Source organism: Clarias gariepinus, chromosome 26 (genome assembly GCF_024256425.1).
Source record: "Clarias gariepinus isolate MV-2021 ecotype Netherlands chromosome 26, CGAR_prim_01v2, whole genome shotgun sequence".
Classification (NCBI taxonomy): Eukaryota; Metazoa; Chordata; class Actinopteri; order Siluriformes; family Clariidae; genus Clarias; species Clarias gariepinus.
In genome coordinates this window covers 14001002-14073090 of record NC_071125.1, presented here as the reverse complement: position 1 = coordinate 14073090, position 72089 = coordinate 14001002, and the positions used below count along the sequence as shown (strand labels likewise).

Below are 72089 nucleotides of genomic sequence, written 5' to 3'. Positions count from 1 at the left end.
GTAATGACCTCTTCTCTGTACCTTGCGTCTTGATATTCTGTCTGTCCTGATTGAACATGAAATCTCACAAAAGCCTTTTCACACACACAAACCAGATTTCATTACGAAGTTCACACCTAAAAGCAAACTGACAGTACGTGGTAGCTGCAGCAATTTATTACACACTCCCTTAGGGTCCGCTGAAAGTTATCTTGCGCCCTGGTTGATCTGCATCAATATTTCAGCGTTTTCGTCATAGCAGCTAACAATAATGAGACAAGCCTGAGATAAAGAGGGGAAGCTCATTTTCGGCTGAAGATCCCAACAAACTCGACTCCAAAGTTTCTCGTCCACAAAGCCTTTCAAAGCTGACTAGCTGCCAAGTGGAAGAGCAGTAAATAAATAAATAATCATCATAAAAATAAAAAAAAGCACACACAACATAAATTATTAACATTAGGCTGAGAAGCGATGTCGAAGATGTTCGCATCATCCTTTTTCTCCGTTCCCCCTAGAGTTCTTTTTAAGTGTGGCGGTAGAAGTTGTTTCACATCCACTTTTCTTTTAAAACACACATTTTTCTTTTAGGGCTGTAATTGTGTTATTTCTTCTGCTATTGTTTATTATCTGTCAATCAGCTTTGACCTAGAAGCAAAGATGGAAGGCAAATGAAACTTCTTCCATCTCTGTTTCAATGTTACTGTGAATGCAATGCCAAACAGCCTGTATTAGTTTGATTGCATCTGTTCAAGGTAATAAAGTAATTCACTGCTGCATTGTGCATGTGTGCACACGTGCGTGTGCGTGAGTGACATGACCTGTACTGTATCACGTCCATGGCCGAGCTTATTCAAAGCTGTGATAGAAGCACATGGTTAGACATTGATCTGCTTCAGTATAGATTGTGTTGTATTTTCCCTTCGGTATGTGATCAAGAGTGTCGTGTCCTTTTTCTGCTCAGGGAACAAACACACATGCAACATTCTGCTTGTGGGTTTTTTTTAAATGTCTGAAATGACCAAATTGCCCATAAACCTGATGACTTTTACATACGTGAGAAGCTTTTTTTAACATAGTTAAATAAGTGCAAGAATATTTAAGTTTGAATGAAGTCAGAAAACACAACACGTCACATTTAAGGTTACACAAATTAATTATCAGTTATACTAAGCAAATTAATCAGTAATTGACAAATTGTTTGTCAATTTAATATAGATTGTTATATTTCGACTAAATACGGCGACATACACTAAACCTGGGGCTTTTTATCTGTCTTGGGTCTTGCAAAAGAACATAAAGCTGAAAGAGCGATTGATAATTGGACATAAAGTGAAATGATTGTGACTATCACAGACAATTTGTCAAGATTTACTCACCTACTGTGATAAACAGGACTTACAGTGTACTCTATACTGTACTTACACAGTGAGCTGTATTATAAGGCTTAAGAGCATATTTACCTTAGTACCGAGCTGTAAAAGCAATAATAATAATAATAATAATAATAATAATATAATAATAATAATAATAATAATAATTATTATTATTATTATTATTATAACACCACATTCTGCACAAAAATCCTCCCCTTTTCCTTCTTTCTTTCTTTCTTTCTTCCTTTCTTTCGTTCAGGTTCATCATAATAAAAACGCAACTTTCAAATCCAAAAGTAAGAGGAAAAAAAAGACTCTAGGAGAAACATCAGGACATGTCAGCAGCTCAAATGGATTATGTTTCAATATAAATATGTGTGTGTATATGTGTGTCTGTGTGTGTGTGTGTGTGTGTGCACGCAGAAAGCCGATGGTTTTAAATTGCTCTCTTTGTTTTTCCATCTGAACAGAGCTGCTCTCATGCCTTATCTCTGTGACGTTGGACGTGCAACGGGGCCGATGTTCTCGGAAAATGAACTGTCGCGGCATCGCTTGAACGTGCGCCCTCAAATACACACCTTCACATAAACACTCTAATTTCACACTTGCAACTCTGCCTTTCTCTTTCTCTCTCTCTCTCTCTCTCTCTCTCTCTCGCCATCAAATTCAAACACATTCCCATTCTGTCACAGACACAGACACAAATATATAGCGTTATATTTGGTGTTTGCACACACCTTGTTGCCTCCGGAGGGGCAATTATCGATGCTCATAGGCTGTCCAAGGTGTCTGCATACACTCGCGTCTCTGGCCCTGTCCATCTCCCGTCCCCATCATTAGAGGAGAAAATGTCTGACGTTGATGACTGAGACAAGAGAGGCCATCGTTCTTCGCTCCATTTAGCTTTTCGTGGTTAGCGAAGGGGCAGGACGTCAAGAGGAGCTGAACAAATCTTAAAAGGTGCCGAAGCGGGTCACAACTTAAAGCAGTCTGGAGATTAATTCTTTAATGGCTTTTAAACATTTAATGCATTCACATTAATAATTTGACTTCCATGTGAAACAAGCATTTATCTGAGTTTGAGTCCAGCTTAGCTCCTCTCATTCTCTAGCTTAGCATGCTAACATTTTCCTAACAACATAACTCAGTTTCATTAGCAAATTGTATGTCAGTATTTTAATGGTAGAAATAATCATCAGGCTATAACTATATGCCTAAGTGTGTACTTTTGTGCATCAATCACTATTTTTATTTTCCTACCGAGGGTTAAATCTGCTGATTCATTCCTTTTTTATTTGATTTTAAAATCCGGTTAAAGGTTTCATGACCGAAACCAAGCAATAAGATCTTAGGTCATAGACCTGATCCGAAACTTTTCAATAGAGTTACAGGATACACAAGTAAAGGCTTAGACTAAGAATTATATAACTAAATACATCGCAAAGGTTCATTGTGAGACAACATGCATTCAGGCAACAGCACTGGGTAACTGCAGGGTAACGGGTAGGAAGTTCCCCCACTTCCACTCTATAACAGGAGGAAATGAGACAAAAACACTTACAGATTTATTTCAAATCAGAAACACATTTTGGCCTTGAAGAAGATGTCGAAATAAGGAATAGTGCAATACATTTTAGGACCAAAATCTCAAAGCCCATGAAGTTTAAACAAACTTATCACAAAATCTATTTTCATAGATAGGTAGAGTTAATGTATGACTGAGATCTTGCTGATGGCAAAGTCAAATCACTCCATAAAGTCTTTTCCAGCACAAGACAGTCACTTGGGTTAAGGTCGGTCTTATTATGCCATGTTGTGGTCATGAGATTGTCTGTTAGAATGATTCCTCATGCTCTCAGAACTGATTTTACAGAATTTGAAAATGCTCGTACTATCAGCGTAGTAGCAGTAATAATAATAATAATAATAATAATAATAATAATAATTTCTGCATTCTCTTAGTTGTTAAGAAGCTACACACTGCATCATTTCGGGTGAAAAGAGTTGCCAGCTGAAACGTATTAGTGAACAATTAATAAACAAAAGAACTCTCTGAGCTAATAAATATTTGTTTATTTAAATATTTGGCAATTATTTAAACTGTCACTTTTAGACTGTGTTGTATTTTCTCTTCGGTGTGTGATCAAGAGTGTCGTGTCCTTTTTCTGCTCAGGGAACAAACACACATGCAAGATTCTGAATTGATTTTTATTAAATTGTCTGAAATTACCAAATTTCCCATAAACCTAATGAGTTTTACATACATGAAAAGCTTTTTTTTTTTTTTAAATAAGTGCAAGAATATTTAAGTTTGAATTAAGTCAGAAGACACAACATGTCTCATCAGAAAGTTACCCAAATTAATTCAGCACAAACTGGGCTACAGTAATCTTGTTTTCACAGAGAACAATACATTTATTTACATTTTCTAAGAGACTTTTTGTTTAGAAAAGCCATATGCCAGGAGGCGTGAATGATCATGAGTAATGCTGTAATTCACACCAGAGAAGACAAAGACCTTTTAGTCAGGGATGTGACTTAGAAAAGTGCTACAATAAAATAATTTCAGGACAAAAACATATTTCTTTGTTTGTAGTTTATTTAGAATAACTCAAGATTCACTTGCAAAAATTCCAGGAACAGTTCAAGATAAATAAAAAGTGTAAAAACAGACATTCAGGGTAAAATGGTACACTAATTTATGGATATTATCAGTGTACATAAATAAAAGGAGACCCATTACACATATAAATGATGTACTACACTTATGTGTATGATCAAACATGATGGAGCATTTTAAGTTCTTTTCACTGTTACCAGAAAAAATGCCGACTCCTTGGATCAATAATTGATAAATCGTTTGTCAAATTAATATAGATTGTTATGTTACAATTAAAGAAGGAGACAACAAAGCAGTTTGTGTCTTGAGTCTTGCAAAAGAACATAAAGATGCATTTCAGGTTAAATGAATTGCCAGCTGAAACGTATTAATAAACATTTTTTTAGAAAAAAAAAAGAACTTTCTGGGATAATAAGTATTTGTTTATTTAAATATTTGGCAATTATTAAACTGTGTCATTTTTTAGCATGCAAGGTTTACATGCCAAATTCCTCTTATGCATGAATGCATGAATGCATCATGCATCAGGCTAAATTTGCCTGATGCATGGTGCATTTTAAAATAGCTTGAATGGAGATGCTTATACAAAATGCTAAGTAGCTTAATACACTTTAAATGACTTTAATTAAAAGGACATAAATAAATAATAACTAAATCCTAAATTGTACATCAAACACCCTGCAGGCTGTAAAGACATGGAGGTCTGGCGTTTTTGAGACCCCCTGCAGGCCAGGCAGAAACACTCAGCCACTCAGAGAAGCGAAAGAAAATGGCTGCCAAGAAGGGGGTGCAACTAAAGAGAGGAATCACAAGGAGAGGTGTCAACAGGCCCATAATGATAGCTGATGTGCCCTGAAAGACATTCTTCTCTTTCGTGTTGTCTCCCTCTGTTTTTCATACTCTCTATCTCTTCTTTCTGATTCCTCTCAGTCTAACCTGCCTGAGTTGCACTTGAAAAGTTAATAAGGGGTAAGATAAAACAGAGGACAAGGTGCGTCATCTGTAAACACACACAGACATGCACACACACACACACACACACAGACATGCACACATATACTTCAACCTCTATTTCAGTGGCCAAGCCCCTCTTCTCTCCAAACTTTCTCTTTACCCTTACATTTTTTAAAAGGCAGATAGCAAAAGGAGAAGGAGAGAGAGGGAGGGAGTTCCTTCTGCTAGTCGCCAAGGTGCTCTCTAGTCCATTGTGTGGTGCGCTGTCAGGTTAAATTAGGGAGTACAGGCTCCGTGAGTGTAAAAAAATCAATACTTGATGGAAGATTGCTCCCCCGGAAAATCTGTTTTGATTCCAGGTTTAATTCTTGACCAAAGGCTCTGGCGAAATGACATGCCATTAGAACCGAAAATGAACACATTCGGCAGTGGAAATTGGATGGAAATGTGTCAGGTGATTGGCCCTGGCTCCTTGTTTTTTTTTGCTCTTCCCACTGAGAGGCAGCGTGTGATGGGGGGAAGAGTGCACCACTGGAGTGAAGCAAAAGCCTCAGAGCCTCTAGAATCTCCACCACAGCCCTCCTGAGTACTCCCCGTGCTATTGTTGTCCGGCTTGTGCAAATGCACCGCGGCTCGGCCGAAATGCATTTGTCCGAAATGTCTCCTGTGTGCTTTCTTGAAGTGTGCGATGAAGAATAGTCTATCCTGAAACAAAGCAGCGACCTCTTTTGTTTGTCTCTGAGGTGCGGAGGAAAGACAGGGGACATGCAATATTGATAAGAGGAATAATGTGTTTTTTTTTCATCAGAAATCCCTGAGAAAGTTCCATCAACTAAAAAGCAAGTCTGACTCTTAGACCTATTCTTAAACAACACAACTGAGTAAGATCAGTGTACCTAGCCTGTGAATGGTAACGTTGTGCATTAAGGATTTTATTAGCAATTTACTAAATTCACTGACTCTTCATTATTGTCATCTCATCTACGCACAACATTAGCAGTTTTGTTCAGTCTTGCTCATTACACAGTATGTTCTGATCCACTCTGATTGAACGACGTTTTAAGATCACTGATGTTTATTTCTGGACTGTTTGTATTGCCTGTGCACACTACATACAATTCAAATTCCAGCAATAGTTCATTACCCTGAAACTACACTCACTGCCAGTCATGTTGCAGTAATGGCAGCATGCAACACTCCAGCTCTGGCTTCCTCGAGAACTATTTGCACTGATACTGTGTCTGAAATGTCAGCTTCTTCATATTCATTTTCTTGTTTCATAGGACTGATAAAGCAGTATGACGCTTAGGACTGCTGTGTTGTTGTAATTACTCGTGGCCTCGTGACTTTTACCCTAGGCCGACTCTTGCTTAATGTTCCTAAACCAAATGCAGGTTAATAGCTATCGATGAACTAGTTAACAGATTTGATTGTATACAAATATATTAAAACTTTTATTTTTTATGTATTATTATAATATTATATAATTAGCAAGGCTTCAGAATTATCTACTGTAAGAGTCTTTACTTCTCAGTTTCCCTCTTCATCCACCACAATAACACATGCTGACCCATAATTGTCATTTGATCACCACATTTACAAAAACAGAAAATACTCTTATAGTAACATTCGTTTCTCTAGGAGGATTATTTTTTTATATTTCCATGTCTGACTGGTTAGCACAGTATACATGCTGGGTTTTGCAAGAAAGCATGTTAAAAGGAAACAAAAATGACAAAATATCATAATGGACATAGCACAGACTTGTTTGAGCACATTGAGCAGCCCTGCATGCTGCTTTTATGTCCTATTTAGGTTAGATTTTTCAGTAGCAAACTCTTGTGAATCTCAATAAATGATGGTTTGGCCAAAAATATAAAAAGAATGTTTTGGAAATTACTTATCTCAGTACTAATGTTTGGGACTACAGTACATATTACCATGAGTCACTCAAATCTTAATTAGGAGATTTATTATTATTATTATTATTATTATTATTATTATTATTATTATTGTTGTTGTTGTTGTTATTGAATAAAGCTGCTGCTGCATTTTCTGCAACACCTCCTAAGTAGGCTTTTATTTATCCAGTTAGAGCCAACCCGTTTACACCTGGATGAAAAATGCAGGATGAAAAAGAGTCAGATGGCTTGTTCAGAAAATGCATACCTGCAAAATATTTGTCCCATCAGGACATTGTAGATTAATGAGGTGCATTCATTAATTTCATTACAAAGGTCACAGATCTGTTTGAGTTTGCTTTTATCTACAGCACAGTGCTCTACAGGCTGAAAGACAGTGTGACATATTAGATGAGCTTGTAAATTAAATGAGCTAAATTAATCATCTTACTGACTGCATTATAGCCCTTTTATAGGATCAAGCTGGAGACTTTAACAAATTGTTTAATTCAATGAAATTCTAATTCTAATTCTAATTATATATATATATATATATATATATATATATATATATATATATATATATATATATATATATATCCTTTGGGTGATGTGGGCTGTGGGGTGGGGCCTCCTTGAGGACTGGTTGATCCAGCGCATTCCATGGATGCTGGGTCGGATTGAGATTTTGGGAATTTGGTCAGATCAGAAATCTTGGGAATTTGGTCAGATCAGAAACCTTGATCGCTTTCCCTGATAAAGCCGATACATGGCAGGTTGTTGTGCACTGAGTGTTCTGATTCTTTCTATCAGGGCCAGCATTGACATTTTTTTTTAGCAATTTGTGTTACATTGTTTTTTTTTTTTTGTGTGGGATCTGACCAGATGAGCTAACCTTCGCACCCCACAGGCATGAGCCTTGGGTGACCATGATCCTGTCACCAGGTTACTGGTCTATAATTAATAATCAATGTTATTTAATTCATCTGGTGCTGCCGTTAGGCTTCCTAGATGTGACGGCTGGATGTGGGCCACTTCTGGTTCACACTTGCAGAATTGGTAAATAACAACAACAACAACAACAACAATAATAATAATAATAATAATAATATGTAACATTTTAAATTACTATTAATGAAATTTAATTAAAATACCATTTCATAATAATAATTTTAACAAAAACTATTCATAATTAAAAAAAAAAACATTTTAAAGAGCGTAAATTCTAAAAAGTTTAAAGACATATTTGCTTTGAGTTGTTTTAAGACTTTTTCCCCACACAATTCCAGATGTCAAGGTCATAATGTTTCTATAGTAGATTATATAAATATGCAATAATTCTTCAGGTATGCCTTTGGCACTTGGCAGCCGGGAGTGGACCGGTCCTGACCCATCATTCCCTGCAGTGTGTGGGTCAGATAAACATGGTACTGTAAACATGGGACAGAACTGGCCAATAATAATTTAATAATCTGGTTGATCAGTGTACATAAACAACACAATGAATGATTTTATTTAGCGTTAATTTAGCTTTGCATTTAGGTTTTTAATGTAAACCTATTTTGTCTTTAATCCTTAAAGCTCGGCGTGTTTGAGAGTACAGTAGACCTAGGATGCCGTTAATAATTGTTCACGTTGTGATGATTTATGTTAGACGGCAAAGTTGCTGAAAATCAACAGCAGTGGCCTACTACATGCGTTCGATGAGAATTTAGCGCCATCTAGTGGGCAAAGTCTTACAGCACCCTTTCTGCTAGAAATGGGTATTACAATGCCCTTAAATAAATCAACCCTGCAAGTTATTCCCTCATGATTTTCCTCATAATTCTCATGTTAAACACATTCTGAGTTTTATAGTACTTTCATATTATTGACCTTAACACTTTAAGCTTTATCATTAAAGATAAAACAAATAATGATATAGAGGTATATCAGACAAAGCAATCATATTATTGCTAAAATAATAAGTCATATGCTTCTAGAAGTTATTATTGTGTAGTGACACAGTATAACACTGAAAATGGCCAAAACTTCAGAAGTAGCTTCTTTGGCACACACATGTTCTGTATTGCATGCATAGCATTAAAATAATAATAATAATAATAATAATAATAATAATAATAATAATATATAATTATATGTCAGAACAATAATTTATGTATATATTTCCTCCATTTTTTTTACTAAGATACATCAATTACCAAGGCAGCATGACGTCATCTGGTGCTGTCTCCTTCGCACAAAAGCATCTCAGGTAAAATCACACAGGGTTGGTTTTAGTGATGAAAATTCTGCAAGCAGACAAATTGTTGAGGTAGCATTTATAGCCAGGATAAAAGTGTCTGGACCCAGAAGTGATGTGTTTGACCAGACACTATTGGACCTGATGCCAAATGAAATCACTGAACCTGATTTATTAATCACTAATTAAAATGGTCTGCAAATATTTGTTTAATAAACAACAAATAATCCACAGCATTTAGGTTCAACTATGCTCATCGTCTTTGTATTCTTTTGTGTACCTTGTTGATGCATTACATACCAAGCACATTCCCAACACATGTTATTTGCACTTACGCTGTCTCAAAGGACAGGAGCTTGAAATGCCTGCAATATGGTGAAAGGAAGAATGGCACTAGAGGATTTGATTCCTATTTGAATAAAAATACTAAGCAGTATAAAATGTTAACATCTGGAAACAAATGAAAGAAAATGTAACTTAGGTTTGACTAAAGATAAATGGTGCCTGTGCGCCTGGTACTCAGGTGATCATGGACACCAAGAACATCATACAGGCAAACTGCTATAGGGGTCTTGGTCAGAGTACTTGATCAAGAGTGTTTCAGAGCATTAAATGAAGATGATATGACAAATGGATTCAATTCATCAGCTTTCATCTTCACATAAAATCATCCCAGCGTTTAAACATCCTCAGTCATGCTGTGGCATGCACTAAACCTTTCTATAGAATTTGTTTATGGCTTATGGCTTATGTGCACAGTGGTTTCTGAACCTAAAGTATTTCCATGAATACTAAATAACTTGTGTAAATGATCCTACAAATGATTTACACATAAATCTTTTCACATCCTGGTTGATAAATGAGACCAATTGATGCGAGTGGTTCCTCCTAATGGAGCAGGACACTATGCTGAGACATAATGCACTGGCCCATGACTGGCCTCATTATCTACTACATATATTTCTGCATTCTGGCTACACTGTAAAATAATCAGCATTCAGACCACAGGATTCTGCTAGTAGCTCAAAAATGAGTTTTTCACTGTTTCTATCAACTTTAATATGTTTTTCCATAAGCAGAAGCACCTGTACTGTATGTTGTATGTTTGGCACCTTACAGTGAAGTGACACTTACTGTAAGTCTAGTTTGAGCTACTGTACTCTATATCCATTCATCCTCAATACTGCTTATCTTGTTACTGATTCTGGAGACTTAGGTCATAAGGTGGGGGTACACCCTGGACAGGGTGCCAATCCACACACACCTGTAAACACTGGGCAATTTGGAATGCCAGTTATACTAAATTGCATGTAACCATCCTGAGCTACTGTATAACCCAAGACAATTTTTGTGTTTCAAGCATACTGGCCCATAAAAGCCTGATTCTGATTCTTAGAGATATTTGTGACACTGTCGCCTGGTCTAATTTGGTAGGTGGGCAAATCAAACTGGATTTTTCAATATGGTATGATGTTTAGTTATTAATGCTAGTTTGGGAAGTGGTACTGTAGGTGATTTATTTTATGACAACATTTACCAGCTGCCAGAGATGATCTGGGGTGTTAAACTGGATCCAGAAAGGGCTGTGGGTGTTGGGTGTGTGTCCAGTTTTTTATTTCAACCAAGCAGAAGCCACACATCATAGTCAAGCTAAGAACAACTAATTAATCAGGTGGAATCAGGTATAGCTTCTGCTTGGTTGGAATGAAACCTGAACACACATACACCAGCTATTTCTGGATGCAGTTTGACACTCCTAGTCTACCAGTTTAAGATCCCAGTATATTATTTTTAAACTAGTCGCCTAGTCAGACAAAGTTTTTTTTTTAACAGGAAATATATCCTAGCCAGTGACACTGATAAAAAAAAGCAAGTTCTTGCGTTCTGCACTAAATATACATTCACCTTATACATTGTATGACTGTGACCATACCTAACTTTTATCTCTTCTTCACTTCTGCTCTCTCATCTTCTCTCTCTCTCTCTTCCTCTCTCTCTTTAACTCCCTGTCTCTCTGTCGAGCTATACTGTACATGTCGCTCCTAAGCTGCCAGTGATCCAGACAAAGTTATTTTACCTAAGAGGATCCCACACACTTAGACACACTTATTAACAGTATACCCCTTTTTTAAACCTCAAATTGGATTATGTGTAATGTGTAGTATTGTGTTTTCTTAAAAGATCTCAGTATGATCAGCCATAACATTATGACTACCCACCTAATATTGAGTAGGTCACCCCCTTTACCACCAAAACAATAATGACCTGTGTTCAGACAACTTTCTATCACAACCAGCACTATCCTTCTCATTAATTTGATCTACCCTAGCACTTCTATTGGATCTGACTACATGGCTGGCCTTCCATCCCTATGTGCATCAGTGACCCTTGGCCACCCATGATCTTGTTGCCAGTTCACTGGTTTCATTTCACATGGTTCACTTCCTTGTTTATTAGTGCCTGTTTTTTTTTAATAGTGCCTGTTCACTGCAGTCTGTGAACATATCACAAGAGCTGCAGGTTTGGAGTGGCTCTGACCTGGTCTTCTAGCCATTACAATCTGGCCCTTCTTACAGTAGCTACATTTTAAATATCTCGTTACAATGGCGGCTAGAAGTGGGTGGGATATATAGGCAGCAAGTGAACCTTTTTTTTTTCAAGCATAAGGATTTGAGTGACTTTGACCAGGGCCAAATTGTGATGTCTACACAAACCTCTGTAGTCCAACTAGGGACTGTGGAGGCCAGTGGAGACCACTGTATTTATTACTATTGTTACGCTAGTAATAGTATGTCCAGTCAATAGAAGCGCTAGCGTAAATCAAATCGATAAAAAAAGGTAAATGCTGGTTGTGATACAAAGGTGTCAGAACACATAGTAAATCACTTTTATGGTGGCAAAAGCAGCTGGTCATAATGTTATGTCTAATCGGTGTATATTGTTCATGTTGAAGTGTGTGTACAATTTTTTGGGGCCCGCTGTATAAACATGCCAGACGGTAGGTGGCGCTGTGGGTGAGTGTCGGTTCCAAAGCATGTGGAAAGGAAGAAGCGCGCTACGCGTGGTCACGTGGTCAGAGACATGGCGAGCTCCTCCACAGGCGTGTTTCTATGGAGAAGCGCTGATAGAGGCGGGTGTAGAAGGCCGTAGTGGATGGTCGGAATGAGCAGCTTTGATGTCGGTGAGCTGAGAGAGCTGTAGTGTCAGTCAGCATGTCCTGGGTAACAGCACTGCCGCGAAACGACGATGTTTTTGATGATGACGTTGATGAACTCAGCCTTCAAAACAAAGAATGGAGATACAATATGGAAAAGCGAGCTAAGGTGAGGCGGCTTTCTGCTTTCTCCGGGTTTATTTGGCGGTGACACAGGTTACCTTTATGGATTTTTACCTTCTAACCTGTCCCTACATACTTAATGTTTTATCATAGTTAGATTTAAAATCTCCTAAAGGTGCATTCACGATAAAAAAAAAAAAACATACAATAAACATTTTAATAAATAGTAACGTTACACGGTCTGATTATGGCGAGCTGCAATTTCCAAAAAATCTGAGTCATGCTGTTTGTTTTCCGGAAGTATGCGTAAAAGCACGTTCACCTGGAGGTATTTGGGGTTAATATTGGAACTAGGAGGCATGTTTGTGTAAAAAGAATTTAATATTCAATATTACCTCTCATCTACAATAATTACATATTCCTGTTAAGAGTTTGAATTGGATAAGGAACCTGTCCTGGAGACGCTGAGCGTGAGGCAGGAATGCACACTGGATGGGATGACGGTCCCTAAACTCCATTCACACACACACAGAAATATAAGACAGCATCGCTGTCCTCTGCACCATCAATCAGTGTTGCCCATTTTGAAATAATGTTTTAATTAATTGCATTCCACACACTTTATGGCATCACAGTGACTGAGTGTTAACCCCTGTCCCCTTGCACCTCCAGGGTCCGGGTTCGATTCCCACCTCAGATCTCTCTGTGTGTGTGTGGACTTAGCTTGTTCTCCCAGTGCTTGGTGGGTTTTCTCCTACAGTCATGCAGATTAGGCTTATTGGTGTTCCCAAATGAGTGTGTGTGTGTGCGCGCCCTGTGATAGATTGGCATCCTATCCAGGGTGTACCCCACTGTGTGCCCCAAGTCTCTTTGGTGTTAGACTTCATGCCATTGCAACCCAATGCTCAGGATAAAGCATTATAGACAGTAAATGAATGGATAAGTGAGTGTGTGAAACACACTTTCTGTACTAACAGCATAAAGAATTTAAACACATTTATTGATATAATAACACTGGGGATGGGACTGGAATGGACAATGTGGTTTTCTATCAGGACGGTTTCAGAGATGGAATTGACGCTGGCAAGGAGGCTTCCCTTCAGCAGGGTTTCAACTTGGGCTACAGAGAAGGAGCTGGTAAAATGAAGGCTATTGGTCAATGCAAAGGAATCCTTAGGTAAGTATTTACTTTTAATCACTTTTTTATTTTCAAGTGCCCAAAACAACCGTGTGTGTCCATACTGCATATGCCAAAATTAAAGTTATCTCCCTTTAAACGTATGCTGCAGGTGAAATTCAATATTTTAATGATGTTATGTTCATAACAATGATAGTCAAGATAATAAATTAATTTATGCAATTAGATTACTATGCAACAATCCATATTTAGTATGATTTAGTAAGTCAGTCCTTTTTTTTTTTTTTCAAAACGTTTTTGCTGTCCAGGATCAGGTAATCCAACTTAATTTTTTGCTGGTTGTTCAATGCAAAATTAAATAGGATCACTCTGATCCAGATACAAACAGGTTAGGATCACCATTCAGGTGCTTTAAATGGCACTGGATATTACAAAGCAGACTAGACAAGAGCAACAGATAGAATGACAGGTCAGTATGTCTTTTATTTTGGGAAAAAACAGGCACTATTTCTTTTCTGACTAACAACAGCCAAAAATAAAAAAAGATAAAAAAGTTAACAGAATTCAGCAGTAATAACAAAATAATAATAATAATAATAAAAAACGTGCTATAGGTAAGAGGGTCTGACTGTCAGTTTGGACGAATTGCCCGGCCCTAGTAAGAGAAATTTGTTCCTGTGCCACATAAATCTTTACTGCTGCACTTTCAGTTTCTCGATTTAGGAGAGACTTAGGCATCATCAGCTTTTTGGCAAAGAACACTTCTGGCCTTTTTTTCTTTTTTCTGAATTCCTGTGTCAGACACTACTGCTCCAAAATAAACATTTCCTCTGAACTGGGGGGAACTGGCTCACTTTTAAAGTGCTTTATTGTTTTGCTTTTGTGTTTGCGATCACTGTCCTGCTATAAGCTTAAGTTTCTCTAAGACTAGAGCCAATTCTATTGGATAATCTACCTGTTTTGTCCCATCTATTCTTTCTTAAATTTTTACAAAAATTGCCCAATTTCTGAGGATGAAAAGTGTATTATAATAGGGTGTTGGGGGTAATTTGGGTTTGCATCACACAGAGGGATTTGGGAAAATATATATATATATTTCTTCAGTGTTGTTCAGTTATGCCAAAACACTTCACTCTAACCTCAATTCAATTCAATTTTATTTGTATAGCGCTTTTAACGATTTACATCATCACAAAGCAGCTTTACACAATCAAAAGAATTAAGTTTGTATGAAATGTGAATGTGTATGAATTAGTGCTGCACGATTAATGATATCGCAATCGCGATGTCAGCCTATGCGATTACATTACAGCAAATGTTGCGATTATATTAAATAAACAAATGCGTTTGCGGACGTAACAGGACATTCATTCTAAGAGCTGCATGGCCATTTCTTATGTTAAAAATAAAAAATAACCAGTCAGACTCGTGTAGCGCGCGTGCTGGTGGTCACGTGACTTTCCGCAGCGCATTGTGGAGACGAAAGAAAATTGATACAGAAGAGACCGACGCTGAACCTGTGCATAGAAAAAATGCAAGCTCTGTTATTTGGCGATATTTTGGTTTCAGGATATCGGACACTAAGCAGAAAGAGGTACTGCGCAAAATTGGCAAAACTAAAGTCGCTACATCAGAAGGCAACACGACAAATTTATATCAGCACCTGAAGCAACACAGAAAAGTATGATAAATGCATGGCGGTAAAAGCCAAGAGTAGTATAAAGACCAAACAAAGGGGGTTAATCACTGGACTAGGTTCCACTGCTTCGGGCATAGACTTTATTTGGCCATCGGTAAGTTAAATTAATTTAATCTTTTCATATTTAAAGCTAATTAACTGTATGTTAGAGAGAACAGCTATTAACAGATTTATTTAAGAATAAATGGAAATACAGTGTATGAGAGTGTATGACTCTAAAATTAATATGTTTAAAGGACACTTTTCTTTCCTTTAATCTCTTCTTCATCATTAGATTAAAAATGGTGAGTGATTTAATAAGAATACCAATAAAGTATATGTTACATCCTCCTTAAATGTCCCTGTTTTGGGACAAAATGTAAAAAAAAAAAAAAGAAACTTTTTAATTTTATTATTAAAAGTTAATTTAATGTAATTTAATTCAATAATGTAAAGATGTTACTGTTATTTAAATTTGTACAATTTTGTTTTAATTAGAAAACATTGTTCATTTGTTCACAGTTGCTAGATTGCACTGTACACTATATCTCAGTTGAGAAATTTAAATTTCTGCATTATTAGTAATGTGGGGGGATTTTCCTTGATAACAAGCAAGTTGAGTCATACCACTTGTTTATCGTATCGCAATCGTAAATCGCAATTTTGACCTTAATAATCGCAATATGACATTTTTCCCAAATCGTGCAGCCCTAGTATGAATCAAAATTATATGATTGTCCCTGCCAACCTGTACTATTGTTTTTAACTCCTTCAGAGAGAGTGACTGTTGGCCTGATTGTGGCTTCCACACAAGTCTCTTTCTTCATTTTATTTTAATGGCTTTTGCTTTCTCACTATTGATCAAACAGTGGAATTAGATATAATGTTAAAATTTCACCCTTGTTTACCAATTACCCTTTGTTTACCTTCCAGAGAACAGTCCCTGCTCTTTTTTTATTTCTTTCATTTAGTCTAAATGTCTACATTTCTAGACTGCTGACCAGTATTTCATTTTGGCTTTGAAAGAAAACGAGTATGTAGTAAAGTACTTACAGGAAGAATGTATGTTTTTTATTGTTTGTTATACAGATACATCAAAGTGTTTTTTGCAGACAACTGCATTTCCAAAAGCTTCTAAAAGCATTGATATACAGTACATAAGGGGCATCCGTTCAGATCATTAAGTGGTGCTTTGTGTGCTGCTCAACCCCCCGTCCCCCCCACCGTGGAGTCACATCACCATTGTGGTCGTTCATGCGAATTGTCTGCTCTGCCTGACTTCAGTGTGACCTCTGTACACATCCTGCACATACCAGAAATAGCCCATTGTCAATATGTTGCTTTTGCAGTATTTCTCTGTACTCTCCATTTTCTAGTCAGTGCCTTTCCAAGAGGTTTTGTAAAGTTTGCATTTTGTTGAGCAAAGGTTTAGCTCTGAGCTAGGATGTTCTTACATCACAAAAAATATATTATTCGTTTCTAGTTGGTGTGTTTTTCTGAGATAGTTTTGTGTAGTATGCAGGAGCGTTTCCAGGTCAAGCCCAATTATTTAAATCAGTATGTTATTATATTAGAATTATTATATAATTACCAATTAACTCATTTATGTAAAAGTATGATGGAAATAAAATTGACCCGCTGTCCTTACCTTACACAGTGCCCTGCGGTGTTGGAGTCAGTCCCAGCCCTCAGTGAGCTCAGAGTCCATCACACAGCTTCTTCAGAGAGTAGAGAAATATGAAGAAGGCCTATTTGAGGCCATGCGCAAATCCCAAGAGCAGCCTCCTCCCAGCGTATCAGAGCTTGTTGGAGATATGGATGACCTGGGTATGGATCAGAGTGATCATGGACTCTGCAGAAACGATAAAGACGATGAATGTTGCCGGAAAGGACAGAGCGACTGCTGTGGACTTGTCAAGGACATTAATGAAAGTTCAGCTAGGATTCATACTGAGACTTTGTTTTTGAATAGGGAGAGCCTGGGGCAGTTACTTCACAGGTGTGTGGAGCTTGTGACTGAAATGGGACTGCCTGAAGAGCTGAGGCTCCATATTCAACAGCTCAGACACGCATCTGTTTAAATTTATTACAAGAAGAGTGAGCTTCAGTTTCAATACTTGGTGTCTCTGTGGTAATTTTTTATCTCAATAAATAAAATTTAAGAAAAACATTTTGTTCTGTTTTTTTTTTTTGTTTTAAAAGAAGGAGAGTCCAAAAAAATCACTTATTGAGTTGTGGGCTGAGGCAAAACATGTTTAATTCATATCATAGTGTTTTACCAATGATAATAATTATAATTATCTGTAAGTTTTACATTACTTTCTGTTGTGAAACTACAAAATAAACATTGGTTCCTGTTATGTTGTACAACTCATAGCCATCCTGTCACCACCTTCCCCCGTTTTTTTCTTGTTTAAAGTTAAAGAGAAAAAAAAATATGCATGTTTAGACCTAGGAAAATGCAATGGCCTTGGTCCTTTAAAGTTTAACTGTCAGAAATTTTTAAGCTCCAGTTTAACCTTTTACACATCATTGATGCTGGCAACTTTTTTGGACGTGTCCTAGCAGAAATAAATGTACATCATGATTACACACATTTTCAAATGAGTTTATGTTCTTTGTGTGAATTATTACTGAGTTTTTGAGTTCCACAAGCTCTTTAAATGTGTGCTGTGGTATAGCGTACATTCCCTTTGCACTTCTTTGAGCCATGGGCACCTTTGACAGTCACTATTTTACCTTGAGGTGTGCCATTGTAACAAGATAATGTTATGCACTTCATCTCACAGTGGTTTCAGTGGTATGGCTGAACAGTGTAGGTTATTTTTAAGACTTCATCATGCACAGATAGAGTGGCTTAGATAAAATTCTGTGCTCTATCAGAAAATCCTGAAGGAAATTGCATGTGTATCAGTTTGTGACCTCGAGCTTAAGCGCAGTTGAGTTACGCAGCAGGACAATGTTCTGAATCACACCAGATAGTCCACCTCTGAATGGCTCAAAACCACAAAAATAAGGTTTTAGTGTGCCCTAGTCAAAGTCCGAACTTGCATTCTGAAATTCTCAAAGGCTGTGGCGTGACCTTTAACAGACCGTTCATATGGGCCAAAATTTCTCCTCAGTAACGTGAAGGACTTATTTAGATCTCGAAAACGCTCAATTGCAATTGTTTGCTGCCAAGAGTGGCACAGCCAGTTATTAGGTTTAGGGGGCAATTACTTTTTCATATAGGGCCAGGTAGGTTAAGACTTACAAAATTATCATTTAAAGACTGCTTTTTTTAATCGGATTATCTTTGTGTGTAATATTAAAACTAGCTTGAGGATCTAAATCATTTAATTGTGACAAATATTTAAAAGAATAAAAAACAGAAAAGAAACTAATACTCTTACACGGCGGTGTGACTACAAAAAAAATCATATCATGCTTTTGGCCAGTTAGAACTGAGCATTTCAGCACTGCTGTAGTGTACAACATCTACACACCTCGCTATATGCTATATACTACACATCACATTATCTGTACGAGTTTTTAAGAGTATATGAGTCATTCTACAGAAAAAGTGTAATTTGTTATAAGGATCTCCTGAAATGTATTTCTTCTGTCACACCTAGAATTTCTTTAACAGCAATAACTTGCCTCTCTAAAAAACATTTAACATCGGCTACAAAATATAGAACTGCATTTAATTTTTTTTTATACATCTAATAACTGGTGTTACTTCTTTTCCTGGTACAAAAAAGTGGGCGTGGTAATGGTAACACCGATGTCAATTTAGAGAAAAATATTAACTAATAACTCAATTCTAAAAAGAAAAGTGGGCCAAAATTCCTCCACAGTGACATGAAAGACTCATTACCAGATTTCGAAAAATGCTCGATTGCAATCGTTTGCTAGGTTTAGGGGTAATTACTTTTTCATATGCTTCCATCTATAAAAATCAATTCATTATTAGATGTGCAATCAGTTATGTCCTATTCTTGACAGTTATAATAAAATAATTAGTAATACTAATGACGGACGTAAAAGCTTCACATAAAATTGCCAGATAAATGATGACATTTCTAATTAGATGAAGAGAGAGATTTTGAATTTGCCCAGTGCCCTTCCTCGAGTGACCTTTAGCTCCAAAACAATTTTAAATTGTCAAGTGTATTTCTAAATAAAACTGTTTTTGTGTAAACATTAACACAAATTACACAGTTGTGGGTGACTATTTATTTCATGTTATTAATTATAATTAATTGTTATGAATTGTTTCATAATTTTAGTGTTCCATTTATTTTTATAAGATGTTGATGTTATTGTGAATTATTTATTTCATGAAAAATATCTTCAATCATTAATCATTTTTATTTGCATGTATGATTAAAGTGACAAGACATTTCCTTGAACTTGGCCTTTAAAACAATTATAAATAAACTCTACAATTAAATGTTGAGCATTAAAGTAAAAAAAAGTTTTTTTTTAATAATTAAAAGTAGATACTATATTTATTAGACATATACATGTAACGTGGCATCAGCAAAACTACAGTATGTGACGGCACTTTTCACCATTTTTGTGGAATGTCTACTTATTGGAGCTCACAATCAGTCAGATCGTTATAGATGTTTATTATTTCCTCTTTATATTGTTTTTTCCTTCCTATTAGTCATTGATTTTGCTTCTTTGTAAAGCTGCCGTAAGATTATTTTAGTTGGGAAAAGCGCCGCACAAATAAACAAGTGTCACTAGTATGTGGATTGGGACGCGGCCGAAGACTCGAGTCTCTTCTTACAACTGCGCAAGAACTTGATTAAACCCCTTACTCTGTTTAAACCTTGTCCAGCTCTTACTCCGTTTATAAACTGGCCTAAGACATTATTGTGGACGTTTTTTATTTATTTGTTTATTTAAATGTGTGTAAAAAAATCACGAATGGGCGTGGTCCAGGAGGAAAAGCGAAACTAACGTTTTAGTAAAAGCTCAAACTTCCTGTTTGGCGAAAATGGTGGTGTTTCAGCAAATGTCAAGCGAAGGCTGCATCAGTTAGGTAAGTGTACGAGAAGTGCGGATTTAATACAATACGCGCTTTATAATTATTGTATACACGCTTTTTAAATACGTTAAGAGTAAAAAGTAAAATCAATCTTTGTTGGTCGTTTGGTGCGCGTGAGCGTGTCGCGAGTTTATCGCACGCGCTGTCGTACACTAGGAGCACCTGTCGCGCTTGTAGGAAACAACTTTGGTTTAATTTAAAGAAGTGAGAGTAGTAAAGTGTGTGTGTGTGTGTGTGTGTGTGCGCGCGCACGTTGCAAACAGTTGTTTCATTGTTCAGTAAGTCAGATGTCCGAGTTTGGCACTGAGTGGTACAATTATATGTATATATAAGACTTATTGAATCATAAAAGATTTATTGAATCATAAAGGGAAGTTGAATAATAAAGCAATGATTGTCAAACTCCTACTACTCTGTTTTTTAAAGCAGAAACAGAAAGGCAAAGCAGTGATCTCCAGAGGATACGTATTAGCTTACATAGTGTGCATAGTGCGAATGCCGCAGTTGAAAGGATAAACCCAATTCTGGATTTGCAACTCCAGTTACTTGCTGCTACCATCTGTATATGCACTGTGTTGTGATTTATCTGATCAGATTGTCATGCACTGACTGCATGCTTGACTTTTGACTTGTGAATATTTGATGAACTTTCCCTTCGCTCTTGAACAGGTCTAAACCAGTACAGCAACATGCACAAGTTTTCGTTCTCATCCTACTTTCATTGGCATTCCTGTCATCGTCTTTAATTAGCATTTTGTCTTGCTTGAACTCACAGCAGATCTAGAACCTGTACCCTGAGCGCTGCATGCTGCAGGAATAAACCGCGGACTGGATCTGGCAGTCCATGACATACTGTAGCAACAGCCATATACACTGTCACACATTCATTCACACCTTAGGGCAATTTATTACAGCCAGTCAACCCACTCGCATGTTTCTGTAGGTGGATGGAAACCATAGAACTGGAGGGAAACCCATGTGCATGTACAGAAACACTGCATAGACAGTAACACAAGCTCAAAACCCTGGACTCAGGTGGCGATGCTCTCTGAGCTGCCCTGCTACCCATAACTCCAACTCAATTTCTAATTATATATATATATTTTTGCTGTTAACAGGTTTGAATGTAGGACCTGTCTGGACCACTTCAGGTTCTGCTGATAATCAATCATCACCAGATTGGAATATCACAGGTACTGTATGTGTTCTTATTCACTGGTAGTGGGGGACCAAGGGTAACTTGGCATCCAACTGTCCTAATTTATTTGGATATTCTTCAGTCTGGTGTTTACATGAGAAAAAGTGGATGTTTGCAACCCATTTCAGATGATTGGCTGAAAGCGCTTGCAAACTGTTAACATGGGAAACAGCTTGTGCTGCCCAACAACAAACCCGTGTGATCACACAGTGGATGAAACGCAGGGGCTGCTAAACTCACCAGATTCTAAGGTTTCAGCAAGGCCGCTAACAACTGATGGAATTAGCCAGGCACTGGCGGTCAAAGAGGGGTAAGGTGTTCAGTAAAACCTTTTTAACAACTGTGATGTAATAAGTACTAATATAAGATTGAGTGATGATTTATTATTTTTCCAACAGCAAAAATGAAGACAGGCAAGAAAAAGCTGTAATCAGCACACAACCTGTAGCAGCTTCCAAGTTAGCTGAGGGGTCTGCACAGAGTTCTTATGGTTCTGTAATTCAGATGCTCCACACTGATGTCTCTTTAGCTGCACAAACTAGCCAAAGTGCCTCACCTATCTCAAAAGCGTCTCATGAACCAGAAGATGCCACTACTACAGCCACTGAAACAAAAGAGAATGATGAGACTACAAAAGAGATTCAGACTTCTGCCACTAAAGACACAGATACACTGCCAGGTAGCACACCAACAGAGTTGGCTGCAGCTATAGTGAAAGAGGAAAAACAAGTTGAGTTATCTGATGCACTGGAACAAGAGGATGAATCTGGTGTGCACGAGTTGATGGTACCGGATACACTGGCAAAAACTGCTGATGAACTACATGTTGTGCAGGTGGATGCACAGAAGGAGGTTCCAGAGGACACAGAGATGCTGTCAGCTGAAGTGGATAAAAATTTTGCTGAAGTTTCTGGCGAGATGAATAATAAAAGAGAAGCTGGTGAGGTAGAAACAGAGGAGGATGAGCACAAAGCACCCGTAGGAGTTTTACCTACAATTGACATCCCTCAAACCGAGGAACCAGTTCTGAGTGACTTGCCAGTGGATGGACTTGAATCGAAAAGTCTCCTTACTTCTGTGGACGTTGCAGATAACTGTGCACACTTACTACCTGACAATTCCAATTCAGAACATTTTGCATCTTTATCACAACCCTCAAGTGATGTAGAAAAAACAGCCCTAGCTATTGAAAAAATTGTTGCTGGTAATGGGCTGGACATCCACGAAGAGAATGTTGGTGTAAAGGAAGACTTCTTACCTTCTAAAACTCAGGAAACCCCAGAGACTGTAAACATTATTGAGGAATCTACTGTAAACTATGTAGAAAAAGGCATAGTGAATGACTTGACGGATGGGGATTTGAAAGATGAGAAGCCAGCTGAGGTGAATGTAGAAGAACCTCTATTGACTGAGGTAGTGCAGAAACCATGTGAGGAACCTTCACATACTGAGAACCAAGAGTTATTGCATGAACCCCCTACAAACAGTAAGAGGTGAACATATATTGCTTGTTTTATATTGTTTTTACTAGTGTATTACTCTCTGCCCTTTATCTTATGTCAATATCAGTCAAATGTAGGTCCACTCACTCTCACTCACTCATCTTCTATACCGCTTTATCCTGTCTTCAGGGTCACAGGGACCTGGAGCCTATCCTAGGAGACTGGGTGCCACTCACACACACTCACACACTATGGTCAATTTGGGAGCGCCAATTAGCCTAACCTGCATATCTTGGACTGTGGGGCGAAACCGGAGTACCCGGAGGAAACCCACCAAGCACGGGGAAAACATGCAAACATTCACACAGAGACGGGAATCGAGCCTGGCCGGGAATCGAGCCTGGCCGGGAATCGAACCCGGACCCTGGAGGTGTAAGGCGACAATGTTAACCACTACACCACCGTGCCACCCAAATGTAGGCCACTAGACACCATTGACCGGCAGTAGCTGTGTCACTTAGTTTTTGGTCTAGCATTAATCTTCTTGCACTACACCTTACCTTGCATCACTGGCACTAGTCAGCCCTCATTAGCTTATGAATTGATATTGGAGCGGGAAGCTGTTCTCTGTCTGTTTAAATATCTAGTCAGTACATTGGACGGGAATCAAAGTAGACAAAGCAAACAAATGAGAGCGCATGTGTGGTTTTATTTTTAGCTTCTGTCCAGTATTTCTCAATTTCGGCTCATGTGACCTAGCAAGCATTAATTTACTCCCAAATCACTGAGCAGATGATATAACTAGACCCCAATTCACTACAGACTCAGAGTGTGCTATAGATACTGGACTGAACCTGCAGATCAATTTCGAATCGACTTTTATATTTTTCTCGATTTGATTTACACTCAGACTTTTTTAAACCTTGATGGCACCCGATTATTGACACGGCAAAGGAAAAGGTCAGTCTAACACATGCTTCCTGTGAACGTGGGTTGTGCATGGAAACATTTAGTTTAGAAAAGTACCAGACTCTACAACTGTAACACTCTACTATAAGTCTGCTACATCTATAAACTGCACAGTAGTACAGAGTGGAGCAACAGAAAAGCATTCTTCTTTTGTTAACTGACAATCACAAATATAAATCCTAATGGTGCCAGAGTCACCCATGGCTGGGAGTCCCAGGGAGCAAAATTGGCTGTGCTTCCAGGAGTGGAGGTATGGCATACTTGCATTTCCACATCAATCGCGGGTGGCAGCGTAAAGAACAGTTGCCTACTAATGGTGCATGAGCAGCAGTTAGAAAAGATGCAGCTGGAGAAGGAACATTTAAGGTTTTTATTCTATCTGGTTGGTAAAACTGTTGGTTGAGATGGGTGCGCCCTGAGACGGAGTGGGAATTTCCTATGAATAATTTAGGCAGAAAAATTGGGTGAAAAAATGCATGCTTATCTGATTTTTTTTCCCCTCACAAGCCTGTTTCTTTTAGGTTGTTCTTTGGGGGAAAAGCACCCTCCTGCTCTGGAAAGTAATTTTAGAGTTATTACACAGACTAATTATTGGTAATTAATGAATAATAAAAATCGACTTATTGCAATTAATTTATTTATTAATTTTTAAGTACACATATTACACTTCATACTCAGCTGGTGGCACGTAGACGGACCCTATACCCCCCTAATTTAAATAGCTTTTTCTTATACCACATACTTCGCTTTGGTGTCAAAACAAAGTGCATTATCACATGGCACTTTGACAAAGAAAAGGCATTATCTAGCATTCATCAAATGTTTTATTTTTGTGTATATGTTTATGGTTATATACAGTACTGTGTTGTTCTTAAAAGCACAAGCTCACATTTATAACCTCTGTATCTGTAAGAGATGTGCTGATTCTACCGTATAAATTATTTTCTTTAAATTTGCATTTGACATTTGACTTGTCTATAAATGCAAGACAATACAACATCAATATAGAGTGAAACAAAAAATGGTCTCTAAATAAAAGTATTGAGGATTTTATAATTTGTGCAATGCTTGTAGTGAACAAGAATATAATTCTTTACGATAATTATGCTGTGCCAGTTGTCATTTTGACTTCTGTTCAGCTTTTATTAGCCTAATAAGTCACATAAATATCACATATTATACAGATCTATAACCCCACTGTACATATCTAGCCATTTATGTGTAGTATTAACTTTGCATCCCCAGATCAGGACCACATGAGTTGATGTCAAATTAAATAATTTCTCTTCTCTCTATTGTTAGTGTTGCGGAGGACCTGGAGAAACGAGAGCCCACAGACACTACAGAGACCCATGAGACAATCACCGAGTCTTTACAAAAGGAAGGAGAAGTTCAACAGGCTTTTCAAAATGGTTTGCTCACACATGTAGAGAAGCCACATTCTACAGAGGAACCTGAGTAAGCACTTCCTGTTGTTTACACTTCCCACCACCAGGTGGAATTAAATGTCCAGTTTTCTAATTTGTTTTGATATTAAGAAGGGGGGAGATTATAGCGTAGCCACCACAGTGTTTTTACTTTGAGATCACAAGGTGGAAGTTTCTGGTTATCTATAAACAGTTTTCTAGAGATTACTATTTATATGTACTAACTAAAGGAAAAAACCAAGAACATGTTTTAACGTATGTTTTAGCAGTTCTCAATTCTAAAATAGATGTGTTATTTTACTTTTTAAAATATGTTCACATAAAGTAGGAGCTGTGTCACATTCTATGTGGGTTGAACAGGCCTGGCAGACGCAATATACTGTATTATGATCTCTTAAGTTTAGAGTGGCCTTTGGAGAATGTGTGGTTATTTACAGAGAGACATAAATTACAGTGTGGCATTTTATAACGCTTTTATTAGCAGGCACATGTGTATTAAACTACAAATAAAATTTTTATTAACTATTAGTCATAGAGAGGACATTTGCAGAGGAGGTTTAATATTATGTTAGTAATGAGCATGAGGCAACGATGTGTTATTGGACTCCGAAGCAGGCAAACTTTATTTTTAACTCGATGGTCAACAGTGACAAATGAACCATTTAATGGACATAGCTATAAAGTTTCTTGTGAATCATGTCACTTGGTTATAATGCCACCCAAAATGTCTCATTCGCAGTGAATATGTTGATGAAAATGATCCTGAAGGCAAGGATACTGGTCCAAGTGAGACATTCCCATTGGAACACATACTCACAGAGGAGGGGGAGCCAGCACCACAGGCCTGTGAGAATGATGAGAATGATGAGAATGATGAGACGACAGCAGAAGATGAAAAAGAGAATGCAGAAAGGACTCAAGGCCAAAAAGTAGAAGAGATTGTTTTGAGCAGTAGCCCTGATATAAAAGTTGCACTAATAACTGTGAGCGACATAGAAAACATTGCAGAGAAGGACGGGCATGAACAGTAAGTATCTCTCAATCATCCTAAACATAGTTAATTCCAGTAGAACAGATGAAGTTGTACAGAGAATTTAATACATATAGTATATCTTTAATGTACTGTACATTGATCAGCTATAACATTAAAAACATTAACATTAAAACCACCAAGATTGTACCTTCCCCTTGTGCAATCATAACAGCTTTGACCCCTCAGTGCATGAATTCCGCAAGGCCTCTGGGGGGGGGGGTGCTGTGGGTTGTGGGGTGGGACCTCCATGCACCTGCGTGGGTGCTTGATCAGATCGGATTGGATTGGATCGGATCGGGTGGTCATGAGAGAGTCTTGGGTGCCCATGATGCTGTCCCCGATTTACTGGTGTATAGTTGGTGATCAGTGTTGTACACTTTACCTGTTGGTGGTGTTAATGTTATGGCTGATCGGTGTAATAATAAATAGGACAAAATGTCAAAATATCACAACATTAAAGGTTTTTCCAGGCATGTTGTATTGTGCTTGTTTTTTTTTTTTTTTGTTTTTTTATCAGAAATGAAGATCTCTATCGGGGTGATGAAGAGATGGACCAAGAGCAGGACAAAGAAGTTAAATTGGTGCCACTGCTGGAGTTTACAAGTATTAATCATATTTGATGTACATGAGTGTGTATCTTCATAAAGTTGAAGCAGAACAGTGTCATTAAACTCTTTATTATCCACAGCCTAAAAAAAATTAAGCTCCAATATTTTGTTCAACCACCTTTAGCATTTGATTGTTGTGGCCAATTTAACTTTACAAAGCGTTTAAGTGATCTTTAATCATGGTTATTCGTGTTTTTGTTGTGATTTTGTTTGTTATATTGTTATTGTTTTCAGATACTGCAGTATATCTCAGTTTCTTGACATTTTCATGTTCTTTGTCCTTTCAGTTCCTGGAGTGGAGGATAAGTGCAGTTTAGATGATCCTGTTGATATTCTGGAGTACAGTGAGAGAGAGTGGAAGGGAAATACAGCCAAGAGCAATCTCATCAGAAAGGTCAGTAAGAGGTATAGAGGGAGGCAGCTGTGTTAGTCCTGCAGTGCAAATACAGGAGTATTACAGGATAGACCACTAACGTGAACTTTTTGCTAGCAAACTTCTGAGTAGTTCTCTTCAAGAGCTTTTATAGGCTTTCAGAACAGTAAGAAGTTCTCACAATACATTATAAGTAGAATTAAAACATTGATTTAAAAGTATGATTATAAGCTTTAAATCCATTTTTAAGAGTATTTTGATTAAAGCACTACTTTGTAGGATTTTTGTCCTTTGTTAAGATTTAACAATGGGCAATCTAGTTTTAAATTGTAGATAAATAATTGCTCATTCTGCGGAAAACTGCTCATCTGTGTGTGTGCGTGGGTCTGTGTGCGTGGAGTTTGCATGTTTACTTTTACTTTTCAAATGTCTTTAATTCTCATTTTTGCTATCTTATTTAAATATTGGTCAATACTGGTTTATGTTAATAAAGTAGGTTAACATATTTTTTAAAATGTCCGAGCACCACTTAGCGGCCCCTCTTGGACCCTTGGACAAGGCTCTTAACCCTCAACTGCTCAGACATACAGTATAATGAGATAAGAATGTAAGTCGCTCTGGATAAGGGCGTTTGCCAAATAGCGTAAAATGTAAACGTTAAATTCTACGTACAGTATACTCTAATAAAGCTGACGCATGTTATTGTTCATGTTAAAGGTCGCATATGTTACTATTTCTTCAACACAGGCCTTAGGGCTTACCCAAAATATGTCTCTTAATTTTACAATCTAAATGCCCCTCAAATAATGTCTTTTTTATATTGTGCATTTCTATAATATCCTATTGCAGCATTCTATTGCAATTCTATTGCAGCAACAATAACAATAAAAACTAAAGCCTGAAGTAGTTTGCTTGCACAGCTAAGCAGAAGCTAAACCAGCATGACATTGGTAAAAATAATCACAAATCTTTTTGCTGTAAGGAGGGTGGTTGTTTGATGAAATGCCTTACTCATGCTGTCACAGATCCAGGCTTTATTATAGTTGTAATAAGAAAGTTAGTTTTGATATGACTATGAGATATGCAGATTGCTGTAGTGCCAGACAAGCTCATCATAAAGTGATAAAGTCACAAGCCCATGCTTGAGGTATGCTTGGATTAGAATGAGGCGAGGTCCAGTTTGTTAGAGCACAGATGTCCTTAACAGAAACACCACAATGCAAGGCCCAAAGCAACGACCCAAAGCAATGACCGATCTCCTAGTAGATTATGCAAAGATGACAGCCAGGTGTTGCTGCCAATTGCTTAAGTACACCAAGTCCAAAGCCACAATTCAGTGGTACAAACAGTACAAGTTAAATAAACTGCTTATCACCCTTCCTAAATTCCCTCTGTGGTTTGCATGTAAATGTACATAACATGCAGCATTGAAGCAAAAGCAGAGGAACAGTTGGATAGAAAGCCATGCCACTGCTGATTCAAAAACCTTGGAGATCAAAGGTTTCAGTAAAATCCTGGTAACCATCAGCACGAAGGGGGTTAGAGCTAAAGCCATTGATTCTACCAGTATGAGGCACAAAATGAAGGTGGTATGAAGATGTTTATATATGCACAAAATCCACTTATATGCTTGGTGGTTAAATGGAAAGAGGATTAGCCCTATACTAGGTGTCAGAACATGTGCATGCTCTGTGAGCTTTGCTCTGTGAGCTATGCTATGCTCATCTTTTTTTGCTTGTGCTCCAAATTTTTTTCTTCAATTCAATTCAAATTTAATTTTATTTGTATAGCGCTTTTAACAATTGTCATTGTCGCAAAACAGCTTTACACAATCAAAAGAAATTTATGGAAATTTATTTGAAATGTGAAAAATGTGTATGAATTATGGATTTTGATTCATACACATTCACATTTCATACAAACTTTCATAATTTCTTTTGATTGTGTAAAGCTGCTTTGTGACCATGGAAATTGTTTAAAGCGCTATACAAATAAAATTGAATTATATTGAATTTAATCAAAATGATTACATTGTCCCTGATGAGCAAGCCAAGGGCGACAGTGCCAAGCAAAAACTCCCTGAGATGGCAATTGAAAGAAACCTTAAAAGGATCCAGACTAAAGAGGGAACCCATCCTCATTTGACTGCTGTCTTCATGGAAAAGTGGAACCATACCCAGTCACCACACATCGTAAGACAAGATCTCCAACCAGAAGCGGGACACCGGGACAACTCTGACATAACCTATACCATTATTTATATATACAGTATATATATATATATATATATATATATACACTAGCTTTCATCATGGGGTTAAAATTTATTTAGATTATCTGATTACACCTCCATGCTGTCGTGAAGCCAGGGTGGAGAAACAAGCCTCCTTGTCATTGATGGGAATCAGTCTCTGACCTTCTTATAATGTCCACACTGTCAATCATTTGAAAGGTTGATTTTAATGAGAAGGTAATTTTTCTTCTCTGGATTTTTGGAGAATACACAAGAGCTGCCTATCCGTGGATTTGGGTTTGAGCAGCTGCCCCCCAACAGACCTGGTGGTCTCCATGTCCACTGGCTAAGGGAATGTCTAATTTCTCTCATGCTCATCCTGCAATTCTACATTTAGAGGAAAGGAAATGTATCTCCATGGGATCTGATCTAGATTTGTAGATCTGACCTCCCCACCTAGCACTGTTTGTAATCTTTGCTACCTGAGTCACCATAGCTGAAAGTCCTGCTATTGATACCACCAATGTGTCTAGGTTTGTCAAACTATCCAAAGTGCTCATATAATTAAATAGTTATTATGAAAAACTCTGTATACAATAATTCTCCATCCCCTGAAGGTGCTTCTTCTATGAAAAATATAAAAGTGTTAGTTCAACTTTGAGTTTTGAGCTGAAACAATAAATACATTTAATATAAAAAAATATTTTTAATTGATATAAGTTTTGTTTTGTTTCTGCAGGGTTACTCTGAGATGTATTGTAGTTTTACTGGGCTGAGGAGAGTAAGGGGTGACAACTACTGCTCTCTGAGAGCTACTCTGTATCAGGTGCTGGCCAGTACAACACGCACACCAGCCTGGTTACTAGAGGAAGACTTTACATCGGTAAGAGTTTGTTATTTTAAAGCTCACTACTGAGATACTAAACAATGGATCATACTGTTGAAGTCCATTTAGTCAAATTGTGATAAAGTCAAATGAAAAACAAAAGGTATATGCCAAAATATACATAACTAAATTAAAGGACAAACAATGTTACCTTGCTGTCATCCGTGAGTTTATTTCTCAAGAAGAGTTTCTTTACCAGGGTATGCGTAATGTACAAGTGTTTGAAGTGAAAGGTTGCGGTTTTCTTTGGGCACCTCATTGCCTTCCAGGATCTTTACACTTTGTGCATGTATGCAGAATCATTACTTGTTCCAGACTGTTAAACAATCTAAGACTAATATACTTCTGTTTCATCCATTTTGAAGTTGCCAGAAAAAATTGAAGCTCAGGAGCAGTTGATCGGTATGTGGATGTTCCCTCCTCAGTGTGTCAAAGCAGGAGAGGACGAGGATGCTGTGGAGAAACTTAAACACTATCTGGAGCTTCTGCAGAAAAGAGTAAATCACTTAGAAAATAAATTTTGTTTGCTAATATCTTTTTAGCTAGTAAATGTGCAAAAGGCAAAATGCAAAACACTTTAAACTATTTATTGTTAAAACAATTTATTGTTTCCTCCTTTTAAATGTGATTGTACATTTTATAACATTTTTAATGCTAAGTGAACATCTACAGTGAGTTCCGTAGGTGCTTGGGTACTGACACAATTTTAGTAATTATGTCGCTGTACAACAGACTGGTTTTGACTGAAGCAAATAAAATAAATTGAAGATTTTAACAAAATAATTGGGTAAAAATATTTCTCGAAGGCTCAAATGTAAGTGGACAAACTGCTTTTGATGCACTCAAATATTGTCTTAACTATAAAAACCATAAAAATCACCAAATGATTGTTTCCTCCTTTGGGATTGTGTGCCAGGTTTTTACTGTAGCTTTCATTTCCTTTCCTTAGGCTATGGTTTCCTTAGGCTATGGTATGGGAGGTATGGTTTGGGTCATTATTCATCTGTGTTATGGAGTAGCATCATATCAGTTTTTTTATCATTTCACTGGATCTGTGCAGAAAAGTATATTACTCTAATTCATCCTGCTACTTTTATCAGCAATCACATCATCAATAAGAGTTCCAGAATGTTCTTGAATTGGCTTTGAAGTTGAATTTTATCAAACAATAATTCCTTGATCTTCCTCTTTAGATATCTTCCATGACCTTTAAAGTTGCTGGCTAGTACATTCCTTTTTTTTTTTTTTAAGGATGTAACAAATTGTTGATTTGGCTACTACTAAAGTTTCTGCTACCTCTTTGATATGTCTTTTTTTTTTTTGCAGCCAAATGTTACCATCATTCAACTGGAACTAACTCCTTTTTTAACCACTTTCACTTACATTATAAATGGCACTATACTATAGTATAAATTTGCAAATATATCAATTTGCATTATGCTGCACTTGCATTTATTAATTCACATTAAACCCAAAGATTCGGCATTAAGCCATTTAGTGCTTTAAGCGGTGTGTTTGCATTCCGCAATCAGCGGCAAGACAATAACCACAACAAAATGCCATGCATACTTTTGCTTTCAAAACAACAAGGGTCAAGTCATGTTTTTGCTAGCATTAACATTACTCAACCTAATGTGGTGCTCTGCTTATAGGTTTTTGCCTTCCAAATTTCCTGCAATTTCACACTAGTATGAGGCTTAATGGCGCTAAGTGCATACTGCCTTTAAGCCCTGCCTTGTCACATTGCTTATCAGTCTGTTTGTCCCATTACTTTTGAGCCTGACAAAATTAAGCTTTCTTTTTTTTTTTTAAGCTGTACTTTATAAATGGTTAAAGAAATATTTTTTGTTAAACCTCTTGAATTAAAGCTGAACGTTTTTGAAGGTTGCTGAAAAACACGTCAATCACATGACTGTTTTATTTCAAATCCATTCTACTGGTGTACACAAGCAAAAATATGACAGCCGTGTTACAAATTAAATACTTATGAACCTGACTGTAGATGCCTCTCATTTTATTTATTATTATGTGTGTATGTGTGTGTCGACTGTGTGTGTGTTCAGTGGCAGGCAGCAGCAGAGTCTGAGAGCCTGGAGGACAAGCAGGCTGTGTGTGATCATGTGTTTCAGGGTGGAGAAGAAGAGTACGCTCTTCTGGAGGTGCTAAAGTTCCTTATGCTGGTCCAGGCCGTGGAGTTTCATAACAGAATGCTGGCGGAAGAGGAAGTGCCTGTCTTCTGTTGGTTACTGTTTGCCCGTGACACGTCTGAAAGCCCCAAAATGTTTTTCAACAATCATCTAAGACAAGTCGGCTTCACTGGCGGCCTGGAACAGGTGACACAACCTGAACCTGACACACAGCTGTATGAACAGAGGCAGCACATAAAAAGTAGATTTTAATCATGAAATAACAATAGCAAAAATAGCAAATTTGAGTAGAAACAAATGACTATTCCAGTCATCTGGAAAAGAGATATCTGTCCAGGCGTTAGTTTTTATTATTATTATTATTATAACCATTGCTTGCAAGATAAGGGATGCTAATATTGAATTCAATGTATTAATACTGCGACAGTCTCCAAAGTGCCTAAAGATACAATTTTAAAATTGGTTGTTTATGTATCAACCTCAGCAGCAACCTCATTTCCCCTCTCGTCTGTTCCAACCACTCAGCATTCAGTATGACCGGTATACTTATCACCAATCATCTTTTATCATCTACACCCAATTCTCACCTATTTCTTAAGTTTGAATTTTTAATGCTTGAATGATTTTATGAGGCGTAACAATCGAAAAAATTTCTCGGAAACGGGTCAGGTACAGGGACTGGCCTAAAAATGAAAGCCAAAAACAGGCCAAAAATGAGCCCAAAAGAATTCTAAAGTTTGTAAAGTGCTCGCCCTATCATCCGGAGATCGCTGGATCGATTCCTGGGTGATGCTGTTACCTCTCACAGCCAGAGGTCTAGAGAGAGCTGATTGGCCGAGCTCTCTCAGAGGGGAGGGATGAGAGGCTAGCGCTTTCCTCTGAGTGTGTTACTCCGCCCCTAACAGTGCGTGAGCGAGCAGTTCGAAAAGATGCGGTCGGCTGACGTCACGCGGTTCGGAGGAAACACGTGATAGGTACCTACCTGAATGGTAGTAGTAGCCTTAATGTGGGAGCCCCCTAGTGACGGGGGGAAATTGGCCACGACTAAATTAGGGAGAAAAATTGGGGGGGGGAAAAATGTGGGGTGGGGGGGGGGGATATACCTTTGCACAGTACTACAACGTATGTAACAAATAGTGAACTGGAATTGCTGTTTATCTGCACTGTTGCAGGTGGAGATGTTTCTGCTGGGTTATGCCTTACAGCACACCATTCAAGCCTTCCGCCTCTACAAGACTGACACGGAGGAATTTGTGACGCACTACCCCGACGACCACAAGCACGACTGGCCCTGCGTGTGTATCGTCACCGAGGACGACCGACATTACAATGTCCCCATTAGGAAGCCGTCACAATACAAAGTGTGACGCCGTTTGCCATGTGTTGGAATTTCTGGAAGGTGATTGGAAATCGAGAGTGAAACTTTGACATCACCATGCACTGCCTTGAATATTCTTACTGTTATTATTATTATTAATTATGTAATATTTGGGAGGTTATTGGTTGTTAACAGGATTTCTAGATGTTGATCAGTGGAATGAAGGAGAACTATTAATTTAATCAGTAGGAAAGGATTATTCACGTCTAAAATTTGCTTGGGTTTGGTTAAAGCTAAAGCTAACAAAAGCACTCAGGTTTATTTTTTGTGCAATTCTTTGACTTATTTAGGTTTTGTATTACAGCAAGTTTACAGTGAGTTCTTATTTCATACAAAGGAAATGTGAATGCAAATACAAATAAGAAGTTCCGCATGATGTTCTGAAAATAGTGTAATGATGTTTACTATGAAGTGATTTAAAACTTCTTACAAATGCAAGCCTGCAAGCATGAACAACTTCGCTACTACTGACACAAGCTAACCTTATTATAGATTGCTCAGAGACATAACATTCAGCTTCATGAACACATCAAAGCCTTTCGTCATTCAGTAGGGAGCGTTTTACTGGTATTCTTTGCCTCCACATGTTCCCTGGAAATCAATTTAAATCACTCTATGACTGAAGATCTATAGAATAATTCTCACTTATTCCCTTTAACCTCTGATGAAACCTTTCTGTCCTGCCCAGACAGGTTCCTCACCAGTAGAAAACAAAGTCTCACATGCTATGGCACTCACTGTGACTAAATCTAAAGCTGAAGACCTGTAGATTTTGGAGTAATGCATGCGATGAGAAATCACTCTTACAGAATTTTCTCCAACACCTTACTAACACACTTTAAGGCGTTTTTTCTTGAATTCGTCCTCTGTATGTTTATGTATATGTATATTTGTTAAAAACCCTAATAGCTAAATTATACTATAGATATGAACTTACTTTATTATTATTCATAATCATGATGAATTTGGAAGCGTGGAGGCTCTTAAGGCTGTAGTGTCAAATATTTTAGGGGGGGGACTTCAAATCTTTATGTTTGAAAGATGCTCGAGTCTACTGTTTTAAAGTGATGTTTTGCACAGACTACACCAGATGTTTCCCAGACCACAAGGATAGCAGCCGTTCCACATTTTGTTGTTTTTCTTATTCTGGCTCCCTAAACATCTGAACTGTGTAATTAAGGGCTATGGAGCACTTTTATTTATTTTCCCCTGGCCCCCGGATGCTTAAAGCAGGAATAGGAAAAAGTTATCCACGTTGGTGAACTTGATTACTGGATTGAGCCGCTTCAGATTAGTTCTTTTTTTTTGCTACATTTTTTATGCATGTTCCATAGCAGTTTAGATAACGAATGAAAGCCGACTGTTATGTCACTACTTAATGCTGTTTTTATGTATGAGGTCTGGTAATAATTTTGTCGAGTTTGTCTCAAACTGTTGCCAAATGTTTTATAGTATTACTACTCTGTAACTTATGGCTAATTTAATGCTAATAAAAGGGTGTTCAAGTCAAACCGGGACTTTTAATTTCTCGGAACAAAGCTATGAGAGTAAAACTATGTTTATTTTCCTATATAATCCCATGCTACACTAATGCACTTATCCCAGTGTTTCACTAGTGCTTGGATACCATCAACTTTTTCACAGTATGATCCGACTGCCTGTTTCATGTCTGAATTGCTGGCCTCCCAGGAACTCCTTTAATATCCCAATTGCGAGTTGAGGACTGTATGAAGGATGTGGCAATAACTTCCAGTCCTGTAATGTGCAAGTTGTGTTCCTGAAGGATTGTGGGACAGTTCCCACAGACAGGTGCGTCTCTTCTACAAATTAGCAACAATTTATTCGCTGTGTTTCAAGGATCAGGCGTTCCACCATTCAAACGTATTATTGCGGCTGATAGTTTTATCACCGTCTTGCAGTATTCTGTAAATGTCAGTTTTCACACGTTCATTTAAAAGAAATGTCATCGAAAGTCCCAGTTTGACTTAAACACCCCTTGTACGATGTTTGTAGAATGTCAAAAAAAAGACAGTGCTGTAGAAAATGTCTGAAAGTCTTATATACATGTATTTTGTAGGCCACATTGTTTATCAGGCACAGGAAAGAAATAAAAAAAAAAGATTTTTAAAAAAATTTTTTGTAGTTAGTCTGGTTCAGTGTTGTGCAGAAAAGTAAAAAAAAAAAAGCCTGTTGAATAGGTTGTTGTGATATTAACGACTAGGTTGGTTGTTTGTGGAAAGAAAGAAATATATAAATAAGGTTTACATTTTAAGCTAATATACAGTACAAACTGCAAATGAACAGACCTTTCGGCAGCTTTTTATTCAACAAACAGCAAAGCGCAAGAAAAGGTAATATCAGGTAACTTGTATTAATATAATGTTTATATGATGCACAATAAACATGCAGCTACTAACTGGCCACACTCCTGATTGAACATTTTATTGTGTGCATTATTACAAAATTTGACATCACATTTGTTCTAAAAATTTCAATGCTAACATGCAGAAAATGAGCATCACCTAGCATTGTTTGACTCTAGCTGTGTTCAACATGTACAGTATATTGTTCACTTCATAGTGAAAGAATATTGTTGATGGTTTTTTTTTTTGTTTTGTTTAAATGCATCTAATGACATTTTAAGTGATCATAGCATCTAAAAACTCAATATACAATTAAAAATATTTAACTGACGATTTGAGTTCCCCTGAAGTTTCATGACCTCAAAAATTAAGCAGTGCACTGCGCTCCTGTCGCTGCTGCACTTCCCTAGTGTTAAATCACAAATACTGTAGTGTTTACACCACAGGGATTGACCTCTGATCGTGTCAGTAATAGTTCAGCTCGGCAAGATACAAATTGCCAAAGGCAGAAAATACATACAAGCTCTTATAAATAAAATAATAATATAATAAAAATCATCAGAGAGTAATAAAGGTTTTTAAGTAAACCTTGTTATCTATCCATTATCTTGATAAAGTTTCTCTCATTCAGAAGTTCATGTCCATTTGGATCTTCGTCCAAAAAACACCAGTCATCGTACTGGTTACAATGTTGCCTGGAATTGGCTCTGGGTCCACTGGAACCCTGGCCAAGATAAAACTCTTACTGCAGATTGTGTGGGCCGTTTGCACAGACCTGTGTGCTGTATTTAGGAAAACATGAACAATTTAGTTTACCCGACTTACTTTAAAAGGTACTTGTGGGTTGAGGTACATTGCTTAGCCAAAAAAAAAGGTCTCTTTAGAAGGGTCAAATTATTGTTCTGCTTTAAGCAAAGAAAACAACTGAAGGTGGAATAAAGTTAAAAACTTCCAACCACATTGGGGAAATTAGTCATTCAACAAAAAATTCAACAGTAGAACTCTCAGCTATATTTACTAATGAAATGGAAAAAGGTCATGTGGTCTGATGAGTCCAGATTGGCCGTATTCCAGAGTGACGTGTGCATCAGGATAACAATGGATAAAGCGATGTACTCATCACGCATACTCTCCACTGTACAAGCCTCTGGAGGCACATCTGGGATTGCTTCAGTGGGTCAGTTCCAGGCTCAGCAATGTTGTATGGCAATAAAATTAGTGAACTGAATGCTCAATCTTATTTTGATTCATTCACATTTCATATAAACTTCCACAATTCTTTTGATTGTGTTAAGCTGCTTTGCGACAATGACCATTGCTAAACAAATAAAATTGAGAATTGTAATTGAATTAAGTCAGCTGATGACCTGAATGTACTGAATAACCAGATTCACAATAAATTTTTCCCCCTTGATTGCATGGACATATTCCAGGATTAACCTTGTGAAAGAGTGTTTCTCAAACCTTTTTACACATGAAATGGCCGACATTTTGGCCATAATCAAGGCTAAAGGCAGTTGAAGGAAATATTAGAGTTTGAGAATTTCTTTTAGTGAGGCATACTATGTGAAAACACAAAAGCTTTTATGGTAGAAAATGTAAAATAAAAAAAAAGTACAATGTGAAGGGCTTACACACATCTGTCGATCAAGATCAAAGAATCCTAAGAAATCAGAAATTCCTGATTTGGGATAAATTCAGAACTAATTCAGCATGTTGTTTCTGAAAAACATGGAGAATACAATCAAGGGGATTTAAATGGCAAAGAGTGAAAATGCTGTAGAGCTATGCATAAGACTTGGAACTGAAGGAAAAATTAAAAACAAATATTTCCATTTTTATATCACCATCATAGTGGGATCTGACACTGGATTCATTGGTAACTGTAATTTGGTAACAATGCTTTAAGTGTAGTCTAAAAGCAGCAACACTAAATCATAACACTCCATTAAAACGGAATTCAAACAAATGAATACATAATTCCTGCATGATCTGAACACATAGTGCTTCTATTCAGTTAGTGTCTGTTAGAAATGTAGGTGTGGATTTGGACCTTGAACCTATTATAACCTAGTATTTAACCTATTGGGGTGCGAGACATTTATTTACAGCCATATATATATAAAAAAAAAGATCTTTATTAGAGTTTTATGAGAATTTGTATAGTTTATAAAAACACCCTTATAAATGCATCATTTCCAAACTACAAAGTTGTTGAAAATATTAAACATTTTATGTGATTAAAATTGAACTCTCCATGATCTTGCATTTTCAGTCTGTAGATTTCTGTCTAAGCGGATGTCAGAAAGCTTTCTTTACCACAGAAGGTTTCTGGCATTAAACGAAATCTATATCTATATACACCCAAATAAATAATCCATGCGCCTCTCTTTAATCACGGGACACTAAATAGGACAAGTTCGGCATATAAAAATAAACAATATTGATATACGCATTTCCTTTGTGCATTTCCCTGAATAGCTAAATTTATTTTATTTTTTTTTCATAAAAGCTTTAGATATCTAATACATTGAGAGTCTTTTGTGCGTTAACAAACATTGTGCAATAACAGATATTGTGCATTTTAAGGCCCGTACTGCAGCAGGCCACATGGTTCACTGTGCCAAAGGTCAGTGAACGTGCATTTGTGCCAGATTGTCTCTCTCCGTGCAATAAGTCGGCCTTGGGTGTTGTTTTGGACGAGTTGTTGTGAAGCAGAGAGAGAAACCATCTTTCAGCCACTCCCGGATATAGTACAGCTGAAATCAGCAAAACGTTCAGTTATTGGCTGCCAAGAGAGCAGAGACTCTAAAGGACTTCAGTGCAAAAAAAAAAAATTAAATTAAAGAAAAGTGCTGCAGCAGACATCAGTTTAGGTCTGAGCAGAAACGCTGCACTGACAGCTCGCAGTCTTGGTATTTGGTTTCAGGAGTATTGGATCTCATCAGGTTTCTCTTTACATTCATTTCTCTTAGTTCACTACTTCCATCTTCCCATCCTGTTCTTCTTGCTCATCCACCTCTTGGACGTCGTCTATCTCGGTTGTGGATGTGACGTCGCTCATCGGGGCAGAGTCGTCAGCCTGTATGGCTAGCTCTGCCTCTGAATTTGTTCTCTAGAGTAAAACGGTTCAATGTTTGATGGATGGAAGAATGAACAGATGTCAGTAATGTACACATGTAATGCGTCACAAGCAGGCGACACAATAAAATGGCTATCTACAGCATTAAACATTATCTATACAAGACGGTAGTCTACGACACTTCGTTTAGTAGTTATGCATAAACTGAACTGTAGAATAAAACAATCACACCCTGCACCGCTCGGGACTGACGAGGAGAAGTTCAGCAAGGTAGCTAATCAGAGCGCCATCATAGCAAATAGCATAAACTCAAGCAAAGCTTCTTTACTGTAGAGAACATGTGGCTGTAGTCTACCACAACAAAAACGAAGTGCCGCCAGGGTGTAACTGTGTCACAACAGTACTAAACATCTGACTGATACAGTATATTACAGTATTAGCTTTAAAAAATATATTAAACAACTTGTGCACACCTATGCTTTCTATAAGTAAAAAAAAAAAAAACTAATCTTTGGGCTCAAATTCCCATGAACGGTGTAAAAGGTGTTGAGGATAGCAGGTCTGACTCTTCTACTTTTGTTAATTATTAAAAAACTGCCATTAATTTTCAAATATTTTTTCCCCTGATATAAATAGCAATTGCACATTTATGTGAACATTATGTGACCAAACTTCCGTTAATAGTTTACGAGGAGTTACGAGACGAAAGATCGTAGGCAGATGACACAAAGACTTTATTATGATCTTTTCAGACATGCCAAAGCTATTAAGTTGGTGACATTCGCTTACCTGCTGTCGATACACATAACATGCACCAGCTGCCACCATTATGGCTTCTCCGAGGAAACCGGCCAGTAGTGAGCCCACTCCTAATGTAGCACCGTGCACACTGCATGACAATACACACGAGATCAAAACACAGGCAAGCAACAATACTGAAAAAAAATTGAACATGGCTTTAATGAGGCAGAAGGCGTGTAGATCCCCAAGTGGTCTACTGTGAGCAAAAATATTTGATCTTGAGCACACAACGTGGTTAGGTTATCCCAAGAGTTGAATGCATTACCATGTACAGTATGTACAGTAGTAGAATACAGTGACTGCCTTTAAGCCTCACTCACTCATCGTCTATACCGCTTTATACTGTAATACAGGGTCACGGGGGGCCTGAAGCCTATCTCAGGAGACTTACTAATATGCCAAATAGCCTAATATGGAAGAAACCCACCAAGCATAGGGAGAACATGCACACAGAAGCGGGAATTGAACCCAGACCCTGGAGGTGCAAGGCGACAGTGCTAACCACTACCCTACCGTGCTGCCTTAAGAATTTAAAATTTAACAAAGTTAAATGAAACAAAAAGCTTAATTTTTACCAAGGAGCACATATCTCCGTCATTCGCCATAATTATTATTTCTAAACAAACGTAGTAAATAATTTACTCCCACGACACAGGATAGTACAGTGTACCTTCTCTAGGATTAAAAAGAAACAATATTTTACCTCCTCTAATGTCTCCAGTCTAAAATCTAAACTTGCTCAAAGAGTTTTGAAACTTTGAAAACAAAGTTTGAAGAAAAAAGGCATTAAACTTGGGCAATTTTTGATGATGTAACGCTTAAAAAATGCGTTTCTGTTACGCCACTTTGCTCTACAGAATCGTATGTATCCGAGGCTGATCGGCTGATCACGTTTCATCTGCAATTAAACTGAAAACCAGGCAATTCTGGTCACTGGGCAATTGACTGGTTCATCTCCTTTACAAATTGAAAAAGCATTTTTTTATTATTATTATTGAAGAGAGGCGCATGGATAAATAGTGAGTCATTATGGCGAGATCTGAATCACCACACAAAAGAATCGTGAGTCGTAACTAAAAATAATAATTTTTTTTTTAGTTATCTAGTAGATAACTAACTCATCATCTTAAAGGATGCCATACGCATGCACAGAATTTGCTGACATGTCTTTGTATTACAAATAAGGAAAACATTTATATTGGGAATTTGTGTTTATACTATCATGCTAATGCTAGAAGACCACACCAGGCGGTTTGGAGTTGCCAGTAATATCACTTCCTTGGAACAACTGGTTCCACTGCTGATCGTCCTTACCTGGAAGGCCAAGCATAACACTAAGACGTTAAGTTAAAACCTAATTCGTCCTAATAAAGGGTCTTTGAAGGTTTGGGCAAATTCCCATGAATGGTTTAGGAGGAGTTGTGATTAGGAGGAAAGCATGACGACGGACAACGATGTGGCGAGATCAAGGATAATGATCGCAGGAAAGCTCTGAGAAATGTGGACGTGCAACATTTATTTGTCTATGAGTATATAAATAATGAAACACAATACGGAGTGAGTGCCGTCTTACTTATGTGAAATTCTCCTGAAGCTGGAGAAGGATAATCAGTTAAAGCTCTGACATGATTATAAACAGTTTATTCTCACCCCATGTAGGGAAGCACTATTAGACTAGCGATGAGCACGACTATCCTCAGCACAGAGCTAGGGGCCAGGACAAACGTCTTCCTTAGAGTCATCAACCAGCCAGTCATATGAGCTCGAATGGTCACTGTGGGGAAAAGAAAAGAAACAACAGGGACAAAGGTCACACAGGGCAGGGAAAGTTCTCTATTTATTGAGTTTATTGAAATCTTTTTTTAGATATGCGTTATCAGGCAGTGTAATAGGTGGTGATGCTTGTGAATGCAGATGTGGTGGCAACACGACCAGCATTGTTGAGAGACCCAGTTGTGTAGTCTGGTGTGTCCTTCAGTAGATGGAACATCCATGACGTATCATCTGTGTCAGTCTGGCTTCAAGCTCGAAGTGTAATGTTTGCATCAGGACATGTATTCGCTAATCATGATTTTTTAAAACTAAGTTCTAGTCAAATTTACAGACTTCAAAAACATTACATTAGATCTAAATGCTACATGAAATGTATTTAAAATGGTGTTATTGAATTGATTTTAGATTTTTGAATGGCCAAGTCAAAGACCAGACACTAACTAAGCCGAGATGCTGTAAAGGGAGGCACAAGACTCGAACACATCCCCCTCGAACATTAACAAACTAATGTAAAAATTTTTTTTTACTACATAGAGATCTGTTGTGTTTAAGTGTTGGTGTCATCGCCTGATGCAAGTTTATTGAAGTTGGTGAGGGGCATATAACTGTTGCTTAGCCAAATAAATAAAAACAGAAGTAAAGTAAATTAGTCTTTTGGCTGATCCTGTTGAGGAGTTGCCCAAACGGACCATCTGATCCACACAACAACTCGGCACAGGTTTTACACCGGATGCCCTTCCTGGTGCAACCCTCGGCACAGCATCCAATGGCTGGGATTTTGTGGGATTTAACCACAAAGCCATTTTCCCCCAAACCTTTTTACTACCTGGCTTTACAAGAGGTGCTCAAGTAACCTCAGAACTTGTAATAATTCCTTGTGAATGAAGGCATAAAACACAATAGACAGATGACCTTGAGCACAGTACAGTGATGAGACCGATCGTCCGATCCCACTGCAGTCATTCCTGTGTGAACATGTTGCAAGTGGAACACCTGATCCCTGGTAACTGTACACGCATATATTCATTTATAAACACCACTTGCACATTTAAAACCTAGGCGGGGAGTTACCTGTACAGTCCTGACCTCACTGAAGGAGTTTCCACATGTTTGGGCCATTAAATGAGTTCATGGGAGGCCAGCATTTCAGATGTGAAGCAGGCGGTCTAATAAAGGCTCTGGCATATTGAGAAAACTTTCTAACTTGATGGTTTCCAAGCACTAGTGAAATGCTGGGATAAATGCATTAGCATAGCAGGGGATTATACAGAGAAATAAAGGAAGTTTTTTATTCTCGTTACCATGTTTTGTTTTGTCATTTGTCATGTTTTGACATTGCTTTCTTTCTGGATAACGCACAGCATTTCATGAGGACTTCATGCATACAATTTGTGCACGAAATCTAACCTGGAACAGGGAAGAAGGAGAATATCCGGAGAGGAACAGTGCAGAGCTGAGCGAAACTCTCATCCACTCCAATTACACCGACCAGGATCAGCTCAGACACACCAGGGGTCCAGAACACTATGAAGCAGAGCTAGATGGAAAACACACAAGTGCAAAGATTAATGTAAAGCACTATCCATTCTGTAGCTCCAAAGATCCATTAATGCACACAAAGCATTTAACATTTCTCCCCCAAACAATCTTATCCTGCCAGTCATGCTATGTAGTGTGTGTTGTCATCGTCATGGATGTTTTTCTCATCTGTGGTATTTTGAATGTGCTGTGCAAACCAGCATGAATCGTCACTCTTCATGCAGAGACACGCAGCCAGAAGCCACCCTGGCATGCTCACCTGATGGGCACACTACAAACTTGAATGACTTGTTTACAAGCAGACAAGCATGCAGTCAGACTGTCCTCCCTGCACCTTTCGGAAATGCACCACCCTGACAAACCCTACTAATACCACAAAACATCCTGTTATTAAACTTGAAAAGCTTCTCAACTTTACCAGGGATCAGGTTTAAAAAAAAAAGACACATCCTTGTCCCTAATCCCTGGTCTTACCCTTGCCATGGAAATGTTTTTCCCCTCCCCAACATTTTTTTTTCTTCATCCAAATGAAGTGCAAATGTGCATTAAACATCTAACAAGAGGGAAAAATAGATAAAGCTGACTCCTATTTGCATTTAAGTGCAAATGCCACAGAGAATTTGAAAACACCAATTTGAAGGTCATTCGACTGTGGGAGGAAACCAGAGCATCCAGGGCATGGGTAGGCAAGTTCGGTCATAGAGAGCCACAATCCTGCAGAGTTCAGCTCCAACAATAATCAAAAACACCTGAATAAGCTAATAAAGGTCTTCAGGATTACTAAAGTTACAGGCAGGGGAGTTTTCCCCACCTTTTTCCCCAAGGTTCAAGTTGAAATCTGCAGGACTGCGGCTCGAACTTGCCTACTCCCGACCCAGAGGACACACACGCACACAAATCTAATCTTGACCCTGGACACACAATGATAAACACTACACCGCCATGACACCCGTTTTCCATCAATATCCAATAAAATGGTTAGGTAATAGAAATGACGAAGGAGAAATTTAATACTGCAATATTTAATGTCATTTTTCATAATCGCTTTAACAAGATGAAGATAATGAACACGATGAAGCTGTTTTTGGTTGATTTAAGTGGTGATAGTTGGTAAGATGACTGTTGCCTTATTGTCTGATATCCGGACATGTTTAATCACTTAATAATATAAAAGTTTCATAATGTCCTCATGTCGTAATAATGTGTTAAAGTTCCTGCTGCTGCCAGGTCGCCATTCCAAGTTGCCAAAAGGTGTTAATTAATATTCTAATAGCACAGTCAGGTGACAATAAGGTGCCACCATAAAAATCAAATCACAGCTTAATATTACTGTGCTCCTTCCAATATGCACTTTGGGATTACATGGAGTTTTGCATGAATTGGTCATAAAATGTGCTTTGATCTTCATCCAAGTCACAATAGAAAAACACAGTCTGCTTAAAATAATACTACACAAACATTATATGGTTTTCATGTTTTTTATTGAACATAACATGTAAACATTTACAGTGCAGGGTGGAAAAATTATGTGAACCTTTGGACTTAACTGGTTGACCCTCCTTTGGCAGCAATAACCTCAACCAAACGTTTCCTGTAGTTGGAGATCAGACCTGCACAATGATCTGTAATTTTGGACCACACCTTTACAAAACTGTTTTAGTGTAGCATATTCTTGGGATGTCTGGTATGAATCGCTCTCTTAAGGTCATGCCACAGCATTTCAATCGAGTTGAGGTCAGGACTCTGACTGGGCCACTCCAGAAGGCGTTCTGTTGAAGCCATTTTTTTGGTAAATTACTTGTATGCTTTGGGTCCTTGTCCTGTTGCATCACCCATCCTCTGCGGAGCTTCAGTTGGCGGACAGATGGTCTCACGTTTTCCTGCAAAATGTGTTGATAAACTCTGGAATTAATTTTTCCATCAATAACAACAATCCGTCCAGGCCCTTAGGCAGCAAAGCAGCCCCAAACTATGATGCTCCCTCCACCATGTTTTACAGTGGGGATGAGGTTTTGATGTTGGTGTGCTGTCTTTTTTTTCTCCACACATAGTGTTGTGTGTTTTTTCCAAACAACTCAATTTTGGTTTCATCTGTCCACGGAATATTTTGCCAGTAGTGCTGTGGAACATCCAGCTGCTCTTTTGCAAACTTCAAACGTGCTGCAATATTTTTTTTGGACAGCAATGGCTTCCTCCGTGGTGTCCTCCCTTGTACTCCATTCGTGTTTAATGTTTTCCTTATTGTAAATGTGTCAACAAAAATGTTAGCATGTTCCAGAGATTTCTGTAAGTCTTTAGTTGACACTTTAGGATTTTTCTTTACCTCATTAAGCATTCTGCGCTGTGCTCTTGCAGGCATCTTTAAGGGACGACCACGCCTAGGGAGAGTAGAAACAGTGCTGAACTTTCTCCATTTGTAGACAGTCCGTCTTACCGTGGACACATAAACATCAAGGCTTTTGGAGATACTTTTGTAACCCTTTTCAACTTCATGCAAGACAACCCTTCTTGATTGTAGGTCTTCTGAGAACTCTTTTCTGCGAGGCATGGAGCACATCAGGCAGTGCTTCTTGAAACCAGTAAACCCAAAACTGGTGTGTGTTTTTAAAGGGCAGGACAGCTTTCAGGAACACATCCAATATCATGACACTGATTGGACTTAAGGTTGGCTCACTCCTGGCTCCAATTAGCTTTTGGAGAAGTCATAAGGCTAGGGGTTCACATACTTTTTCCACCCTGCACTGTAAATTTTTACGTTACGTTCAATAAAAACATAATGTTCGTGTAGTATTATTTTTACTTTTTATTACAGACTGTGTTTTTCTATTGTTGTGACTTGGATGAAGATCAGAGCACATTTTATGACCAATTCATGCAAAAGTTCACGTAATCCCAAAGGGTTCACATACTTTTTCCTGCAACTGTACATGTTTGAAAATAACTGTTCATGCTCCCATGACCACTCCATCACTATTTGAGCCTGATGGATCTTTGTGCCGTCATCCCAGAATATGCCTGTACCTCATCAGGGAAGAAAAACTCCATTGATGTCATTTAGTATATTCAGGTCATCATCTGACTTGAATTTAAAAATGAAGTAAAAAAATAAATAAATAAACTGTGCTTGAATAGCCACAGGATACTAAATCCATGTCAGATCTTAAGTTAAAAAGTCATTATACTGTATGTAGGTGCAAAAAATGTATTATCCCTACACAAATAATATGGGTAAAACATTCCATCTAATAAAAACCATCGCATTTCATTTTGATGGGAAAATGTCATTTTTATTTAAGTGACTCAAACTCTGTTGGGAAATGAGGTCAGAATTGTTGTTGTTAGTCTTTCAGCTGCTCCCAACAAGGAGTCGCCACAGCGGACCTTCCAGGTGCCCTTCCTGATGCAACCCTCCTATTTTATCCAGGCTTAAGACCGGCACTGCATCCAGTGGCTGGGGTTTGGGCGTTGGCTGGAAGATGTATGGAAGTACAACAGTGCGAAAATTTCAAATTTGAAAAAAATCGTCCTTATCTTATCTGCGGGTTTATTTAAGCAGCTATTGAAGCTGAAAATGTAGATATGCTGATATAAAACGAACTTTACCACGGTACACCAGCGTACTGTACTGCAAAAGTCTGTCTAACTCTCTGCTCATCCAGATTAAGGCAAAGTACAAATGACTTTATAATAAATATTAAATTAAAGCTAATGTTGTAGAGCAATTGTGTTGCATAAAATAAATTATTCTTAGGATCTTGATTGTCATGTTATTTAAAGAAAGTCTGAATGACATTAAATCATTGCAGTTCATGTTTTTCCTTATTACAGTATAAAGTTGTTACTGTTACCTTCATTTATAAGCAATATAATTTAAATGTATAAACAGCATGTTTATTGTTGCTGCTGTTAAGGAAATTAATCCCATCTATACATTACCGCGCATAGGGGAACGGGAAAACCACCTCTCTAGCGTTTGAATGAAAGAATCTCGATTTTGCTTTATATATTGCGTCGATTCTGACGGAGGGGGAATTTTAGAGCATAACACTGCTTACTGTTAGTTCTTTTTGAACGAGTCTTCAACTTGACTTAGAAGAACAAGTAATCTCAATGGTGAGAGATTTTCTACTTCGCACACATGCGCAAAGCATCGCAAAACCTACATAGGTTATGTACAGGAAACAGAAATGAGTAGTTACCTTTGAGTCTTTGGTCCGAATCGTTCGTTCTTTTGTCACGTGTCTCCCATAGACCCTGTCTATGCAGTGCGTCTGATGCAGTGCAATAGATTCAAAAGAACGAACGACTCGGACCAGAAGATATAAAGGTGAGCTGCTCATTCCGTTTATGATATGTCATTAGCTGCTTTGTAATTTTTTAATTACTGAAACTATTGACAAAATTAGTGTATGTAGACGTGTTGGGGGTTTGAATATTGGAAATGTAACATTTTAATTTATTTCTGATCAAAAAAAAAAAAAAAAAAAAAAAAGATTTGTTCATTTTGATGAAAGAGATTCAAAGAACCGAGTCACTAAAATGATTCAAACGTCCCATCACTAACAGAGAGCACACTTTAAAGTACACTGTGACACGGACCACAGCAATCGACAATCCATTGCTCTTCCTTGTGATATCCGAGATGTGAAGACCTGAATCTGAATTTTCTCAACCTGAATTTTTGAGGTTGAAAAATAGTGAAAATGGTATTTTTAACACTTGAAATTTCAAGCACTGTAAATGCTGTAAGGGGTTTTTGCAATTCAGAGCAAATTGCAATGCTGAAAAACGCAAACATTTTTCTTGCAACAAGTTTTTGTTTTGTTCATCATACTATTTTGCTTTGGGGTATTCTGGCATGGTAATACTTCCAGAGAACTGAACCCGGATCTTCTGCATGGCAGGTGAGAAAACTCCCCCTGAGCCACCAATGGAAAGGAGGGCAAGGCTCTTAAATATAATCAGTCAAATAGCTAATATTTACACATTAGTGTTTAATTAAAAATAAACAGATACAAAGTTGTATAAATGTACATATACAGTAATAAGGAATCAAATATTTATACAGCAAATTTGCTTCCACTGTTTTGGAAAACGTTTCTACCTTTAATATACAGTAGATAGTTGAAATTTTTGTTTTTTTTGTTGCCAACAGAGCAAATGTATTGGACGGAAACAACTTTTTTACGGTCAGTTGAATTCTGAGCTACTTGTACATGCGGCAGGTCATCCTATATCAAAACAAGTGTGGTAGTAAAACACTGACACTCAGTCTTTTGCCAACGCTTCCTCCACCTACATTCAATACGTCTTGACTACAAGTTACATCATAGATGACAATCTGAGATATGTGAACCTATATATGCTGCATATTCCTAATACCTAACTGAAATAGGCTTAATGGAAATCCAGATGTTAGTGAAAAATCATAGTTTATCTATGAACAAACTGTTGTATTATCTGATCACAGAAAACAGTATAGGGGGTTAAAATTTCGATCTTTTAAACATCTCAGGACTGAGAATAATCACATCCCTGTTTTTTCCTGCTTGGCATGTTTTTGGCTTTTCTTGCATGTTTATATAAAAAAGTTATGCACAGGCAAGGTGACTGGTAGAGCGCAGCTCTTAGAAGGTCCCCCACAATGTCATGTAGAGGAAAGAAAAAATATATATATATATATATATATTTGTTTTTTTTTTTTAAGAGTAGACCAAGTCACACTGCTTCCTTCCGATGTCTGTGTGCATGTTAGATTGATTACATGAATAGGATATGAAGCAATTCACTTTGTGACCATGATAAGGGCTACTTTCTTTTTGTCTTACAAAGATAAGACACAAAGGGCCTAAGACACTTTATTCCTCTCTACCATGATCAGTTTCGTTTTATTAATAGGGTTGCCCTCAGGCCTGATCCCTCAATCACCAACGAAGGCTGAATCAGCTACAGTTAAGCAACATTGTGAGAGAGAGTGCTATTGTACCAAAGACATAGTTTTAAATTCTTACAGGTACTAGCCAAAAGGTGAGGTGGATACGTTTAGTTCAGCTTTTATTCGTCACATACAGATTACATTAGTGCACAGTAAAATTCTTTGCATTTCCCAGCATTTTTGTTAGTAAGCTGGGGTCAGAGCACATGCTCAACATGTCTGGAGCAGACAGCCTTGCCCAACAGGAACAACCTGGCACAGCTAGGACTTTAACCCTCGACCTTCCGTTCAGAGCAACCACTGCCCCATGGAAGGGGTTAAAGAGTCCTGTAAATACAATAAGTTTTCTTAAATTCTGTAAATGCAATCTTTCCACTTTAGAATATCAGGGTTGAACAGGGATGAATCCCAAATGTTATACTGTAAAATGGAGGGCTAATGCACAATAAAGCGTGTTTAACACCTGATCAAGGCCACTACTTGGTATGTGGCACGAGGGATTGGAGGGGGATCTGGATTCAGCCTTGTGTTAGCCTTTAAAAGAACTCCAGACGGGTCCCTCAATGCTTCATAGTGGGAACCACACATTCCTGAACCGTCTGTTCACCCTCTCTATGTCTCAATCAAAATAAAAAACTGGGGTCAAAAGCATGTAAGTCTATTCAGAGCATTATTTACACCCACTCTTCTTCTATACTACTTTAATCTGTATTCAGGGACGCGGGGACCTGGAGCCTATCCCAGGTGGCTTAGGGCACGAGGCAGGTTACACCCTGGACAGGGTGCCAATCCATCGCAGGGCACTCACACACACACACAATTTGGGAATGACAATTAGCTTAACCTGCATATCTTTGAACTGTGGAAGGAAACCGGAGGTGGGGAGCATGCAAACTTCGCATTATTTACACTGGAACCGTTTTTAACAATTTCGTGAAGTGCCCAAAACATTATTGTTGTTAGTCTTTTGGCTGCTCCCAGCAAGGGGTCGCCACAGCGGACCACCCAAAACATGTACAGTAACTCTAAATATTCTTCAATCCACTTTCTATTTTTCTTAACCAGCATTTTTGAGAAACCAATATAAAATGTGTTTTAATACAGGTGAATGCATAAACAAAATCATGATGGGGAAAAAATATATATCATCTGCCTTGTTTTTATATTAGCCAGAACAAACCAATTAGATTTTCCCCTTATGTGACCTCATATAAGAAGATACCCCTCCCCTAGCTTCTTTGTTCCTAGATGATGCAAGGCTCAGCAGTAGGTTATTCATAATTAGGAAAATAAAATAAAATAATAATGGAAAATCAGAGGGTTATTTCAGTTGGAGCATTAAATGACGCAACTTTGTGGGAGCTCGGTTAACTTGTGTTAACTAAAGAAATATCAACAAAAGGGGTCTTTAAGCTCAACTACACAGCCATAAGTGTGTTAAGTGTGAAATCATAAATGTATGTGACAAATAAAATGTGACACATGTATGTGACAAATAAAATTTGAAATCATTATTATTATATTTAAGGACTTATCAAGACTCTCAACCACGTTTAATTAGATGGTGACTGCCCTCAATCATAACTGTGTCAAACTCCATTAACACAGAGGTGGGAATCGAACTCAGACCATGGAGGTGCAAGGCGACAGCACTAACCAAATCAAAACGGATTTGATTCCAAACCAATTTGAATTAAAATGTTTACTGTGGTTTTCATAAGATTTGAGCTTGTGTCAGCTAACACATCAAAAAAGATGCATAAGAAGAAAAGATAAAAACCTTCTGAATGATTTAAAGCCATTCTTACCGTTACAGAGAGGGTAAAGCATGCTAAGGTGAACTTCGTGATATGGGATTTTGTCACTCCAGCACCAGCGGCTAACTTGTTGGTTGCATTATTCTGAGTAAAGAGAAAACAAAAAGAAAAATACTGTTGGTAAAAAATTCTAAAATCATACAAATGGTCACCAGTCCAGTTTCAAAATGTATAAAAGTAAATCATCAGGTATTTATACACATTTACATAATTTTAATTCTGTAAAGCTTCTTTGTGACAATGACCACTGTTAAAAGCACTATACAAATTAACCTAAATTTAAGGTACTAAGCATACACACACACGCACTATTAGTGCTAATTGAATAATTTTGATATAGTTAATGTTAAAGTGCCCCTATTATGCCATTTTAAAGTTTGCTAATATTGCTTAATGAGTCTCTCAAAACAGGTTTACATGTATGCAAGGTCAAAAAACACTTTGGATTTCTCCAAAAATAAATAAAATTTTACCCTATTTTAAAATGATTCGCAAACGACTCGTGTGAAGCAGTGTGAAGATTCAGTCTGTCTAAACCCCTCCTTTCGACTCGTTTAGGCGAATGTGAGCCGACTCTTTTTTTTAAACAGACAAAAACTTCATTTATTGTGCACTGTCAGCATCACAGATAGTTCATGTTCACATACAGCTACATGACACTGCATGAAAAATCATATTTAAATAAGCATAATATGGGAACTTTAATCACAGTCATAGTCTGTGATAAAATTTACAATTTTAAAAAACTCTTTGAATCTCTAATATACCTGTATTTTAAATGTGCTATGTTGGAATAAAGAAATGCAAGAACAACTACTGAAAAGAAACAGAATCTGCAGTTTTATAATACAGTATCTCAGACATTGACATTTAACATACGTTAGATTAAAATCATTTGAATAGGGTGTTGGGTAGTATGGGCTCCTTAGATCCAAAAATCAGCCTAGATCCTTAGCTGCCTGAGCCACCACTCCCACGTGTTGCGCTTAATGCGTTCTTGCAAAAATAGTCACCCTTAAATTTGCTTAAGCACACAACTTTGGTTTTATCCAAACTTCCAGTGAGACTTGCCATTCAGCACACATGGTAAAGTTTTATCAGTCATCTTATTTTTCGCGTTAAACAATTATCACACACACAGCGGATAACCGTGCTGCGATTATGATCAAACTTGGTGATATTTGCATAATAAAAAAAAAAAAAAAAACATTAAAAAGGGGGAGTAATGCGTTAATTTCTAGATTGGTCACATGCATTAACATTTAACTGCTCTTTGCAACAAATATTCTATGTATAAATATGTGACTGGTAGTGTATATTCTTATTTCTTCCCAGAGTTTTTAGAATAGGTCACCAAGTCTGAAAAAGAAAAAAAAAAAAAAGACAAAGCAAGACAAAGAATGACTAATTAATCTGTAGCTTGCAGTACACAAGCAGTGCATCTGATGGATTACTTCCATGGCTTAATACCTCTTTGCTAAAAGCCTTCTGGATGATTATATACTTTAATGAAATCTTAAAGAACCATGATGGGTCATTCAATTAGTGTTTCTATTTATCTTCATTCCGTCTTAAAATTTATAATTAGATTTTTTCTATTTTATTTTTCTGATTTGATCTTGTCCAATTTTGTATATTTGAATAATCCGAACACAAATTAACTAATAAAAAATAATAATAATGATAATTAAACAGATGCACCTACTCAACATATACTCACAAGAAAAAAAAAAAAAGTTCCCTACATATACAGACTTCCCAAAATAGCTGACGAGTAAACCTTTCGAAACAAAGTCTGCCTGGGATATTAAATTCTTTTCATACTTCAATCATCCAACCAAAAAAAAAAAAAAAAAAAAAAAAAACCGCTTGTACGCATATTCTATCAAAAGGACACTTTGTCCTCTTCAGTCCAGCCAAACACAAACAACTGAAATCATAGACTTTCTGGTAGGTCCACACCACCGCAAGTCACCGTTATATCACTGCTATGTAATTAGCTACACGTGCGCTTAAAGAGGCGATCTAATGAAAAACATGTTGGCTAAAATAGACAATGGTTGCAAATCTGGGAAAATTTCATCCTCTTTGTGCAGATCAGGACATGTTTGAGAATTCATTTTTCACTGATGTCAGATGAACATCGAGCTCCAACAGGACTCTCGAACATCTATAGGAATGTGACCTTACACAACCCTTCTCATATGTTTGGATAGGTTTACATTAAATTTTATCGAGCGATTTTACCGGTTTGATTTAAGAGGGCTGTTCAAATCAAACCAGGACTCTAGATAATATTTCTTGTTAATGAAGGTATAAAAACTGATCAACATTTACAGATGATATCAATCACAATACACTAATGAGACTCTTAGCTACAGAAAAACATTTACTATTCTCTTCCCTTTTTGCTCACAGCTTCACCCCAAATAAAGTTTAACTGAAATAACAGTGGACTTTGCAGTGCCACCATACACCAGGTAATGTATTTTATTCAGCCACAAATAATTGAGTGAATTGAGCAACATTGTTTATTAACTATATACCATAAAACAAAAAAGGTGACAGGATCATGATCACCAAAGCTCATCAATGCCTGTGGGGATCAAAGCCCAAAACATCCGGTCCAATCACGAGGAAAAGTCAATTTATCCAAACTGCTTTAAAAGTTAAAAAAGAAAAGAAAAAAAAAAAAACTCAACACCCAGGGCACCATGGCATGTTATACATATGGGTTAGTTGGTAAAGAGCTCAAGGTTGTACAGTAATTTTAGTCAAGCAATTTCTCAGATATCAATCTGACTGAGGATCCATGGACTGCACAAATAAATCTGATCCATGGAGGACCCACCCTAAAACCCAAAGGATCTGCCGCTAATGTCCCGATGTCAGACGCCACAGCTCACTTCCAGAGGTATACTGGAGTCATGCCAGAGCTTCCCATTATGCCACCAGGGACGCAGACGATGATGAGCCTTAATGTCACGGCTAATTGGTATATCCTAAGCAAATTGTTGGGAACACACAGTCCTGACAAGTACAAATGACTAACTACATCAAACAACTGAATAAAACTGAGGTCTGCACAAGCATTAAGAATTCAGATGCTGCTCCTAATTAACACCCTTAAATGGCCAATACACACTGAATGCATTTAATATACCAAACCTCCAGCCAGTAAAGGTCAATTTATAAATATACAGTAACATGAAAAAGTATTTGCCCTTTCCTGTGATGTTTTTTTTTTTGCACATTTTTCACATTTAAATGATTCAGATCATCAAAAACTTTTTAATATTACACAAAGATAAACCCAGTAAATACAATGTAGTTTTAAAACGATGACTTCATTGATCAAGTCAAAAAAGCTGTCCAAATCTGCCAGGCATTTTTAGTAGTGGAATTGTTACACATTAGAGACCAAGACCAAGAATGGGATGCAGCCGACACCGATGTGATAAGTTATGCCAAAAATCTCCTCGCACCAGTGATCTCTGATATAACATATATATACAGATATAATAAGTGTGATGGTACTGATAGTATTACCAGGAATTTTGAAACACGGGAAACTTTTCTGAGCAGTACAGATTTCAAGTACAAATGAGGTGGTGAGAGTAGCCACATCCTACTGGCATCGCCACATAGTCATACAGAATGATAAGTTATGGAGGAAACTAGTGCAAATACAATCATGGGTAAAATAAAGTATACCCTCTATTAATTCTATGATTTTATTGATCAGGGGTATCAATTGTGTGCTGAAAAAGGACTTCAGCCATGACCCCAGTGAAGGAAGTGTTGGTGCAGATTAATATGGAAAGGGGTTATAATTTTATAAGTTTTATAACTGTTTACAAATGATGAGCCTTCAAGACAGTTGATAATCCTTCCAGGAAAAGACCATTTGAGGCTCTTAGATATAAACACAAAACCCTACATCATGTGACCTGCAGACCTTTGTAAGCGCATTAAATGTTTTTGTCAATGACGTGATAATCAGGGGGGGGGAAAGAACAGGTATTACCTAAACTAAAAAAGTAGTTTGTGCAGTTTTTCAAATCCTTTCCATGCTGCCATATTCTTTTTTTGTCTACCCTTTGGCCTACCCAAGTTATGGAACAATATCCTTTAGACTGATATGATCAAGATGGAGACGTCTGGCCATTGTGCAAATTGCCATGTTAGGCAAAAAACCAAACCTTTACCATAAACACCTCACACCAGCTGTAAAGCATGATAGTACAGGGGTGAACATACTGTATCAGCTTGTTTTGCTTTTTTCTTTTTTGAACCGTTAGTTTGTAATGGTCAAACCTCAAGACCTAAACCCCAGTAAGACGCAGTGGAAGGATCTTATGAGAGCTTTACATGAAAAAAAAAACAAAAACGATGTGTTACAAGGAAATGATTAACTTCTTCGCACAATGTGTAAAAGATAAGGGTTAGGTTACATAAAAAGATTACTGGTTGTACTTTTCTTTACCCATTTCTTACAGATTCTAAAGGTTGATTTACTTTTGGGAATAAATGCCCAGAGACACCTCCTTCTGAATGACTAGTTTGTACAGCATTCTGCAAAAATCTGAACTTTAGACCTTGCACATTTGAATGGCAAAAATGAACTCGTCTTGCACGCATTGCTGAACACTTCGTGCTAACTGTAAAGGAAAAGCAGCAAACTTATCCAAAAAAATTAAACAGAAAGCAAGCTGATGAAAGTTATATCAAATCCATAAGAGAGTCAACTGTGTGGAATCATGTTTCTTAGCATTCCCAGGAAAAGAAGTAAAATATTGAAATGCACCTTGTCGAATGCTGGAAAGATGGCTCGTAGTTCAGTTAGCCAACCGTAGGGCATGTGTCCCACTGGGTAAGTGGCTGTGAGCACTGCTACAGCCTTGCAACACATACACACACAAAGATTCAGTGCATTTGAGTATAAACATTGGGTCTATTTATTACAAGCTAAAAGCCAAGACCACTAACCTCTGTGGAAGCAGTGCTGCCTTTAAGGTCTCGTGACACAAACAGGTTGACAATAGGCCTGCTGATCCTCTGGGTGGCCAATATGAGTGCCAGTGGCCACCAGAAGCTCAACATCTTTCTGATGCTAGTATCTCCCTTAAAAAAACAAACACACAAACCCAAAATGAGAAATGAATGGACTGGTAAAACCCTTTGATAGAGTAGCCCTTTCTGAACAATCGATTCTCTACTCTGTAATATTAATTAATTACACTGCTCCCTTCTCCAAGGCAGTCACGGTCCTGTTCAAGCCAATATTACCCCTTTGATAATAGTGATGCAATACTTAAGCCACTGTGTTACAATAACGACTAGTCACCATAAAGGTGAAAAGTGCATACTCAGACATTACATGTTTTAAGCTTTTACAGTTAAACGTTTTTAAAGTTTACATCCCTCTTGTTTCTGAATGGGAATGTCTGGATCAAGTGAATATTTATAAACACATACGGTACTGTGCAAAAGCCTCAAGACACCTTATTTCTTCATACTTTGCTTCCAATGAACCAGACTTTTATATGTTTAATGTAATAGGCTTCCTAAAGGACTTTTTGGCTCTCATTTTCAGTTTTCAGAAGTCCCTCCAGCTGAGCAATTTCAGAGGAATGCTTTTTGTCTGTTAAGCCACACAGTGACCTATGAATCATACAAGCATAATAAACATCTAACTTAAGGCATGAACCAGTGACAAACAGGTGCAGATGATCAGGCCAGTGATTAGTGTACTGGTGATGGGGATGCTGAGTGGTTGGAACTGACGAGAGGTGAAATGATGTTGCTGCTGAGATTGTTACATAAGCAAACATTTAACGTTTGCACAGACCTGTACATAACATACATACAAAATTGTAGAATTTTATTTCACTATTAATACCAAGGTAACTACCATGGTAGCTATACTAGAATAGAATTTCACCAATAGAGTCCAATAGAATAGAGTCACCAATAGAACTTGTGGTAAACCCATTGTATTGTATTTTTTTTGTTTAAGTCTACCAAATATTTGTTTAAGTCACAAACAATATTTTCGCCATCTGTTTTTGTTTCGATTTTTAGCCTAATGATGGCTTATTTACTTTGAACTTAGCGAGAGTTAATAGCAATGCATTCCTAACATCCTCACTCAAATTAAAGCTTTACATCTCAGCTCCAATATACTATAGCAGCAGTCTTGTGCCTCCTGGGCAGCTCTGGCTCACTGGGGCATGACTCCACAAGACCTCTGGGTGTGTGTTGTGGTGTCTGGGACCAGAACAATCAGCAGTGGATGGATTGGGATGGGGCTTCTGTGGATTGAACTTTCTTTGTCCAGGGCATTCCATGGGTGATGGTTCAGATTTGGAGAGTTCTTTGCCTGCTAGGCCCTGTGTGCAGGAGACTGTGGTGCACTGGGTGATACAGTATGGTACACTTTTTTCATGGCCAACATTTTTTCTTTCTTTTTGTTTTTTGGTGAGTTGTGCTGCACTGGCTTTTCTGTGGTATCAGACAGGATGGGGGTGACCTTTGGGTACCCATGATTTCCCGTTTGGATTTCTGGTATATAATTGATAACCAGCGTTAATGTTATGGCTGATGGTCTATTTCTCCACTATTAGTCAACAAGACAAAATACTGCACTGGTGCTAGAATTGGAATTTTTACATAATGAACAGAGATATAAGCATAACAATAATGTTATCCTAAACACTGTATAAGAACTTTACAAGGAACTCCACTCATCCAATCAAATTAGTGGATTAGAACCAACCTGTTGTATAACACATAATGAAAATAAATGTTCCTTAAGCAAGTATGAAGATTCAAAATTTAGAACATTCATGATATAGTACTGCTTATCTTTCATTTAGAATGGGTAAAGATTTAGTAACCGTACCCCCATGTCCTGGCTGTTGGAGTCAGATAAGTTGTCATGAATGTTGCAGTAGTAGCCCAATCCCACAATGCTAAAGCGCACCAGTGCGCCCATGTACAAAGACAGGATTGGAATGAGCAAGGGTTCCACACACTCCAGGTGGCTGTGGAGCAGGATCGTCACAAACAAGATCTACAGGGGAGGAAATGATTAGACTGCTGGAAGAGTAAGACACAATATGCTCATCAAACTCACACACACACACATCATACAGTACTGTATGCAGGAAGTCGAAGATGTAAAGGAAATCTAAGAAAAATAAATCAAAAGAAAAAAAAAACCTGATTGAATATTAAATGAAAAACTACTGATAAAAGAGCTGCTGAGTCCTCACACGATGCTGCATTTATTTGTGTTTGTATCTGTGTTCATCTATAAACTACAAGATTTAATATTAACTGAGAGCTGATGAGAGAGATTTATTACCTGCGCTACAACGTCAGAGATGGAGGCGGACCCCACCAGCATGCTGTATTTATGCTTTAGAAGGATGCCAGCATGAATCCACGCCTTTAAAGAAAACAGAAATAATTTAAAAAGAAGTGACATTGATGAATGTATATAAAATGCAGAAATCAACACATACAAATGTAAAGATGCACAGCAGACCTATACTAGAGCTGAAGTTTTGGTTAGACGACCGGTTCAGAGCAACTCCAACATTTTTTTGTTCAGACTGCATTTGTTGTTGTTTTTTTCCCTAAGGTCTTATACGGATCTTATATAGCTTATCCCAAAAGCTTTTAATGTGGTACAGGGGAAGAAGCAGTTTTTTAGCCAGTTCATGTGCGAAAAATGGGCTCTCCTGCTCCCAGAACATCTCTTTCACAACTTAAATTTCGGAAAATGGCCATTACATCGGGGAAGAAAAAAAAATCCATAAACGTGATAAACTGGTCATTGTTCAAGTCATCAACTGACTTTTTTTTTTTTGCCACATAATGTTGCTGTAGGTATACTATATCGGATGATTCATTCTACAAGATCTAGCACAGGTTTTATGCCAGATTTCCTTCCTATCGAAACTCTTTTTTTTTTTTTTCTTCTTCTCTTTTTTGTATGGTGCCTAGGGTTAAAGGTCTTACTCAAAGGAAGCAACAGTGGTGATGAGGCTTGAATCCTCTAGCCTTTTTTCAGCAATCCATAACCTCACCGCCTGAGTCACCACTGCGCCCAATCATTGCATTAATTATCCTATCTAGGCCTCTTATTTGTTTGTTTAAATCTAATAGTGCCCTTTTTTGGCCTGGCATCGTATTATTGTTACAGACGTAAGATGCAAATCTAAGGCATATTTAAAAAAAAAAAAAAAATGCATAAACCTGGAGTCTACACCAATAGCGTGCCTAAATACAACGCTGTTAGTATGTTTGTATTAAGATAAATGATAAGAGTCCAGTTCTATAAAATCCATCACAGATTTGGTTTTTAAATGACACCAAACACTAGGGAACTATAGCCTAACTAAGGAAACTTCAGACTCACCATGGCATCCAGCAAGGGGAACACTGCAAGATAAAGGAACGCCTTCCGTGTCTTGCTTCCAACCGATTCGTCCACATGGTGGAGCTTGTTGATGATGTAAAATCCGAGATCTGTGTAAGCTGTCAAACAATAACACAAACCCGGCATGTGTTGTATTGTCCATTCTGTTTACTTTAAATGAAGGCAAAAATAGACAGACAAAAGCTATTTAATTAATTCAGGTATTGTACCTTGCTTAATATCTAGCACAGAAGGTTCTTTGATCAGATAATATCATTGTCTAGGTAAAAAATCACACCATGAATTTGTATAACCATTGCATGAGATCAATCTGTGACACTACGAGAGCAGCAATAAAATTGTGAATACTGCAAAAAGCCACCCGCCAAATACATACACACACACACACACACATACCTATGAGAATATGCAGGATCATGGCTATAACACCAGCTACAAACATACACAGCACTGCTTTTCTTCTGTCCTTCCTGCTGTGGACCAACACCAATCCAACACTCTTAAAGTCACTCATAGGCCCCGTAAAGAACTTCATTAGCGAGTAGGCCAAACCGTAGCTGGCCAGCATCTCCACACGGTCCCCTTTTACTGATGCGATTCCTCTGTTCAGAGCCTGAGAAAGACACAGATAAGAGATATAAAACACAAGTTGTGGGTTTGACCATGGCTTAGTTTGCCCACTTTGCTTTTATCCGAAGGAACTTCAAAGACAGGGTGAATACAAGTCAAAACATACAGTCCGATTCAACTGTATTCTTTTTATCTTAGTGTAGTTTTTTTTGCCTCCGCATATGAAGCTTTTTCAGCAAACAAACAACCGCGCCAAGCAGAACGTACGTCTGGAAGCTGTTTATACATTTTTTGTAGGTTTTTTTTTTTTTTTGCATTTTGTGCAAAACATAGCATCATGGGTCACTGGAATACTAACAAATAGGAAGAAGAAAAGCCACTTCCGATTTCATTTCTAAAGAAGCCAATGCCAAGAGGAATCATAAATTAAGGTTAAGTGAGATTTACAGTAATGTCTATTTCTTTTTTTACGTCATTTAAAATATTTTAATAGTTTGTAAACACAAAAAAATGATTATAGCGTTGGAAATTGGTAATATTTTTGGGTGGCTGGAACATTGAGCCTATTTCCCCATGGATGGGCAATAGAAAATACACTGCGGTCCTCACTGAGAGCAGACACTGTATATAGCAGTTTTAATATTGGTAATTAAGGACTATGGAAAGTGTGAGAGGAACAATATATAAATCAAAACTAATTAATTGTGCCTGATTGTCTATTTATTATTAGAAATAAATTCCTGAAAACTAGCAAAATTATTTGGCAACAATTTAGTCACATTTAAATGGAAATAAGCTTCAGAATCTTATAGTTGGTTTGCTGTAAACTTATTTTGAGGTAGTGAAGATAAATTTAAATATAGTCATAATATTTTCACTTGCTAAGAACCAGGGACAGCAAAGGTAAAAGTCTATAAAAACTTTGCAAGCATTGATGTTACAATTCTGGAAAAAGCAAATCAAAAGCCCTACATAAATGAAAAAGACCTTCAGGATGATGCATCAGACACTGAAATGCTCGTGCAACGTGCATCTGTGTATCAAAACCCACATAAATATGACCTTCACGAAGAGACTTCAGAAGAAAACCTCAAAGCTCTGACCACAAAAGTCTGCATTAGAAGGTTGCAAATGCATTTAAGCAGTTTGGGAACAAGTTCTGTGGATGGAATTAAAATCTGTTTTTAATCGTTACTGAGCAAAAGTGTGTAATTTTTTTTTTTTTAAATACAAATATCAAAGTATTTCATCTGAAAAGAACGCCTCTCTGACTGTGAAACACAAGAATGGCTGAATTTTGCATATGGTTTGTGTTGCAGTCACACGATGCTGTGATACTTTCCAAAGAGAACAAGCACCCTACTATTAAAATTTCATTAAGAGGATTTTGGAGAAGCCAATATTTATCTAGCAACCTAAAAGAAAAAAAAAAAAGAAAAAATATTATAGATAGATAGATAGATAGATAGATAGATAGATAGATAGATAGATAGATAGATATAGATTTAAATTATTTGCATTATAACGTTTCATAAGAAATTATGGACGATTTGTTTCACAACCCAAAAAATATTCATATAAAAATTAATACAAAAATAAAAAATAAAAGGAGGAAGGGCTACTCTGTAGGATGACTTACACACACACAAACAGCTCTGTCAGGAAACTTGTTTAAGAAGGAACTTTTTTAATGACACTTGCTTTTTGCAAGCACACACGTGGTTACAATGTTATAATAAACAGTACACGTGTGCACGAATGTTGACTATACGAGTGACGCACACACACTGAGACTGAGCATGAAAGACGATTACCTATAATCTCATGGCGCATAGCTCAGTTGTGATCAGGTGACCGTCGGCAGACAAAGCGCATGCATACTACTCGTATATCAAGACCTCTCTCATTTAGCAAGTTAAAATTTATTTTAAAATTTTGCTCATCTTGCAAAACACCAAGTTACTCTCAATCCAAGGTTCCACTGTATATTACCTGTAATAAATTGCAGTCTTGTGAAATAAAAAAAATGCACAAGTCCATATTTAGATATTTATGTGAATGCTGGAGCAGCATCTGTGCACCTGTGTAGTTATTTAATTACAGTGACTATAGCTGCATTTACAGTGACCCTAATATTCTACTAATGATCAGACTTATATTTAAATTAGAATGAAAATCTGAACCATAGAACCTTAATTAGAATTATTAGTAGAAAATATTAGTAGATAAGTAGAAATGTATTGGTAATTTCCCATACAGTGTAGCTCTAGCCAATCAGAATGTGGGATTGAACAGGAGGTTGGGGAAAAAAAACGTCTGCTTTATTTCTCACAGATTGATCACTTTTGAGCAAGCAGAACCATTTTGTGCAAAAAAGGTAGAGTCTGATTAAAAGCATTGATCATATAAACCCACATCCTCTCAGATCACTGTTCATGTAAACAGCTAATTCGGAATGTTTAAATCAGAATGATTTCAATCAAATAAAAAAAATGTGTATGTAAACAAAACTTGTGTTGGGAGCTTCTAAAAATAAATACATGCTCACGTGCATGTACATGCGCATGTACTGTACACACACAAGCACATGGACTCTCTGTCCCTACACAGAAATAGCAGTGAAAATAAGAGTCAGTCTAAAGTCCAGCTCACTGTAAACAAGCCCACTTTTAGTATAAAAATAGGTACTGACCCAGTTTTTTTTAAGTACATTCATAATTGAATTCTAAAATGTTCTTTATTAATTGCTTTTGTTTTTACATTGGGTAAAACAAACAAACAAACAAAAAACCCCACTAAGATTCAATTGGACCACTTTTTGCTTTGTTTACAGAACACGATTATGACATCATTCTAATAAGTTTATGCAATGTCACAATATTTATATCCAGATTCACATTAATTTCTTGCCAAGATCTTATATTAATGTTGGGAGAGTCAGACCACTGTGTAAAGTCTACTCCAGCACATCCCAAGGATTATCCATGAGGATAAGGTCTGGACTTAGTGGTGGCTAATATACCTAGGTGTCAAAATTATGTCTTTCTGTACCACTTTTTCACAATTAGGGCCTGATGAATCCTACCTATATCATCTTGGAATATGACCATGTCATAAGGGAAGAAAAAAAAAATTGAAAAATGAAAAAAAAAAAAAAAAAACTTGTCAGCTGACTTAATGTTTGGGCACATAACGTTGCTGAACCTAGACCTGCCCAGGCAGCAACCACAGATCATAAAACTGCCCTCACAGGCTGTAGGCACTAGGCATGACAGGTGCATTACTTTATCACTTCACCCACCTTTCCTCTTACCATGATATACCAATCAGGCCATATGACACTTTTCCCAATGACACACAAACCATTGTTTATGGTCGATAGCAAACTGCAGCCCCCCACTACATGGCTGTGTCTTCTGTACAGCAGAACTCTCTGCCTAACTTATTAATATGAATGAAACGTTGTAAGGTTGAGTATCTTATGCCTTGTTTACACTCTGTTCTACTTCTTTTGTCATCAGCCGAGAGTAAAATCACATACGAGAAATCTGATAAAGATTATGTTTTGTCTTAACCTGACTCCAGCATGTTCACTGATCACTTATACTGCTTCAGCGCTGTTATTTCAGCAGTGAAAATATTAACTAATCCCAGTAAAAGTATTAAGTTTAGTTTTCCTATTAATATCTGTTGGTGCAGTTGTTTGTTTACACTGAGAAAGTAGCTTATTTTATAGCAGATTAAATCTGTTTCATAACATGGATTTTACTCAACAGTATTATTTTATTTATGGTGCAGTTTAAACTTTAGGCAGATATTTAAGTACTGCAAAAGTTTCATTAAATCCAGTTAATTTTGCCTGATGCTGAGACATAATCTCGCTGGACAGACATACAGACAAAATTTTTAGGAGACTGTTTATGGGACCTCCAAATGTATGAAACATACAGATATCATTGAAAGAGCAGGTTTCATCCAATCCACAAATTAAAGCTCTCTTTTATTTATATAGACTTCACCAAACATTTAAGTGATCTCTGATCATGATTCTTTAATTTTTATTTTTTTAGGGCACTTTCTCAAAGATGATTGCTCACTGCTCTCTTTCCAAGTTATAATAATATTTGGACAGTTCTTAACCCAAGTTTCGTTGTTTCAATTTATCTGCTTAGTTGTCTTCTTTGCTTAATGCAGGCCTATTTGACCCTTCTGAAACAAAGTATCTTCAGCACAACCACTGCCAATAACATTAACATACGTTTAAAAAAACATTAACCCTTACAGTAATATTTCCCAGTCGAAGACTCTGAACTATTAGTTTGGTTAAATCCAGATGGTGCCAAGCTGTGTATTAGGTATTAACTCTGAACATGCTAGCCAACTGAAAAATCAGCAGTTACCAAGCCACTGTATCATTAAAGTCTGCTGAGTAGATGAGCAGTCCCTGCCCGCAGTGCAAAGAGGCCATGGTTTTACCCACAAGACCAGCTGCTCGGTAAGCCCCTACACTTGTGTTGAAAATTAAACCAAATAAGATGCAGTGTGTCAACAGAAAAAGGCCTGTTTCCTATACAGGGGTCTTGGGCATAAAGCACAATTATTGCAGCCTGATGATTCCCATTCCTATAAACTACCAACAGGTGAAGTAAATATCATTGATTATGTCAATACAGTGGTACTAGGCAGGACCTCAATTGTTAAAGTTCATGTGTTAGAAGCAAAATGAAATGGGCATGTGTATGGAACTGAGTGGGCTGTGATATCTAGGGTTAGAGTATCTCCAAAACAGCAGGTTTTGTGAGGTGCTCCTGGTATGAGGTTTGTTGCACCCAAGGCTCATTAATGCATAATGAATGCAAAGGCTAGCCCATCTGGTCCCGATCCCACAGAAGGGCTTCTGAAACACACTTTGCTCGTAAAGTCAATATTGGTTATGACAGAAATGTTTCAGAACAAAGGGATGGCAGTGTATTGGAACACATGTGGCGCCTGGCTGGGTAAAAGATGTCTCCAGCATTCATTGCGGGAAAAAGGCAAGCCAGTGGAGGCAGAGTGATGGTCTGAGTAATGTTCTGTACATTGGGTATTGGCATTCATGTGGATGTTTACTTTGACAGACAAAAAAAAAAATCTTTTTTTTTTTTTTTTTTAAGTTGCAACCAGATTGCAGACACTCTAAACAAAACATCCCAGTCTGTTAGGTTGGGCAATCACATATCATCTACCCTCACCGTAAACACTGGTGTCCCACAAGGTTGTGTGCTGGATCCACTGATCTACCCGAGTTAGCCACGACTGTGTGTCTTTGCATAATTTCATAATAAATCATCAAGATTGCATAAGAGTAGGTCACATCAACTACAACAATAGATCAGAGTTTAATACCCATCAAATTTGGAATGTTTGAGTAGATGGTAAAAGTATTTTAGAAAATCAAGGAAAAAGGGACTATAAGGAGAGTACTTGATGGGTTCCTTAAGAGTGACAGGACTAGAAAATAGGATTTAAACTCAAAGAATAATGAGGAAGATCAATACCAGAAGGTAATGCCGTATAGTTGATGCCAACTGCCGGTAAGCACCAAGAAGACAGGACCACAGGGGAGCCTACAGAAATCAGATACAATACCTAGCAGCACGGTGGTCAATCAACCTCACTCCCAATGCCAAGAAGACCAGAGAGCTCATTATGGACTTTATAAAATCAAAAAGCAGCAGACCTTGTCCCATCTATATAAATGAGACTGAAGTACAGCATGTCTCCAGTTTGAGGTTAATGCGTGTTCATATCTATGAGAATCTGTTCTAACACGATAATACTTTGATCCTGGAATTTGGCCTTTGTACACCAACACACCAAATATGACATGAAACACTTAGGATAAGTGAAGTCAGGACTTTATTTAAAGAGGTGTGACACTGTGGTGGCTCATAAATAATGGAACAAATGGCTGACAAGCAGTTGCATAGTAAGATGTGGCCTGTAACCTCGTTACTCATCGACTAATCTGGCATAAAAATATTGGCAAAAGCACTCCTAATAAAGGCAGCACACAGTATTTAGTAGAACCGGGGGGCGGCGGGGGGTATGGGGCCCTGCCTATAATGTTAATTTTTTTTTTACATTTGAGGTAATACGTTGCAGTTCCTCTATAATCCTACATGTGGTGTGCTCTAAACCATTCACATGCTGGCAGGCAACATATCCCATGCAGAATATCTGCAGAATTAGTTTAGAATACTTTTTATTTTTTAATCAACGAAGTAAAACTAATAATATAGAATATGAATAATTATAAAATTTTACCACTTGCTCTGGGTGCTCCACAGACATAATAATATGGTATACAGAGATAATCTTAACTGGTGCTCCCAAATTGCCCGTTGTGCGCGTGTATGTATACTCAGCAAAAAAAGAAACGTCCTCTGACTTTCAACTGTTTTTACTTTTAGTAAACTTAATGTGTAAATATTTGTATGAACACTAAAAGAGTCAACACCATAAGACATAAACTAAAAATGTTTCACAAAGTGTCCCTGAATGAAGGGAGGCTCAAAATCAAAAGTACCATTCAGTATCTGGTGTGGCCACCAGCTGCTTGAAGTACTGCAGTGCATCTCCTCCTCATGGACTGCCTATTGCAGACAAGTCTGAGCACTGATGGAGGGATTGTGTTTTCCTGGTGTGACTCGGGCAGTTGTTGTGGCCATCCTGTACCTGTCACGCAGGTGTGATATTCGCATATACCGATCCTGTGCAGGTGTTGTTACACGTGGTCTTCCACTGCGAGGATGATCATATGCATATGTGTGTGCCCTGTAGTGGATTGGCACCCTGGCCACGGTGTACCCCGCCTTTTGGCCAAAGTCTCATGGGATAGGCTCCAGGCCCGCGCAATCCAGATAAGCTGTATATAATATGAATGAATAAATCCTTCTAATCAGATAATTTACTCACGCATCAGGGCACACACGCGCGCACACACACACCTGGGACCTGGAGGCGCAAGCCTACCTACTAAGCCACTGTGCTGCTCCAAATGAGATCCTGTGCTATGATTTGGTGATACACTATACAAATATGTTTCCATACAAACTATATATTTAACAGATAAATATCACGGGTTAAAACGCAAACACAGTGTGGGTAAATCTTAAAGCTTTTTTTTATTATTCAAATCATACAGCCCTACCTTTGTTTACCTTTTAGTTTTGCTATTTCACCATAGATCAATTTGCCATTCATGCCCATAGCCAGGTATTTTATTTAATCACTGCATATATATACATTTTCGTTAGTCGAGTGTAAAAACGTTTTAACTTAAGTGTGTTTGTGCTTATTGTTATAAACACTGTCCGGCACCACAAACATGTAGGTATGGTCACAAGCTTCAGTATTTTAAAACTAAGACTTAACAGATGACACTTAAATCACTCATTAATAATAATAATGGATCATCATGAGGGATTATCTGTTGCCATGGAATCGGGCGACGTGTTCTCAAGAGCCAATGAGAAGAGAGCACCGGACACTGAGGATGATGGGAACACAGTTACCGCTAACTGCCATGTTTTACCGTTTTTTATTTGTAATGTTGTAAAATATTTATATTTGTGTTTTATTTATATATTATAGTTTGTATGTGGGTGAAAATGCGCGTGAATTAAAACGTTAGAAACGTGCATTAAGCAGCTGCGCCAAGTCACCGAACATTCACCTTGAACACATTCTAAACACTAGTTCCGCGCTGCTTCGTGTTTTCTTACCTGCTCCCCAAAATCGATGGCTATGTTGGTAATAGCGAGAGGAACCAGGAATCGGATGAGAGGCCAATAAGCAGTGAGACTGGCCAGCTCCACCATGATTCTAGCAATATATAGATATATACAGCTATTTAAAAAAATGTCGGCTTACATTTGAGTCGAGCCGGTAATTAATAACCAGCAAGGAGCTGGATATCACTAGAACTCCGCTAGCTAGCTACAGTAAGTAACGTTCCTCCTTGGATCATCACGCAGGACGCTTGGTAGCGGCGGAACACAGAAGGTCATCCCGAAAAAAATATATATTATTAACAATTAATCCTCAACACATCGGCACGCAAAAAGTAACGGATTAAAAACCGGTCCAGAGACAACACTGAACACACAGCTTCCCTTTCTAAGTTATACGTGTAAAGAACAACTCATAGCACCCGAGTCACACTAAGACTCAGACCCTCATTCGACTCGGCTCTGCTGACTGTGACCGGGGCTGCGCTTTTAGGACGCACGTGGGGCGGCATGACACCAACCCCTCCCCCTGGAAACACACGTCACTGGCCCCGCCCACAAACCTGTAATCATAAGCTGCTCAAATGTTGTTCAACCCAACTCAAATCAGTCTCGTTTAATTAGCTTATATTCTCTATTAGTTTTTTTCTTTATTTTATTTTTTTTATTCTTTAGTTTATTCTGTCTGTTTTTATTATTTATTTACATATCTTTGTGAAGTTTATACTATACTTAAACTGTTCTAGCTTCTGTACTCCCTGCCTAAATTATTAATACAAAGAAATAAAATTCTGTAAGGTTAAGCATCTTACACATTGTTTATGCTAAGTTGTGCCAAATACAGTCCCTGTTCGGTAAATGGAAAGTGAATCACAAATGAGGAATTGAAAAAGTAGATTGTGAAGATTAATGGTAGTCTTTAAACAACTCTAGCGCTTTAAAATTCACTTATACAACTGTTGCTCTTACAAATAAGCGCTGTTATTTAATCTGTTAAAATATTATGTAATCCCAGTTAAAATATTCACTTGAACAATTATTCAACAAATATTCACTAAATCAAAAATGTCTAACTAATATCTATTGGTACAGGTGTTTGTTTACATTGATGCAGCAGGGGCTGGAGCAAAAATATTTTGTGGGGGTGCAAACAAAATTAAAATTAAACTTTGAATAATTGCCTGTAAATAGGCATTTATCAAGTGATTAAGCATCATTACTACTAGTATAAATTAAAGGCATAACCCACATCACATCCAGTCAGACAGCTCCACTGGCCAAAACAAATGCTGGAAAAGCAACAAGTGTAAAGCTTGGCCACGATCACCTGACTGCTGGTAAATTAGTAGATCAGGTCGATCTGGTCCAAGCTCTTTAACTTTGTTTCTTTCCTTGTCCGATCACCTTAAGAAGGGGAATATTAGCAAAGAATTTACAGAATTTTCTCTCATATTTAGCAGGTTTTCACATCAATCACTATTTAATACATTAACTAACAATCTGCTGACCATTAATAAGACTCGTTGAGAATAGTCCAATCACATGAGCCCAAATATTTAAAAACAATATTGATTCGCTAAGAACAAAAATGATTTAAAAAATCGAATTAAGGCTCAGCCTCAAATCACATGCTTTTCAAAAATTTGCGTGGCTACATACACACTCGTTTGTCCGGCATTAACAGAAAGACTGAATGTAATACAGTTTAGATTTTTTTTATTGTAAATAAATTGTATTAAGGAATACAGTGGAATAGTGTGACTAAATTACTTTATTTCATTATAAAAATAAATAATTAAAGTGGAACTTCGGATTGCGGGTAACGCAGTTTGCTAGTGTTCCGCACGATAAGCAAAGATTTTTAATGAATTTTTACTTGAAAAACGAGCAAGTCTTGGTTTACGAGTACCGAGTATCATGTATCAGACATGCGTTTCTTGTTCTTCGTGATCGCAACAGAGCCAACGGTTTTTCTATCTCTTGTGCTGCGAAATTGTGGATTATAGTCTCCCCTGCTGGGTCTTAGTGCTCATCTCTTACTGGTATAATCAACATCTGTACACGCGTGTACTGTTAACTATCCCACTGTGACCATGTGTGTGTGTAAAACATATTTTATTTTGTGTTTGTAAGCATGTGTGTACAGCGTTTACAAACGCATTCCAGCATTTTGGAATACAAGCCCATATCCTGAATGAATTATGCTCATAATCCAAGGTCCCACTGTATTATGTTAAATAATTACATGTTAAAGTAGCATTCTTCTCTGCCTAACTTTAAGGGGGCGGCACCCCTGCGCCCATTATTGTCTGGCGCCACTGCATTGAAGTAACTTATATTAAAATAAATTATTAAATCCAGCACATAACTGTTCATAACATCACTTTTATTCAACATTTTGATTTCACTTATGGTGCAGGTTAAACTTCAGGCAAATACCAAAGTTGTGCAAAAGTTTTATTAAATTCGGTCAAGTCAGTTTTGCGTGATGCTGTGACAAAATCTAGCTGGAGAGACAGACAAAATTTTCTGCGACGAAGAAGAAAGTTCTAACCAATGTACAGGAAAAACCTTTCTTTCATTTATATAGATAATATAGATATTCTCTATTTATTTAATGTTCCATTAACTGTGAATAGTTAATTGTATAATTAAGTTTTTGTTACACTCGAATCTTGTATGTTATACTTTTTTAAAAATTATTTTATCCTGATTTCCTCCCTAATTTAGTCGTGTCCAATTCCTCCCCGCTACTACTACCACTAAGTCTGGAGGGTTGAAGAGGAGGGCAGAATCACCTGGGAATTGAACTCGCGATCTCTGGATGATAGGGCGAGCACTTTACCACTTTACCAAAGTTTAATGTTAAATACTGTAATGCGTAGAGAGATGTTTAATTGAACAAATATTTAACATTTGAATGTGTGTGCGAAAGAAAGAGTAAAATTACCTTTAAAACAGAAATGTTCAAAACACACAATGCCAAGTATCACACAATACCTTGCGTGAGAGCGATAAGTGCGTTTTTGGCATGTACTTATACTGTACATGTACTTATACTAAGTGGTTAATATAATAGTTACAATATCTCACAATATAGTTACAATATCTTAAAAGTTTGTGCAATAGCAACTGTGCAATAACACATTTTTAAACTGTGCAAAATTCTATATACATGTATATGTATGAATTAAGGTCAATGTAGCTAGCTAACCAAGAAATCATGTCCCTGCAAAAAAAAGGTTATATTACTGTAGCTCAAATAATCATGCATTGCAACCATGCAAGCAAAAAAAGAAAATCTCAGGATGCATGACACATCTAACCTCAACAAAAGACCACACTCTAAATACGCAAGACAAGAACAATAAGACAATGTGAACACAGGTTTCTATGAACTGAAATTTTGAGACTTGAACAGTTAGATGCTACAACATTAGATTCAACATGCATAATTTATGTAAACTCACTGACCACGTTATTTGGTACACCTGTTCAGCTGCTCATTAAAGTAAATATCTAATGTGTTTTTTAATGTGCTATTTATGTGTGGCCTATCATGGGCTTTGAATGTGGCATGGTTGCTGTTGCTATTCAGGCTGGTCTGTGTAGTGTACGTCCGAAATTGTAGAACTTCTGGAATTTTTAAACAATCTCTAGATTTTACAGAATATGATCTGAAAAGAGGCAATACCCAGTGAGCTTCAGTACGCTGAGTGAAAAGTCCTTGTTGATGCCAGAAGTCAGTGGAAAATGGTAAATCAGCTCAAACTGGTTAGAGCTGATAGAGAAGCAGGCTCTGAATGCACAACGCATCAAACCTTGAAGACCTCGCTTGGAGCTACTCCTCTTAGCTAGGAACAGGAGACTTACAGTAATTTCTACTGCGACATTTGGCTGGTGTGGTCAGAATTTGCCATAAACAACATGAAAGCATGGATGGAACAGCTTTTGGTGTAATGGTGTGATATGTTCTTGCCACACTTTTGGTCCCTTAGTACCAACAGAGCATCATTTAATACCACAGGCTACATGATTACTGTTGCAGACCATGTCCATCCCTTTATGACCACACAATAACGCCCCATGTC

At 37.5% G+C, this 72089-nt stretch overlaps 3 protein-coding genes across 4 annotated transcripts; 2 read left to right on the top strand and 1 right to left on the bottom strand.

Moving 5' to 3' along the window:
- The first annotated feature begins 12256 nt into the window (after nt 1-12256).
- LOC128513980 (uncharacterized) lies at nt 12257-36016 on the top strand. Of its 2 annotated transcripts, none has more exons than XM_053487574.1 (12): nt 12257-12392; nt 21322-21396; nt 21530-21711; nt 21800-22894; nt 25115-25270; nt 25979-26266; nt 26790-26875; nt 27168-27274; nt 30226-30369; nt 30738-30869; nt 32436-32705; nt 33692-36016. In XM_053487574.1, exons 3-12 carry the CDS (start codon nt 21563-21565, stop codon nt 33884-33886), a joined length of 2622 nt encoding a protein of 873 aa, XP_053343549.1. In that variant the 5' UTR covers nt 12257-12392; nt 21322-21396; nt 21530-21562; the 3' UTR covers nt 33887-36016. The 2 variants fall into 2 exon arrangements, with proteins under 2 accessions (XP_053343549.1, XP_053343548.1); XM_053487573.1 differs by lacking the exon at nt 12257-12392 and adding an exon at nt 19970-20197.
- On the top strand, nt 12316-17298 carry otulina (OTU deubiquitinase with linear linkage specificity a). Its single transcript, XM_053487576.1, has 3 exons — nt 12316-12391; nt 13364-13523; nt 16820-17298. Exons 1-3 carry the CDS (start codon nt 12316-12318, stop codon nt 17241-17243), a joined length of 660 nt encoding a protein of 219 aa, XP_053343551.1. The 3' UTR covers nt 17244-17298.
- Nucleotides 36017-38378: 2362 nt separating the features above from the next.
- Nucleotides 38379-68435, bottom strand: ankha (ANKH inorganic pyrophosphate transport regulator a). Its single transcript, XM_053487572.1, has 12 exons — nt 67993-68435; nt 60053-60269; nt 59636-59754; nt 58577-58660; nt 58112-58282; nt 56197-56331; nt 56015-56107; nt 51199-51291; nt 43324-43453; nt 41794-41917; nt 40132-40231; nt 38379-39375 (listed from the first exon to the last, which is right to left on the bottom strand). The coding sequence occupies exons 1-12, from the start codon at nt 68086-68088 to the stop codon at nt 39232-39234; spliced, it is 1506 nt and encodes a 501-aa protein (XP_053343547.1). The 5' UTR covers nt 68089-68435; the 3' UTR covers nt 38379-39231.
- Between the last annotated feature and the right edge of the window lie 3654 nt (nt 68436-72089).

Coding starts and splice junctions, on each gene's coding strand:
- LOC128513980 (XM_053487574.1), top strand. CDS start 21,563: ATGGGAAACAGCTTGTGCTGCCCAACAACAAACCCGTGTGATCACACA. Junction 22,895..25,114: donor CCCCCTACAAACAGTAAGAG/GTGAACATATAT, acceptor CTCTATTGTTAG/TGTTGCGGAGGACCTGGAGA. Junction 32,706..33,691: donor TCACTGGCGGCCTGGAACAG/GTGACACAACCT, acceptor GCACTGTTGCAG/GTGGAGATGTTTCTGCTGGG.
- otulina (XM_053487576.1), top strand. CDS start 12,316: ATGTTTTTGATGATGACGTTGATGAACTCAGCCTTCAAAACAAAGAAT. Junction 12,392..13,363: donor AATATGGAAAAGCGAGCTAA/GGTGAGGCGGCT, acceptor ATAATAACACTG/GGGATGGGACTGGAATGGAC. Junction 13,524..16,819: donor CAATGCAAAGGAATCCTTAG/GTAAGTATTTAC, acceptor TACCTTACACAG/TGCCCTGCGGTGTTGGAGTC.
- ankha (XM_053487572.1), bottom strand. CDS start 68,088: ATGGTGGAGCTGGCCAGTCTCACTGCTTATTGGCCTCTCATCCGATTC. Junction 60,270..67,992: donor CCATCGATTTTGGGGAGCAG/GTAAGAAAACAC, acceptor TGTCTTTCTCAG/GCTCTGAACAGAGGAATCGC. Junction 58,661..59,635: donor TCCCCTTGCTGGATGCCATG/GTGAGTCTGAAG, acceptor TTTTCTTTAAAG/GCGTGGATTCATGCTGGCAT.